The sequence below is a fragment of the Stenella coeruleoalba genome, assembly GCF_951394435.1.
Source record: "Stenella coeruleoalba genome assembly, chromosome: 4".
Taxonomy (NCBI): domain Eukaryota; kingdom Metazoa; phylum Chordata; class Mammalia; order Artiodactyla; family Delphinidae; genus Stenella; species Stenella coeruleoalba.
Genome location: NC_137149.1, coordinates 116,663,038 through 116,735,126, shown reverse-complemented (window position 1 = coordinate 116,735,126; position 72,089 = coordinate 116,663,038). Strand labels below are relative to the sequence as shown.

Genomic DNA, 72,089 nt, shown 5'->3' with positions numbered 1-72,089 from the left:
AGGTGGTCACAAAGCACCAAGCTGATCCCCCTGTGCTAAAAGTTCCAAAGACTTTCTTAACACAGAGGTAACCATAGACAGTTGCACACTCGTTATTACAAACCAGACTTTATCCCCAGTCTCCTATCTTGTGTTTAAAGTAGGTGAGTAGAATGACTCCTCTCATTCTAGCTGAAATCCTGGATTCCTGCACTAGTAGTCAGGCCAGAACTGGCAGCTCCATGCCTTTTATCACTTGGAACCCCACCATGTCAACTTCCTGGTCCTCCAGGATATCCCAGTTACATAACTGGGGAAAGAGAATTCAAAGAAAGAGTAACAGAAATGGCTACAGGAGCTCAGCTCCATTTATAAACCATTTACTTTAATCATTAAACTTCCTCAAAAGGGATGGAGCCATGAAGAAGGAAGCCTTGAGATCTTCCTATAGGCTGGTATATACCATGAACAATAAATTACAAAATAAACTTATTTGATTAAATAAATTTGAAGGGTAATCTTCATTGACATAACGGAATCTGAGTATTTCTATTATATAGAGAACATTTATTTTCCTTTTTCTGTTTTTAATTGATGACTTAATTCAGGCCTTCTGATTCCTCATAAGATGGTTAACTTGTATTGGCTGCAGGCATTTTCCCAGAACCAAACCCTGGAAATGTCATCATAGCAAAAGAGAGGATCTATAAAACTAAAAATAAAAATGTGAGAAACCCTGGAAAGACAGAAACTGTTTTGGGAAAAAAAAAAACAGTAACCCAGATGCAGCATACTTGAAGTCTTGGGAAGAGTTTGTTTGATATCATTTCATTTCCTCAAATGCTATTGGGTGGAAGAGTACCTTCTGCTTTGATACTGTGAGGCAGCAAAATGGCAGGACCACCAGGGCAGTGAGTGGGAGGGTCACACCAGGATGGTGCTGGTGTTGGTGAAGAGTAGATAACAGCAGGTCCTGGAGTTATCCCTTCTTCCTCCTTCACTCCGAGAGCACTGGGTGTGTATAACCAAAACATTAGGAGACTCTGGTCTATGCCCAGCTCTCAACTCCTTAAACTCACCAGGAAGGGTACAATACAGGGACTGGGCTCTCCCCTCCAACCCAAGTTCATATTACTAATGAAGACTGTGAATGTGACTGTGAGCTTACGGGGAACGCTAGATAACTGAGGAGCCCAACAGCTACAAAACAACTAAACAAGATATAGTGGATAACGTTTGATCTTATTTCATTAAGAAATAGATTACAAATTTAAGATAAGCATAATACATGTTCTCTAAGAAAGAAGAAAGCTAGCGGTAACATGAAATAAGAATTAGTAGTTATAAAGGAAAATAAAGAAGAAAAAGCTGAGTATGAAATACATGATTTAAAATAAATAGCAGAATAGAAACAACCAATAAATTAACAAGGAGTTGAAAAAACAGGTCAAAGAACTCCACCAGCAACACCAGGAATAAATAAAGGGAAATCATGTGACAAGTGTGGCTCAAATCTTAGCTCTGCCACTTACCAGCTGAATGACTTTAAGCAAGTCACTTAACTTAAGCGACTTAACTCCCAGCAACCATTTTACCACCTGTAAAATGGATATATTAATAGTACCTACTCTATACATTTATAGTGAGGATTAAATGAGCTAATATATGCAAAGTGCACAGAAGAGTCTTTGGTACCTAGCCAATACTATATACAATAAGCTATTATCATCATTAAGATATAGGATATATAAAAGAACCATTTGTAGGAGATGTAGGAGAGAAGCACACATGTCATCATTCAACTAGTAGGAGTCCTGGGAAAGAAAAACAATTGAGTGGAAAGAAGGTAATGTTTTGTTTTTTGTGTTTTTTTTTGCGGTACGTGGGCCTCTCACTGTTGTGGCCTCTCCCGTTGCAGAGCACAGGCTCTGGACACGTAGGCTCAGCGGCCATGGCTCACGGGCCCAGCTGCTCTGTGGCATGTGGGATCTTCCTGGACCGGGGCACGAACCCGTGTCCCCGGCATCGGCAGGCGGACTCTCAACCACTGCGCCACCAGGGAAGCCCTAAGGTAATGTTTGAAGAAAAGATTGCAAATATTCCAGAATTAAAGAAAGATGAAACATCTCTGATTGAAGGAGCTCACAGAGGAATAAACAAAATGGGTGAGAAAAAATCTATAGCTAGGCACATTATGATAAAGCTTAATATCGAAGAGTGAGAGAAATTATAAATGATTCCAGAAAGAAAAAATAGAAAACCTTCAAAAGAACAATATTTGATTGACCTCAGACTTCTCCACAATAACATTGGATGCAAGAAGATAATGAAGTAATGTTTCAAGGTGTTGAAGTAAAACAAGTAAAAGAATTGGAAAAGTAGAACTCTGTATCCAGCAAAACTATTATTTAAATACGATGGAGCAAGAACGATGGTGTCAGGCATTCAAGGCTCAGAGGGTTTGTATCCAAAAGCCAACTTTGAAAAGACTATTGGAGGGAATATTCTAAGAAAAATGGAAATAAATTTAGGCAGTCACACTGAGATATATGGAAATAAGAGCTGAGTAAAGAACTTATTAAGTAATTTATAAGAATAATATGCCTGTGTATGTGTGTGTGTGTGTGTGATGTATGTGTGTGTGTATGGTGATGTGGAACTAAAATTCCATGTAATTGCAACCAAGAATGTGTGTGTAGTTTGGCTGCAGGAGCGGGTGAAAGAAAGAGGGAGCTGAGAGAGTTCTAAAGTCCTTGTCTTAGAGAGAAAATACAAATGTTGGTAAGTATAGGTCTTCGTAAGTTAGGCATATAGAATATATAATTTTCACATCAGCAGAAAAATAATCTATCATAGAGGTGGGAAAGGGAAAAAATAAAAGAACCTCATCTTTTAGCTTCTCTCATGGTGTTAAATCCCTACTTCCTTTATTCTTAATTTTGTCATACACAGGTTGAGTTAACAACTGGCCACACACTCATTTGGCTTATTCCATTGTCACTATTAGAGACAGATAATATACTAGCTATAAATTATATACTAATATATCTAAAACCTCATTAATTCATAAGTAATTTGCTAAAATATTAACTTAATAAGTTATATTCTGTGACACGGCTGACAGAGATAGGTTGAGACTTAATTCCACAACAATTTAAGAAAATTAGGAGTGCACCAAGATTACAAGAGAGAATATTTAAATTACTCGAGACAACATTGTAAGGATCCCAAATATTTCCAAAGCAGCCATTTACTCACATCATTTACTTGCAAATATGCTCAGCTAAATCACTCTTATGTATTTATTCAATCTGTTCTCAATTCTTTCAGTCAGTATTTTATCGCTCAATTTTCTGTTTAGAATAAATATTTATTATCAGTCTGGACATATAAAACATTTGAATTTTTCTTAAATTAAGACAAAAGCTTTCCTCCTTTTGATCTGAAGGAGTGGGGTAAGTTTCTACTGTAAGGAGAAATCTAGTGTTAAATCTTTACTAAGAGTGCAACACAACACTCGGGCCAACGTCACGTCAACCTTGGGTGGCAGTGTACACCCTCTAGGTAGGAAGCTGACCCATCCATGGGGATTCCAGTTTTCACAGTAAGCAGTATCGAAATTTTTTGTTGTTGTTGGGTTTTGGTTTTTGTTTTTTGTTTTTGGGGTACGCGGGCCTCTCACTGTTGTGACCTCTCCCGTTGCGGAGCACAGGCTCCAGACGCGCAGGCTCAGCGGCCGTGGCTCACGGGCCCAGCCGCTCCGCGGCATGTGGGATCTTCCCGGACCGGGGCACGAACCCGTGTCCCCTGCATCGGCAGGCGGACTCTCAACCACTGTGCCACCAGGGAAGCCCGAAATTTTTTTTTAAAAAAAACTTTACACTTACATATACCATGCGGATGCGTTCAGACAAGATAACTGGTGCATAACCAAGTAACACATTCCTGGTTAAAACTACAACACATGTTTCTTTGGCTTATTACTATTATCTATCTTTTTTTTTTTTTTTTTTAATGGCAGAGAAGACTTGTTTTACTGAGTGGTTGGTCTTCACAATTGCTGAGGCCAAGGAGAGGAAGGGGGGAAGCTTTATTTCGTGGTCTCTGCCTCCTGGCCGGCCTCCAGGAGCTTGGCCTTGGCCGGGAGCAGCTCCCCAGGGCGCTGACGTGCTTCCCGTGTTCGCCCTGAGCTCTCGGCCCTGTCAGCCAGGAGCTCCCTGCGGGCGTTGTCCGTCTGCAGCTCTGATGTGTTCCGTGAGAATCCGCCCTCTCTGGGACACGCTCTCCTTCGCTTGCAGGTATCTGCTGTGATGCAGGCGGTGGTCGCTCGTCTTAGACCCGCGGTGTTCTCTGAGTAGTGGGCAAAGAGTTCTCATCCCCTTCGTCCAGGTTGCCTTCTTGGACATTCGAACGCCCTTTGCTTACTTGTACCCGTGTGCCTGCCCTTTTCCGGCATCCAGCCCGGGAAAGGACAGTCACAAGCTTGCGGCTTGTGATCGGCTCTGGATCTGCCAACGGGAGCCGGCAGTGGCTATTTCATTAGTCTTCTCAGAGTCCAGCCAGGCCTTCTCGACAGAGCAGAGGACGCTGGAGGCGAGCCTCTTTTGAGGCCTGACATTCTCATGGCTGCGGTCCAAGCGCCAAAGAAAAGTTAAGTTATCGGATTTTTTTTTCTCTTAAAAAATGTATTATCTTTTTACAAAATAATTATATTACAAATTCACTGTTGCAAAAACAATATCATCTGTAATCCTTTTGTTAATATTACGTAAGAATATTTTACTTTTAATAAAAACAGGACTCTCCTTTTGCCATTAAAATCATAGTAAGGAGTGTTTCCCATGCCATGAATAATCTTCTGTAACAGAATTTTTAATGATTCCAAAGTACTCCACGGTATGGATGCTTTACAACTTATTTAATCAAGCCTGGAATGTTAAATATTTTTCTAGCTGTGCAACCTCTCTTTTCTGCATCTGTAAAATGAGGCCAGTACTCATGCCAGCTTTAAGGGTTGTTATGAGAATTAAATGAATTAACACATGCAAAGTCTTAGAACAGCACTGATTGATATTCCCTGTCTAAACTATGACCATCATCAAGGCAAGGACCATGTCTGCCTTGTTCAATATGGTATCTCTAGGATCTAACATCAACTTGGCACAGAGGAGGTGTTCAATAAATGGGAATCGTAGTGTTGGTTTTAACAGTACTGCTGGTAGAATTAAACTCTCAAGAAATATTTGTTGAATAAAGTAATTAACATTCTTTTACTTATATATTGATAGATAACTATTTTAAAACAATTAACTATACTAGGACACTCTGTAATAAATTCCAGGGTAAGTAACATTCCAGAGTAGCAAACATTTTGTTTCTAAATGCTAAGACCATTTTCGTTGCCAGCTGGAAATTCAGTGCAGTCTTAAATTCATTGGAGCAACATTTTCCAGGAAGTATTCAGTGGATGTTCCACAAGTAATTAATAGCTATTCTATGAATTTGTTGGGTGATTAAAGAAGTTTGTTAAACTTTGGGTTAAACAGAATTAAACAGTTATCTTTGCCACATCTCTGAACATTTTTTTTTTTTTTTTTTTGCGGTACGCGGGCCTCTCACTGTTGTGGCCTCTCCTGTTGCGGAGCACAGGCTCCAGACACGCAGGCTCAGCGACCATGGCTCACAAGCCCAGCGGCTCCGCGGCATGTGGGATCTTCCTGGACCGGGGCACGAACCTGTGTCCCCTGCATCGGCAGGCGGACTCTCAACCACTACGCCACCAGGGAAGCCCATCTCTGAACTTTTATAAAGCTACTGTGCACTGAGAATTTCTGAAAGAGATGTAGTATGTGGTGTTTCTCAAATTAATTTTACCACATAACTTTTTTTCATGGAGCATTTTCTGGTTTAAGTGTTGTACTGAACACAGTTTGGGAATTCAAGGATAATGTTTCTGAGATATAGATCTTTCCATTTTATAAACAAGAACGCATATGGGGAGTAGGCTGGAGAGAGGAAAGGGACGAATGTGAAGTGGATGCTATGCTAGACACTTTACATGGAATGTCTGTGGTCATCACTGATGTTGCTTAGTAAACATGCAGGTGCCCACATTTTGGGTGCCGGTAGCATGGTACCTCCTAGACCCCTTTGTTGGTGGCAACCTCCTAGACACTTCTGTTGGTGTCACCATGTGACCAGTCCCAGCTAACGAACTGTGATTGGAAAGAACATGTGGCAATTTGGAACTTAGCATGTAATTGCCCATGTGAGATCACCCAGAGCTCTCCTGTCCCTCTGCCATGGCCACCTACAATGTGACAGGTGGCAGTGCTCCGTCAGTCTGTGCTCCTGAGTAAAGGGAGGAGGAATGGCTGCATGGGAGCAGACCCACAGCTACTGTAGCTCAAGAGAAAAATAAACCTTTGTTATTTTAAGCTGAGATTTGTGGGACTGTTTATTATTGCAGCCTAACCTGGTCTGCCCTGACTGATACAGTATCTTATTTAATCTAGACAACCAACATACAAGACAGACAATATTGTTGTAAGTGTAAGTGATGTGAAAGTGGAGACTTTGAGAGCCTAAGTAATTTGTGTCTAAAGTTATGCTGCCAGTATTTGAACTGTCTTATTCCAAAGCCCATTTCATTTCCATCTTATCACTCTGCCTCAAAAAATGTGTTGAAATACAACTCTTAGATTTACTAAAGTACTTAGAAATAAGTAGGAGCTAGACAATTTTTATTGAACAATGTTGCTTATGCCCTTGAATTATTCTTTCACTGGGGTTAGTGAAAGGATGGAGTCCTGTGCAACGGTCCCCAACCTTTTTGGCACCAGAGACTGGTTTTGTGGAAGACAGTTTTTCCATGGATGTGGGGGGTGGGTGGGATGGTTCAGGCGGTAATGCAGGCGATGGGGGGGATGCAAGCAATGGTTTAGGCGGTAAGGCGAGCGATAAGGAGTGATGGGCAGCGACAGATGAAGCTTTCCTTGCTTGCCTGACACTCACCTCCTGCTGTGCGGCCCGGCTCCTAACAGGCCTCAGACCAGTAGTGGATGGAGACTCCTGCTGTACTGTGCCAGCTAAGTACATTTCTAGAGGCTAAAGTGAAGGCTGGATGTAAAATTTCCTCTGGGGTCAGCAGAAATTTGATTCACCATAATTTCAAATCAAGGGATAAATCAACAGAGCAGCATAAATTGTCCAAAAGCTAATTTTGGAGTAATTTTCATCAGTTTCAAAATATGTTAGTTATAAGTTATCTAACCTTGGCATTATGAAAGCTATTCCATGCATATTTCGAAAATAAGTATTCTACTTTTTCTATAGAAGCTGGAAGATGGGGATGATATCTTTTTATGTATCAGCAATTTTGAAAATCACATAAATTACACTTTTCTTTCATTAAGTCACTTCAATCATTAAACTTTGAGAGGGAAATAAGCTGCTCTAATTTTTAATCTCTTATTCATTGGTTGGACAAATAATTTTTGAGGGCACTGTGCTAGGCACTGAAGGTAGAGCAATGAATAAAGCAGACCAAAATCTCTGCAGTCTTGGATGCCATATTTTAGTAGGGGAAACAGATAATAACAAGATAATAAAATACAGTGTTAGATGGTGAGAAGCACTATGGAGAAAAATAAAGCAGAGATAGCTATAGTTTGTATGTATGATATGGAAGAAGGATATAATTCACACAATAGGGCCTTGGAAGGTCTTACTGAGAAAGTGAAATTTCAAAAAAGCCCTAAAGAAGATAAAATAGCCATCTACCTGGCTTTGTGGAGGGAGCACATTCCAGGGTTATGGAATAGACAGAATAAGAGCTGTGATGCAGAAGTTTGCCTGGTATGGTCAAGAAGGCTGAAAGTCACTGTAGCTGGAGTAAAGTAAAGGGAAGGATTTTTTTAGTTTGGTTCATCATGAATACTGACCCTGGCAACTAGCACTGTACCTAGCACATAGTAGGCACTCCGTAAATGTGTGTTGAATAAATAAATCAACCAATGGGCAAAGGGTGTAAATGGGATTAGCACTGATGGCCAGAGGGATTCTAATTTTATCATATGTGTGCATGTATATACACATTTTTTTAATAAAAAAGGATTAAAGTAAATATGATCAGATCTTAATTAACCCAGTAGTCAATTCTGGGTTGTGAGAAAGTATAATGTAAGAGAAAGTACTCTTTAAATGTCTATTCAAAATTTCTAAAATTATAATAAACAACAAACAAACCATGGCAAACAATTCAAGAGATAATACCAAAAAATCACAAATCCCAAAGTGTCCAGTACAGGGCTTAGCGTTTTCACTTGCTATGTCATGTTATTCTACACACCTGTGAGAAACTTGGTATTATGTCCATTTTACAGCTGTGAAAACTAAAGCTCAGAGAGGTTATATGAGTTATATGAGTTGACCAAGCCTATGTACAACTGGGAAAGAGAAGAGCTGAAATTTTCATATAGGTTTTTATAATTCCAGTGCTTTTTTTTGAACACTATTCTGCATATAAAATATATGAAAATATCTTATATGCAGACATAAAAATATATGTATCTGTGTATAAAAATAGGCTTTCTACAAGTATACACTATAAGATATACTTAACCATTTGTCACATCTAGTAAAAATAAGTAGTAAGAAAAACAAATGTGTAAAATTTTAATAAGATTTCCTGCTATTAATATTTGTTCATAAAGCAGTCATTCTGATTTTGCATCCTGTAGTCATTCTACTGACTACTCCCCTTCTTTCCTTTTACACCTCCAACTAATTGACATAGACACTACTCACCCACTTCCTAGAACTTAAACACATACTTCAGACTTACTCCATTTCCTAGTTATTCATAGAACTGAAGCCCTGTCTCTGGGTTACAGGAGGCTACTGGACTTAACCAGAGAAGTGGTTCTAATTCAGTCTGGTTAGCCTGCCCCATATTCACAGGACAGAATGAAAATCAGAATTACAGATTGTAGTTGTTTCAATTACATGTTGTATTTCTTTCAAGTTTCCATTTAAATACATTATTCCTACAGAAAAAGATTCCAGTGGTGCTAAGACACAGGTTGAGATGGAAATGTATCTCATTTATTAAGAATGAGAATTGGAATGGAATGACTAAAAGCTGGCAAAACATAAAAGGTCAGTGATTTCAGGGATGCCTTAGAGATTGTACATATAAGCGGATCAATGCAAATTAGAACAGATATAATAATTGCCTAGAAAGATCTGATGCTTTAATTTAAAACGCAAACTATTTCCTTAATTTCATTTTCTGATATTTCTTTGTTAGTGTATAGAAATGCAACATATTTCTGTGTATTAATCTTGTATCCTGCAACTTTAGCGAATTCATTAATGACCTCTAGTAGTTTTCTGGTAGTGTCTGTAGGATTTTCTATGTATACTATCATGTCATCTGCAAACAGTGACAGTTTTACTTCTTCCTTCTCAATTTGGACAACATTTATTTCTTTTTCTTCTCTGATTGCTGTAGCTAGGACTTCCAAAACTATGTTGAATGAAAGTGGCAAGAGTGGGCATCCTTGTCTTGTTCCTGATCTTAGAGGAAATGCTTTCAACTTTTCACCATTGAGAGTGATGTTAGCTGTGGGTTTGCCATATATGGGCTTTATTTTGCTGAGGTATGTCCCCTCTCTGCCCACTTTCTAGAGAGTTTTTTTTTTTAATCATAATTTGATGTGAAGTTTTATCAGAACTTTTTCTGCATCTATTGAGATAATCATATGATTTTTATTCTTCAATTTGTTAATGTGGTGTATCATATTGATTGATTTGCAGATACTGAAGAATGCTTGCATCCCTTGGATAAATCCCACTTGATTGTGGTGTGTGATCTTTTTAATGTATTGCTGAATTTGGTTTGTGAGTATTTTGTTGAGAATTTTTGTATCTATGTTCATCAATGATATTGGGCTGCAATTTTTCTTTATTGTGATATCTGGTTTTGGTATCAGGGTGATGGTGGCCTCATAGAATGAGTTTGGAAGTGTTCCGTCCTCTGCAATTTTTTGGAATAGTTACAGAATGTTAGGTGTTAACTTTTCTCTAAATGTTTGGTAGAATTCACTTGTGAAGCCATCTGGTCCTGGACTTTTATTTTGGGGAGTTTTTTTTTTTTTTTTTTTTTTACTGATTCAATTTTGTTACTGGTAATTGGTCTGTTCATATTTTCTATTTCTTCCTGGTTCAGTCTTGGGAAATTGTACCTTTCTAAGAATTTGTTAATTTCTTCTAGGTTGTCCATTTTATTGGCATATACTTACTTGTAGTAGTCTCTTATGATCCTTTCTATTTCAGTGGTGTCTGTTGTAACTTCCTTTTTCATTTCTGATTTTATTGATTTGGGCCCTCTCCCTGGTTTTTTGATGAGTCTGGCTAAAGGTTTATCAATTTTATTTATCTTTTCAAAGAGCCAGCTTCTAGTTTCATTGATCTTTTCTATGATTTTTTTAGTCTCTATTTTATTTCTTCTCTGATCTTTATGATTTCTTTCCTTCTACTAACTTTGGGTTTTGTTTGTTCTTCTTTTTCTAGTCACTTTTGTAAGGCTAGGTTGTTTATTTGAGATTTTTCTTGTTCCTGATGAGCTTGAATCACTATAAACTTCCCTCTTATAACTGCTTTTGCTGCATCCCATAGGTTTTGGATTGTTGCGTTTTCATTTTCATTTGTCTCTAGATATTTTTTGATTTCTCATTTGATTTCTTCAGTGATCCATTGGTTGTTTAGTAGCATATTGTTTAGCCTCCATGTGTTGGTGTTTTTTGCAGTTTTTGTCTTTTTGATTTGTAGCCTTATAGCACTGTGGTTGGAAAAGACACTTGATATGATTTCAATTTTCTTTAACTCACTGAGGCTTGCTTTGTGGCCCAGCATGTGATCTATCCTGCAGAATATTCCATGAGCACTTGAAAAGAATGTGTATTCTGCTGCTTTTGGAAGGAATGCTCTTTAGCTATCAATTAAGTCCATATTGTCTAATGTGGTTTTTTTTGAATTTTATTTTATTTTTATTTTATACAGCAGGTTCTTATTAGTTACCTATTTTATACATATTAGCATATATATGTCAATTTCAATCTCCCAATTCACCCCACCACCAACCTCCCTCCACCCACTTTTCCCCCTTTGTGTCCATATGTTTGTTCTCTACATCTGTGTCTCTATTCCTGCCTTGCAAACTGATTCATTTATACCACTTGTCTAGGTTCCACATATATGTGTTGATATATGATATTTGTTTTTCTCTTTCTGACTTATTTCACTCTGTATGACACTCTCAAGGTCCATCCACATATCTACAAATGACCCAATTTCGTTCCCTTTTAAGGCTGAGTAATATTCCATTGTATATATGTGCCACATCTTCTTTATCCATTTGTCTGTCAGTGGGCATTTAGGTTGCTTCCATGACCTGGTGATTGTAAATAGTGCTGCAATGAACATTGGGGTGCATGTGTCTTTTTGAATTATGGCTTTCTCTGGGTATATGCCCAGTAGTGGGATTGCTGGGTCATGTGGTAATTCTATTTTTAGTTTTTTAAGGAACCTCCATACTGTTCTCCATAGTGGCTTCATCAATTTACATTCCCACTAACAGTGCAAGAGTATTCTTTTTTGTCCACACCCTCACCAGCATTTGTTGTTTGTAGATTTTCTGATGATGCCCATTCTAACTGGTGTGAGGTGATACCTCATTGTAGTTTTGGTTTGCATTTCTCTAATAATTAATGACATTGAGCAGCTTTTCATACGTTGGTTGGCCATCTGTATGTCTTCTTTGAAGAAATGTCTATACAAGTTTTCTGCCCATATTTTGATTGTTTTTTTTTTTAATATTGAGCTGCATGAGCTGTTTATATATTTTGGAGATTAATCCTTTGTCTGTTGATTCGTTTACAAATATTTTCTCCCATTCTGAGGGAGAATTTCATCTTGTTTATATTTCCCTTTGCTGTGCAAAAAGCTCTGAAGTTTCATTAGGTCCCATTTGTTTATTTTTGTTTTTATTTTCATTACTCTAGGAGGTGGGTCAAAAAAAATCTTGCTGTGAATTATGTCAAAGAGTGCTCTTCCTACATTTTCCTATAAGAGTTTTATAGTGTCCAGTTTTACATTTAGATCTTTAATCCATTTTGAGTTTATTTTTGTGTATGGTGTTAGGGAGTGTCCTAATTCCATTCTTTTACATGTAGCTGTCTAGTTTTCCCAGCATCACTTACTGAAGAGACTGTCTTTATTCCATTGTATATCCTTGCCCCCTTTGTCATAGATTAGTTGACCATAGTTGCATGGGTTTATCTCTGGGTTTTCTATCCAGTTCCATTGATCTATATTTCTGGTTTTTGCCAGTACCATATTGTCTTGATTACTGTAGCTTTGTAGTATAGTCTGAAGTCAGGGACTGTGATTCCTTGAGCTCCATTTTTTTCCCTCAGGATTGCTTTGGCTATTTGGGGTCTTTTTTGTCTCCATACAAATTTTAAGATTTTTTGTTCTAGTTCTGTAAAAGATGCCATTGGTAATTTGATAGGGATTGCATTGAATCTGTAGATTGCTTTGGGTAATATAGTCATTTTTACAATATTGATTCTTCCAATCCAAGAACATGGTATATCTCTCCACCTGTTGGTATCATCTTTAATTTCTTTCATCAGTGTCTTGTAGTTTTCTGCATACAGATCTTTCTCTCCCTAGGTAGGTTTATTCCTAGGTATTTTATTCTTATTGCTGCAGTGGTGAATGGGATTGTTTCCTTAATTTCTCTTTCTTATTTTTCATTGTTAGTGTATAGGAATGCAAGAGATCTCTGTGCATTAATTTTGTATCCTGCAACTTTACCAAATTCATTGATTAGCACTAGTAGTTTTCCGGTGGCATCTTTAGGATTCTCTATGTATAGTATCATGTCATCTGCAAACATGACAGTTTTACTTCTTCTTTTCCAATTTGAATTCTTTTTATTTCTTTCTCTTCTCTAATTGCCGTGGCTAGGACTTCCAAAATTATGTTGAATCACAGTGGCGAGAGTGGGCATCCTTGTCTTGTTCCTGATCTTAGAGGAAATGCTTTCAGTGTTTCACCATTGAGAATGATGCTTGCTATGGGTTTGTTGTATATGGCCTTTATAATGTTGAGGTAGGTTCCCTCTATGCCCACTTTCTGGAGAGTTTTTATCATAAATGGGTGTTGACTTTAGTCAAAATCTTTTTCTGCATCTATTGAAATGATTATATGGTTTTTATTCTTCAATTTGTTAATGTGGTGTATCATATTGATTGATTTGCGTATATTGAAGAATCCTTGTATCCCTGGGAAAAATCCTACTTAATCATGGTGTATGATCCTTTTAATGTGCTGTTAGATTCTGTTTGCTAGTATTTTGTTGAGGATTTTTGCATCTATATTCATCAGTGATATTGGTCTGTAATTTTCTTTTTCTGTAGTATCTTTGTCTGGTTTTGGTATCAGGGTGATGTTGGCCTCGTTAATGAGTTTGGGAGTGTCCCTTTCCCTGCAATTTTTTGGGAGAGTTTGAGAAGAATGGGTGTTAGCTCTGCTCTAAATGTTTGATAGAATTCACCTGTGAAGCCGTCTGGTCCTGGACTTTTGTTTGTTGGAAGATTTTTAATCACAGTTTCAATTTCATTACTTGTGATTATTCTGTTCATATTTTCTATTTCTTCGTGGTTCAGTCTTGGAAGTTTTCACTTTTCTAAGAATTTGTCCATTTCTTCCAGGTTGTCCATTTTATTGGCATAGAGTTTTTTGTAGTAGTCTCTTAGGATGCTTTGTATTTCTGCCATGTCAGTTGTTACTTCTCCTTTTTCATTTCTAATTCTGTTGATTTGTGTCTTCTCCCTTTTATTCTTGATGAGTCTGGCTAATGGTTATTCAATTTTGTTTATCTTCTCAAAGAACCAGCTTTTAGTTTTATCGATCTTTGCTACTGTTTTCTTTGTTTCTATTTCATTTATTTCTGCTCTGATCTCTATGATTTCTTTCCTTCTGCTAACTTTGAGTTTTGTTTGTTCTTCTTTCTCTAGTTCCTTTAGGTGTAAGGTTAGATTTATTTGAGATATTATTTGATATTATTTGAGATATTTCTTGTTTCTTGAGGTAGGCTTGTATTGCTATAAACTTCCCACTTAGAACTGCTTTTGCTACATCCCATAGGTTTTGGATCATCATGTTTTCATTGTAATTTGTCTTTAGGTGTTTTTTGATTTCCTCTTTGATTTCTTCAGTGATCTCTTGGTTATTCAGTAACATATTGTTTAGCCTCCATGTGTTCATGTTTTTTATGTCTTCTTCTCTGTAATTTATTTCTAATCTCATAGTGTTGTGGTCAAAAAGGATGCTTGATATGATTTCAGTTTTCTTAAATTTACCAAGGTTTGATTTGTGACCCAAGATGTGATCTATACCGGAGACTGTTTTGTGTGCACTTGAGAAGAAAGTGTAATCTGCGGTTTTTGGATGGAATGTCCTATAAATATCAATTAAATCTATCTGGTCTATTGTCATTTAAAACTTGTGTTTCCTTACTAATTTTCTGTCTGGATGATCTGTCCATTGATGTAATCAGGTGTTAAAGCCCCTACTATTTTTGTGTTACTGTCAATTTCTCCTTTTATGTCTGTTCAAAGTTGCCTTATATATTGAGGTGCTCCTGTGTTGGGTGCATATATATTTACAATTGTTATATCTTCTTGTATTGATCCCTTGATTATTATGCAGTGTCCTGCTTTGTCTCTTATAACAGTTTCTATTTTAAAGTCTTTTTTGTCTGATATAAGTATTGCCACTCCAGCTTTCTTTTGATTTCCATTTGTTTGGAATGGGAATCCCCTCACTTTCAGTCTGTATGGAAACAATTCCATTTGCCATCATATCAAAAAGAATAAGATACATAGAAATAAACCTACCTGAGGAGGCAAAAGACCTGTAATTCAAAAACTACAAGATGCTAATGAAAGAAATTGAGGATGACACAAACAGATGTAAAGAAATACCATGTTCTTGGATTGGAAGAATCAATACTGTTAAAATGACTATACTATCCAAGGCAATCTACATATTCAGTGCAATCCCTATCCAATTACCAATGGCATTTTTCACAGAACTAGAACAAAAAATTTTTAAATTCATATGGAAACACAAAAAACCCGAATAGCCAAAATAATCTTGGGAAAGAAAAACAGTGCTGGCGGTATCACACTCCCTGATTTCAGACTATACTACAATGCTATAGTAATCAAAACAGTATGGGTCTGGCACAAAAGCAGACACATACATCAATGGAATAGGGTAGAAAGCCCGGAAATAAACTTGCACACTTATGGCAATTAATCTACAATAAAGGAGGTAAGAATATACAATGGAGAAAAGGCAGTCTCTTCAATAAGTGGTGCTGGGAAAACTGGACAGCTACATGTAAAAGAATGAAATTAGAACACTTTCTAACACCATACACAAAAATAAACTCAAAATGGATTAAAGACCTAAATGGAAGGCCAGACACTATAAAACTGTTAGAAGAAAACATAGACAGAACACTCTTTGACATAAATCACAGCAAGATCTTTTTTGACCCATGTCCTAGAGTAGTGAGAATAAAAACAAAAATAAACAAATGGGACTGAATTAAACTTAAAAGCTTTTGCACAGCAAAGGAAACCATAAACAGGACAAAAAGACAACCCTCAGAATGGGAGAAAATATTTGCAAATGAAGCAATTGACAAAGGATTAATCTGCAAAATTTACAAGCAGCTCATGAAGCTCAATATTAAAGAAACAAACAACCCAATCAAAAAATGCGCAGAATATCTAAATAGACATTTCTCCAAAGAAGACATACAGATGGCTAATAAACATAGGAAAAGCTGCTCAACATCACTAATTACTAGAGAAATGCAAATCAAACCACAGTGGGGTATTACCTCACCAGTCAGAATGGTCATCATCAAAAAATCTACAAGCAATAAATGCTGGAGAGGGTGTGGAGAAAAGGGAAACTTCTTGCACTGTTGGTGGGAATATAAATTGATACAGCCACTATGGAGAACAATATGGAGGTTCCTTAAGAAACTAAAAATAGAAGTACCATGGGACCCAGCAATCCCACTACTGGGCATATAGCCAGAGAAAATCATAATTCAGAAAGACACATGCACCGCAATATTCATTGCAGCACTATTTACAGCAGCCAGCACATGGAAACAACCTAAATGTCCATCAACAGAGGAATGGATAAAGAAGATGTGGTACATATATACGATGGAATATTAGTCAGACATAAAAAGGAACAAAATTGGGTCATTTGTAGAGACATGATCGATCTAGAGACTGTCATACAGAGTGAAGTTAGTCTGAAAGAGAAAAACAAATATCATATTTTAACGCATATATGTGGAATCTGGAAAAATTGGTATAGATGATCTTATTTACAAAGCAGAAATAGAGGTCCAGATGCAGAGTACAAAGGTATGAATATCAAGGGTGAAGGAGGGGTAGGATGAATTGGGAGACTGGGATTGACATATATACACTACTGATACTATGTATAAAATAGATTAACTAATGAGAACCTACTGTATAACACAGGGTACTCTACTCAATGCTCTGTGGTGACCTAAATGGGAAGGAAATGGAAGAAAAAGAGGTACATATATATATAGCTGATTTACTTTGCTGTACTGTAGAAACTAATACAACATTGTAAAGCAACTATACTCTAATAAAAATTAAAAATAAAATAAAATTACCAGAAAGCTAAAAAAATAAAATAAAAAATAAATAAAAATAAATAATAAAGAAACCCCCCCAAACCCCAAATAAACAACAACAAAAAAATGCAGACTGCATTGTGGATTATAATGGCATTCTATTTTCCCCTTAGAATTCCATGGGCCCTGTATTCCCTGCATACAAGGAAATGCAAAATGTTCTTGGCACAAAGAAAGAGTCTCCTTCTGCTTCCTCTGATGTGACAAGTGACAGAGTTGGATAGTCAGAGCTATAGTCATCTCGGGAGGGCACCACCTATGGGGTGCAATAAAAGAAAAGTCATACCTGAGGTACTGCTTTGCTTCAGGAATCCTTCATGGCCAGGTGTATTAATGTCTCTGAGCCAAGCTGGCCTCAGCCAAAGTAATTTTCTTCATTGAATATATTTATCATGGCACTTTTAAAAAGTGCCATGATAAATATATAGAAGTTAAAGTCAAATTTAAAAGTTTCTGTGAGAGCTAGTACATAAGATTGGAAGTCAGAGGTGAGGAGTTGGGGATCCAGTATTGCCGCTGACTGGCTCTGTGACATGGGGCTGGCACTCCAGCCCCCAAGATGACTCTTAAGGTGTCAGTCAGCTCTGGTTCCATTGTACCTTGTTATCCAAGGAAGCATGCAACTACAGTAGTGAGATAACACAGGAAAGAGTTCATCATGCTCCCTCCCCAACCAAGTGTTTACGTTTCTAATCTTCACTATCAGAAAATTATTTTTTACATGTGTCAGTTTTCTCATGTTATGAGTTAGGTCAGAGGGGGAAAATATTTTTTTTCTGCATTACCTAACACTATTTCTAATATTGTAGTTGATTAAAAAATTAATTGGATGACTGGATTTTTTTAATTGCAAATGGGAAACCAAGGGCCAGATGATCAGCATAGCTCTACCATTATTGACAGATGATGTTACTGAAAGATGAGTTACTAGCATTCCATATTCTGAGGTTTACTGCAGTTTTTTTCTGTACTAGGAAGGCTACATCAAATTAATTTGGTGATTCTAGCATAATGGTTCTCCATTCTTTTTTTAAATTATTTTAATTTTTAAAATTGAGGTATAATTGATATAACACTATGTTAATTTCAAGTGTACAACATAATGATTCAATATTTGTATATAATGCAAAATGATCACCACAATAAGTCTAGTTAACATCTACCAATATATATAGTTACACCTTTTTCCTTGTGATGAGCACTTTTAAGATCTGCTCTTAGCAACTTTCAAATATGCAGTACAGTATTATTGACTATAGTCATCATGCTGTACATTACATATTACATCCACATGACTTATTTATTCTATATTTGGAAGTTTGTACCTTTTGATCTCCTTCACCCGTTTGCCCTCTCCTCACTTCCTGCCTCTGAGAACCACTAATCTGTTCTCTGTACGTGCAAGCTTCTTTTTTTCTTTTCTTTTCTTTTTTCTTTTCTTCTTTCTTCCATTTCCCCTTTCTTCCTTCCTTCCTTCCACATAGTTACTAGCATTGCATATTCTGAGGTTTATTGCAGTTTTTAAAAGTGAGATCATACAATATTTGTCTTTCTCTGTGTGACTTATTCACTTAGGATAATGCCTTCAGGTTCCAACCATGTTGTCACAAATGGCAAGATTTTATTCTTTCTTATGGTTGAGTAATATTCCATTTTATATATATATATATATATATATATATATATATATATGCCACATATTCTTTATCCATTCACCCATTGATGAACAATTAGGTTGTTTATGTGTCTCCAGGCCTTAGCTATGGGTTTACTCCCTGTGTAGACCATTAACCTATGTACGAAGATCCCAAAGATTTGCTGCCTTGGAAAGCTAGGTTGCTAATCATGGGAGGTACACTGAATGAATGTAAAGATGGCTTGGTGTAACCTATCACCAAAACTGGAAAAAGCGCTATTCTACTTTATAATCATCTTGGTACTAGCATTCACATCCCAGAGTCATGAAAAATTCAAATTAATCTGTCAGGCAGAAAGCTGTTGCTCTCAGGGTGAGAAAGTAAAGGGCAGTGAATTGAATTAAACATATTTAATGTAAGTATGGAAAAAGCTCCTATACTTCTGAAAGGGTTTTGAGATATCATTTAGATTTGAGAGTCACCAAATTAAAGGAGGTTCTCTAGCTCCCAAGCTATATTCATTAGTTCTATAAACATGCAAGTAGTTGCCATGTTTTTGGTGGATCTGTGCCATCACGGCCAGATATGGATGAAGGAAGCTCCATCACATGGAAAACAAAGCAGACTGCTACACAAGTCTGTTCACTTTTTACTCCTTTTATTAGGACCAAGCTGGATTTTAAACATTTATAAGGACTTCTCATTGCTTTTATTTCCCTTTTGGGGTTTTGTATTTTATAGAAGGTATGTGAAGATAACTTAATCCAAAAAGCTTGCATTTAATATGGGGAAAAACACATTTACATGGTATCCAGATCCTTTATCCAACTATATTTTGCATACTCCTCCAGTTTTTTATTGGTAACTTTTTCTTTCCATGTTCCACAGTATTATTTATCTTTCTGGCATTTACAGAGCTCCCCTTCTATTTTCTCCCTCACCAATAAGTATCTTTCAACTTTTGGCTTCTTTTCAGTCAAAATCACCTCTACATAGCTTATCTTCTTTCTTCCATTCATTTGGATCACATTCCCCATAAACTTGCAAATAAACTTCTAATAAACCCTAATTTGGGATCTATTCCTGAAAAATAATTCAAGTTGGTATAAGTGTTTTAGCTTCTCTTTTCTAGGAACCTTGAGAAATAAAGTTAAACGTCATTCCTTCAATTTTACATGTAAAGAATATAGTTTTAATAGCATTTGAGAAATATACCTATTTATAGGCTATGGATAATAAAAGATTTAGAAGGAATATGACCAAAACGACATATAATATAAGCAGCAGAGGGGTCTTCAAGTAACACTGTCTTATCTAAAGCAAGTTCTTTGGTCTGACTCTAATGCCTATTGAGGAACTTTTCTTTATTTGGTTTCCTTTACACTTGGAGTAGAAGAAAAAGGAAAAAAGAAAACTGGAAATGTAAAACAACCCTTCAGTCTGCTTCCAAGAACATCTTGTGCAGCTCACAAGATAACATCTCCACCTAGTGTCATTTTAAGGATCCTACAGCAACTCCTTAAAAATTGATTAAACTTTTCAGACTAATATGTCTAACACAATTTTAGTTAGTTTAACCTTAAACATGTGTTATTTAGAATTAATTAATTGGAATTGGGGAGGCATCAGCATGAAAATTAAGAATGTAAGGAGTCTTTCTTCAGAGAAATAAAAAGAGCAGCCACAAATAGTAATCAATATGATGGAACAATTATCCTTGTAGTTCCTGAAGTGGAGAAATGACATGTTTTTTTTTGTTTTTTTTTTTTTTTTTGTGGTACGCGGGCCTCTCACTGTTGCGGCCTCTCCCGTTGCGGAGCACAGGCTCCGGACGCCCAGGCTCAGCGGCCATGGGTCACGGGCCCAGCCGCTCCGCGGCATGTGGGATCTTCCCGGACCGGGGCACGAACCTGCGTCCCCTGCATCGGCAGGCGGACTCTCAACCACTGCGCCACCAGGGAAGCCCGACATGTTTTAAAAAAAAAAAAAAAAAAGCTAAGTAGGTGTATCCCATCAGTCTAGGTTTTCTGGTTGCTGTACTTTGAATGCATGCAGCCTGTATAAATGAGATTGGTATTCATTGACTGAAAGGCAGAGAGTTTAGGGAAGAGTATTTGTTGAGCTTCTAGTATGCACTGGGTATTATGCCACTTGTTTCTGGACACACTTTGAGACAGTATAACATAGTGGTTTTGTCTGCAGGTTTCAGAGACAAACTGGGGCTACTTATTTGCTATATGACCTTGAGTAAACTACTTAAGCTCTGTGTGTCCCAGTTTCCTCAACTGAAACGTGGGGCTACAGGGGGCTAGCATGTTTGCCAAAGTTACTGGGAAAAATAAATGAACTAATATGTGAAAATCCCTTAAAGTTGTTTCTGGCACATAGTAAGTGCTCACTATTAACATCATCATTTAAACCTCATGAACCCCATTTTAAACTAGGGCTCAGAGAAGTTTTCTCCAGGGTGTCATAATCACAAAATGGTAACATAGGGATTTGAGCCCAGATCTGTATGACTCCAAAGTTCTTGCTCATTCCTTACTGTTGGAGTATGTTAATATATATATATGTATATATATATATATATATATATATATATATATATATACGCACACACGACTTGTTAACTAAGGAAATTTAAGACATTCATTAGTGCCTCGAATATATGGAGACAACAAATTGAAATCACAAATTAGTGTAGAAGAAAGCAACACGAGGTTGGGAATTAGGGGGGGCCTGTGTTTACTGTGTTAACTCAGTGGATTATTCTGGGCATCAAGTTCCTCCTTTGTTAAAGGAGAAGCTACATGATCTAGGTTCTTTCCAGTTCTAATACTCCATGAATCTATGGAATTGGTTCCTAAAGTCATCTTTTTCTTTCGTTGTCTGCCACATAAACCCAAGCTCTATTTTTAAAGGAGGCAAAATTCAGGGTTATGCGTGCAGAATGTGACACAACCGTATCCATGAAAGCTGCTTTTACACGAGTACAACCTGGTTCTTCAGCTCCGCCACGGCCAAATCACTCTCCCAACTGATTATAGCTGTACAGTCCGACCTATTACTACTAAGTCTCCGATTCAGCCCAACCTCTTGCGCACTTAAACCACTCAATCTTTACAAGTCTACTCTATTGCAAATCCTTCTTTTAGGCTTGTATCTCCCCACCCCCACCCCCAAGTCCTTATTTAAAGAGGTTCATAGTATATATGACCGTCTTGGGTCAGACTAGCAGTTTAAGACTTGAAAACGCTGAGAAAAAGAACCTTTACAATGCATCCACATTCCCCCACAAGTAAGAGAAGTACGGAAGTTCAAATTACAGCCCTTGTTTTTAAACGCCTCAACAAAACACGCAGGACCCTTTTTTGGTATCAGTCTCTGCCCAACTGCGCCGACAACTGGCTCTCCTCGCTCCAATTGGCTAAAGCGTCTGTCACTCCAAAAGTTTTTTTCTCCCCTTCCAAGAGCCACCTTCGGATTTAAACCTTAGTCCCGCCCACTCCCCCGCCCCCCTCCCCAGGGCTGGTCACTGATTGGTCGAGGCGTCATTCCGCGTGGGCTGCCAAGGCCACCGAGCGCTGCGCCAGCTGGGAGACCAGGCTAGGCGCGAGGACGCCGCGAGCTCCTCCACGTGGGCTCCCCTCCCCCCTGTGGCGACCACCGCTCCGAGCGACTGGCCCCGAAACGGTGGCGGCGGTTTGTGGTCGTTGGTCCCAGGGATTTAGGACGAACATTTGAAGACCCGAGGGGTGAGGAAGGGATGGGGGCCGCAGGGACACTGGAGACCCTGCCTCCTGGCTGCAGAAAGCCCTGTCCGACTCCCTGACCCGGCAGTTGAGCAGCGGGGACCCAAGCCCGGCGGGAGGCGGTGTTTGCGGGTTACTCAAGCCCGGCGGGAGGCGGTGTTTGCGGGTTGCCCCAGCCCCGTCGAGCAGCGGAAGGGCAGGTGCCCTCGGCGTGGCTTCCCGCCCCAGGGGCATCTTTTGAGCAGACTGGGCCCGCCGTCGCTGCTTGCGCCGCGTGGCCTCGCAGGCAGTCCGCCCCCAGCCCCGCGGTCCTGTTGGGGCCCCTCTGCGGCTCCTTCCGTCCGCGGCGCCCTGCCCTCTCTCCGCCTTATTTCCGCTCTCCCCCGCTGCCTTCCGGCCGCTTCCCATCCGCTTCCCTCCATGTTCTTCTCCTAACGCTCTTCTGTCGATCGCCGCAGGTCCAGGCCGCCCGCCTGACCTCCCGGCCGTGCAGCCGTTGTCGCACCCGCGCGTCCCCTCTGGAGGCTTTGGGACGACGCCCTGGGCGTCCCACTGCTGGGTGAGATTTGGCAATTACGTCGTTCTTTTCATCGAGTTGTAACGGGGATGAGCCTCGAACTTTCTTCTCAGCCTTGGACTCTCTTCTGTTCCTCCCCAAGGGCACTCTCGTGTGTCGGGTGTTGACAGTGGCGGGCTGCGGGTATAGAGGGTGATAGTGACCCCTCTCCCCCGCGACAAGCGGCGTGCAGCCGTGGACTACCACACGCGTGAATACCCGCACAGTATCATCTTTGTTTCCTAACGCCACATGGTTTTAATTACTAATTAAATAAAAATATTTTGGGGGGGTACCGGAAAGACCGCTGAACCTGGAGTCAGGAGACATGAGGTTACATCCTTGCATTGGTTTGAATTCTGAGATACTTGTGAAGCTGCTTGGTTTATTTGGGCACCGTTGCTTCATATGTGAATTTAGTTTAGCTAATGTTGACGTTTCTTTCAGCTGTCTCTTTACATTCTTGATGAATACTCTATAGCCTTTATCGTATATGGTGATTCTAATATAGGCCAATATCATGGAACATCAGCAGGTGCTTTTAAAGACTTGCCTTCTTTTACACATCTGTACCACTTTGTGTTTGAGGATCATGCCATAGAACCAGGAAGCAGGATATGTTGCATGTATAAGTAGACTAACATATAAATAACATTCGCGTGTTGATAGAATTTTGCTTAGTTAAATAATTAGAAGGTATTTTCCTTTCACGAGTCACTGCAGTGTATAGTAGAGGAGTTTGACAAACTTCCATTTGGAGCTTTTCAGAATTAAAGTTCATCATGGGCTCTCATGATATATTCCTTTCCAGAGTACACATTAAAAATATTCTATTTTAAGAATAGCTTGATTGCAATTATGTGCCATTATAGACATAAAGATTAGTATTAGTGCTGCAGTTATTAAATATTAGCAGTGCCGTAATTAGCACTGCTTCAACTGCTAATTTTCACTTAAGATGGAGTGTTCAACTTGAACATAATTACCTAAGATTATAATACATATCAACACTTGAAATATAAAGTGAAATGTAAAGTGTATCTTTTATTGAAAAATAAGATGTAGCATTACCAGATATATAATGAGGCAAAAATTATTAGTAACAAGAATATGCCCAATTTGTGGACAGAAATTAGGCCTTATATTTTTAAGACTTGTCATTTTTGTTGTTAGGAAACTTAGACATGCTAGTTTAAGGAGGGTTTGGTGTAAAATCTGTCCAGATTTGCATATTAATGCTGGTTGTTGTTTCTCATTTTATTACCTGAGAGTTGGTGAAGCAAGAAAATGAGGGAAGAAAATATGATCTCTGTGTTCAAATTGTAACAGATTTCAGGTGACAGATTATAGAAAACCTTATGTAATCAATAGTAATGCATAATTTTGTAGTAGTGTACAAGAATTTTGGTCCTATTGTGGATAGCTTTATCCGAAGTTCAAAGAGCATATTACACTTTTGTATTCAAAGCACTATTTTAAAAATTTATTTTTAGTTACAATTATTTTTTAAAGTAGTTCAATTTTTAAGTTTTTTCTGAATTTAAACCTGCCCTCCACAGTACTCCTAGAGGTTGTGAGACACCTAGTACTAAAACTTTTTATACTTTATTTATTTAACTTCTAGGAATAAAAATGTGCTCTCATTCTTTCATAAAAGTAATGGAATTGAACTGATCCATTTATACCCTTTTAATGTTAGACTTACACATCCATACATTTTTGACTAATCCTTCTCATTTTTCCAACCATGTTCCTGTAGTGCAGTCTGTCACTAAAATGAGTTGTTGCTAAAAAACCTCCATTGACCTGCTAACCATGTACCACACTCAGTAACAACTGAACAAATGAGAAACTTAATGCCATGTAATTTAAAGGATGCCTTAAAGATCTAATGTGCTTTCTATAAATGTATTTTGATATTTTTAAAATTAATACTTTTTCACTATTGCATTCAGTTTTTAAAAATCCAAATAAAATTTATAAAATGTTCATTTTCACAACTTCATAAATTTTTACAGTAATTCAGAAGATGAAGTTTCCATTTAAATAGTTTGAACACAACTGACAAGTTCCTTTAGATGAATGATTAATTTTCATTTATATTTTGCTAAAATTGTGCTTGTTATTTTTTCATTAATATTATTTTCTATTTTGAAAGGGAGTAGGAATTTGAAATTTTATATTTTTGTTAACTTATTAAGATGTTTAATATTAATGAAGATATAGTTAGCATTTCAAGCTAAAGGCTTGATTCAAATTGCTGCTTGAATATCTATCCTGTGATTGGCTATACTATCTCGGACTCCTGCTTTATAGCTTAGTGGATTTTTTGTTTTTCTTCTACTTTTGAAACTGAGATGGAGAGGAATCTTTGAAAGTCCAAAGTTTAGGAAAAAATATTTATCTGTGAAAGCTAGAGTTTATAGAGTACAACAACTTTTAATCTACCCTTCCTACTTTTTTTTTTTTTTTTTTTTTGCATAAACCATGTATGCCATTCTCATGCTCAGGACCCTCCTTCCTTTACTCAGATTCCTTGGGTCAGCAGGGTAGGAAGAAAGTTTGTAAAACACTTAGGGCTGTGAATACACAGCTGAAAGTGGCAGAGGACTAACTGAGCCTTGGAGGCTTCAGTTGGTATGTCAGCTTTGTCATAATGTATTGGACTGCTATGCTTCCTTGAAATTTTGGTAATTCTCAGATTGATTCTGGAACATTTTGGAATGAATATAAAGATATTGTATGCCTGTTTTAGATTTGATTTATAATTCTGTAGTTGAGGTTCCTGAATTCTGTCTCTTTTAGAAGTGTATTTTGGTTAAATTAAGTATGGTCTTCATGTTAGATATTTTTAAACTTTCTTAATTGTGACTTAGATATGTGTATATGTTACTTGTGTTTTGGAGACTTTAAGAACATACTCCTTTTTAAAGAGAGGGTAGGATTGGTGACTTTCCAGTGTATCTTATACTTCTGTAATTTCAAGTTTTTATATTTTGATTGAGATTTCTTGAAGTGTACTGAATATAACATACGTTTCTAGTATTTCTTTAGTGAAAAGAGTCTTTAATGTGGAGTCTGGCCTATTGGAGGCTTTAGATAATGTCTTCAAAAATATAACTTCAGTGACATGGATAAACCCAAAATATATGTCTATAAAGTAATTGGAGAGGTGGGGTGAGTTGAAGAAATCAGCCATTTAGAGCAGGCTATGCATTACAGTAAAAAAAAAAAAAAAAAAAAAGTCCAAGACTTCTTTGGATAAAATGGAAGCAGAAGCTGTATTTATCTATTATGTTTATAGGCAGTAAATTTCATGTGTAAGGTAGCATATTAAACTAGAGTCTTTTTTTCCTCATCCTTTTTCCTGCAGCCTGTTTTAAAAATAGAAATGTCACACTTTGCTTTTCTCTACATTGTATCAATGTGATGTCTTTAGTGTATTGGGCCAGTATGATGTCCTGTGGGATGTTTATTCCATTAAGGTTCCTCTAGACTAAATGATAGAAGAGAGCCAGAGTTTATAAATCTCTGAGGGCTTGAGCCTCAGGTCTTTTCAGTTACTAGTTTTGTGACCTTAAGCAAATTTCCTTACCTTACTTACTCTTGATTTTCCAATGTATAAAATTGGAGGTGGTTTAGGGTCCACTTGCAATTATAATATTTTCTTACTGTAAAGTCTTCAGTGATGGTATAATGGCAAAACCTAAAATAAAAACCATCTTAAACAGAGAAAGGTAGTTATATCATTTAAAATGCTTTTGATTTTAAAGGAATGATAGTAGAAAAAAATTGTGTTTAAAGACAAAAGGTTGGTTAACTAATCTTTCTCTCATTAATGATTTTGATTGTCAAAGACTAGCATCTCTTTTATAAGAATCTATTAATAATACATTGATTTATTTATTGGGATTTGATGTCACATTAATAAAATATATTCCTGAAGTATAGTATAAGGTACACAGTTAGCTGAATATACAGACTTAAGACTTTTCCCTTGATAAGACTTCTTTCCTACTTCTGCCATTTAGTAAATATATGAGGCCAGTAAATTAAAAGAATCTGAAAATTATATAAAGAGAAAGGAGACGTTACTAGCCATGATGAAATGAACATGGAAGGAGGAATTAAGGAAAAGCTGAACAGCTTTTTACCTTTTATGGAGATGGGCCTTTACAATGTAGCTTTATTATTTAAAACAAAAGTTCTTTAGGATATCACATATACCTGTTCTTCAAGTGTAAATACATTTTTAAAATGAATTATCAGTACCCAAATAATATTGATGGGTGGATATTCTGTTTTATTACAAGGATGACAGAATGTTGACTATTTAAGCCATTGTTGAATTCTGTTACTATTCACTGGTTAGACTAGGGCAGATTTAAGTTGTTTTTTTTTAATTATATTTGGAAAGATAGCTCTTAATTAAGCTTGCACATATGTAAAAGTTGTGTCTTGGAAGAGGGGGATAAGTTAGGTCATTTCATGTATGGAGCACCAGTTGGATTAGAGAGGAGGGTGGGAAGAACTGGTTGGTTAAACCTAAGAAGATGAAATTCAGTATGACTCTAAAATCTAGTTACTTGATATAGGCTAGGACAGATTTGGGTTTTTTGGTTTTTGTTTGTTTTTTTGACAGTTTGCTTAATTTGAACTGTGAGTGTCATGCAGCTGTGTAAAACACGTAATCTTTCTCTGTACTGGTGGACTTTTCAGTCTTGGCCATCATGCTTTTAAAGGTAAAAGAGGATAGTGAGGGAACATGAAACTATACAAGAAGCAGTTAATACACCCATTTTCCAAATGGCTCTGTAGAAAGCTAATAGAGTTACTAAGGAAAATTAGGGTATCATATTGAAATGTTTGGAAAACACTGAGTTAAACAAAGCCGAAAGGTTTGTTTAACTAAAACTTTTTGTGGGCTTAAATATACTGGTTTTCCTTGTGATGCTCTTAAGAGGAAGGTATAGTGATTCTCAGATGTTTTTAGGCATTGAACACAATTTTGAGACCTGTTAATAGCTCCTGGAATAATCATTTTAGGGACATCAACTTAGAAGATGTTGGGTTAAAGAAACTGATAATGTTTAACCTGGAGAAGAGAAGAATCGTTTTTCAAATGCAGTTATATGAAAGAGATATGTTCAGTTTGACCAGAAGAATAAAGTCAGAACCTATAGGTGAAAGTTACAAGGAAAGAGATTATGATCCATTAAAAGGAAGAACTTTCTTAAAGAGTTAGCCAAACTTAGATTGCTCTAGTGGATAGTGAGTTTGTTGTAAGAATTCAAGAATAAGATGGATGACTGCTCTGCAGCAATATTATAAAGAAGATGTAAACATCAGGTGGGTGGTTGAATTAGATGATTTTTAAGGTCTCTGATAAGTTTGAAATTATTTTATTAGGGGTTTTCCAAAAAGTTTTTGTTGATGGATTTTTTTTCCCTCTAAGTTTGTACAGTGTTGTGGTTTTTTTTTTTTAATTGTGTTGTAGTTTTTCAAAGAAGGCATGAATAATTGATTAGTTATTTTAACCTTTTTTTTTAAACTATTCTGAAAAAAGTCTGGATTCCGGTACTGGTATTGCAGTTTTTAAGTTATATGATCTCCGGCAAATTATATCACTCTTTGGAGATCTCAGATTATTAAATAACTAAAACGAGGGTAATATAAAGTAGGGGTTTAGGAGTCCAGTATTTAGGCAGACGGGTCTCTGATTTGCATATCTACCCTACAAGTGCTATGACTTTTGTCTCTCTTAGTCTTAGTTTATTTATTTTTAAAATGGAAAAGAAAACTTACCTCACAGGGTAAGTACTAAATGAGATAATGTGTATAAAGTGCCCGTCATCATGCAGAGTATATAATGTGGTAAATAAATGAATGCAGAAATAAGCATAAAATGGAATTTCAGAAATTAGTAAAGGTAAAAGTGTAAAGTGATTGGTCAAAGGTCTGTTGACTGAGAAGTAGAACCCAGGTCCATTACTTTTAGTTAAACCACAATGTCTCTCCCTGTCTCATTCATTGAGCATTAAACATATGCCAGGGAATGTACATTGTGGTAGAAATCTGGAAATAAAAGACTAGACCCTTCTAAAACTCTGTCGGGGGTTGGAGAGGAGGAGCGGTAGGGATTGACAGCCCAGCACTCTGAGATGGTAGCAGTACAAAGGAATACAGTACCTAATTTAGCGTTGAGAAGGGAGGGTCGACAAGGGTTTTTTGGGAAAATATTAAGAGTGGGAAAGGCAAAGAAAGTGAGGAAGGACTGTGGGAGCAGCCTATGCAAAGGCTGATATATGAGAACATGGCATATTTGTGAAATTGCAACTAGATAAGTGGTGTTGTTGACATATAGTAAGAAATGAAGTTGGAGAGGGGTAGGTAGGCCAGGTTAGGAAAGGACCTTTATGACTTTTCTAAAAAAGAGTTTAGATTTTATCTTTACGGAAGAGTGGGAAATCCCTGAAAGGGCTTTCTGCTTTTAATAAAAGTAGCATACTCTTGATATTCACAGAAAAGTGACAAATTAAGGTCCCTTAACTCCTCATTCCTACTTACCAATGATAACTACTGTTAAAGTTCCTTGTAAATTTTTCCAAAATTGTATGCCTTAATTTTTGTATTCACAAGCATCTGTGAGTGTATACATATATATCTTTAAACAAAACACACAGTTGATATATAGTAAAATGTATTGTTCTCCAACTTACTCTCATGTGATATTTCTTGAATATTTTTCCATATCAGCACACACAAATCTATGACATTCTTTAATAACTACATAACATTCCATTGTGTAGTTATACCATAATTTTTAAATCATTCCTCTATTGGTAGACAACTAGATAGTTTTTAGACTTTTTATTTTGCATACAATGTTTCAGTGAACATGCTTGTGCGTATATCTTTATATACTTGTGCAACTATACCTGTAGGTTAATTTCTTAGTAATTGAATTACTGAGTATATGTACATTTTAGATTTTTTTTTTTTTTTTTTTTTTGCGGTACGCGGGCCTCTCACTGTTGTGGCCTCTCCCGTTGTGGAGCACAGGCTCCAGACGCGCAGGCTCAGCGGCTATGGCTCACGCTCTGCGGCATGTGGGATCTTCCCGGACCGGGGCTCGAACCAGTGTCCCCTGCATCGGCAGGCAGACTCTCAACCACTGCGCCACCAGGGAAGCCCTAGATTTTAATAAATATTAACAAATTTTCCTCAAAAAAATCATTCCAATTTAATGCACACCTGCCCAAAGTGTATGAAGTTATATTAAGGATTTTTTTGAATTTTCTGTTAGATTCTTCATCCAACAAATAATTACTGAGTACCAACTGTATACCAAGCACTGTGGTGGGTAACAGGGAAAGTGTTCAAGGCAGGTGGGATCTCTGCTCTTATGCAGCCCAGAGTTTAAACCACAGAAAGTCTGCAGGTATTTCGTTTGGTCTCTACAGTTTTTATTATTGTTTTTTTAATTGAATTAATTTCCAGTTTTTTTTAAAACCCTGCAACATTTTGTTTTCAAGGAACTATGAATCTCTTGTAGAGATAATGCTCTCTGAAATGCAGGTTTAAAACAAAGAAGACACCTAACTGGATGATGATGTTGATATTGCTCTTTCCTGGATTGTAAGTCCTTTTAAGGCAGGGTCTATGCGTGAACTCTCTTTGTACTAAATTTTGGAAGGAACATTAAAAGCCACGTGGTCCAGCAATGCACCCTTTGTTTGAATTTCTCCAGCATGTCCAACCTGTATTTGAATACTTCAGTTTGGCGGGAAGATACCTTCTGTTCAGCACTGTACAACTTTGTGCAGTTCTCTCTGCTTAGTAGAACAATACAATAGCCAGGTGTTCCTTTTTTTTTTTTTTGCTGTACGCGGGCCTCTCACTGTTGTGGCCTTTCCCGTTGCGGAGCACAGGCTCCGGTAGGGGCATGGCTCACGGGCCCAGCCGCCCTGTAGCATGTGGGATCTTCCCGGACCGGGGCACGAACCTGTATCCCCTGCTTCGGCAGGCGGACTCTCAACCACTGCGCCACCAGGGAAGCCCAGGTGTTCCTTTTAAAATGAACGATCATATTACCCTTGTGCTCAAAATCTCCAGTGGCTCCTTATTTACTCAGAATAAACCGTGAAGTCCTTCGGCACCTGACTTACAAGGTCTGTGTGATGTGGCAGCTTGTTACCTTGCTGACTTCATCTCCCACTGTTCTCCTCTTGGCTTTACCATACGGGTCCCCTTGCTGTACCTTATATGTGCCATGCATACTTCTACTCTTGGGCCTCTGTCCTCGTTTTTCCATTTGTGTTGAATGTTCTTCCCAAATAACTGCAATGGCTAGGTTCCTCAGTGTTATAGGGAGGCCTATGCTGCTTATCTGTTTAAAATTACACCCTGTCTTCTGCAAACCTCTTCGCCACCCATGTGCCCTATCTCTGTTCTTTTCCCCCCTACTGTTATCTTTTAACATATATTATTTACATATTACTTGTATTATCATTTGTTTTCCTTACTGGAGTATAAGCTATACAAGGGAGGAATTTTGGTCTTTTACTTACTGATGTATCCCAGACATAAGGAATAGTGCGTGGCACACAGTTGGTCCTTAATAAACATTTCTTGAGTAAATGAATGAATTAGAGTTTGCAGTCCCTGGTCAGCAGTTTGTTTTTTTATTGTTCTATTAATTTATTATACAACAGTATTATTTTATTAGAAATTACTATTAATTATATATTCTATTAATTAGATAGTAAATACATTTATAGTGCTTATATGCAAAATACTATTTTAAGCACTTTATGCTTAATGCTGACAATAACTCTATGAAGTAGAAACTGTTACTATCTATCTTTTAGAGACAAACTGAGGCCAAACTTGCCCAAAGTCATAGCTAGTAAAGGGGAGGAACCAGGGTTCACATTTAAGCAGTCGTTTAGGTACCTGAATTTGCTCTCAATTATGACACCATGCTGCTCTTCTTATTTGAAGGAAATTAGCCTTTTATTATGTTGTGTTGCAGATCATTTTTCCCTGTTTGTAATTTTCCATCTTAGTTTTGTGGTATTTTTTGCCTTCAAAATAGTTAATACTTAGGTAGTAAAAATAATCTAGTAATATTTTTCTTTGAGGCTTTTTGTTTATTTTTTAGCAGGACCTTCTTGACTATAAGATTTTAAAAATAAGTTTACCCATTTTTTCCCTTAGCTCTGATTTGTAAGAGAAGCTTAAAGTAGTCATATACATATTTTATATCATCTTGACAGCATTGTGGAGATTTTGTTTGTAAGAGACAAGGCTAAAACCTGAAACAATGGTTAGGAACCTAGCATAGTTGGCCCTCCGTATCCGCAGTTCCACAGCTGCAGAGTCAACCAATCTTTGATCGAAAACATTTGAAAAAAGAAATTCCAGAAAGTTCCCCAAACTTGAATTTGCCAGGAATGCTGGCAACTATTTATATATCATTTGCATTGCATTTACAACTGTTCATATACCATTTACATTTTATTAGGTGTTCTAGTAATCTAGAGATGATTTAAAGTATGTGGGAAGAGGTGCATAGGTTATAGGCAACTACTATGCTATTTTATGAGACTTGAGCGTACGTGGGTTTTGGTATCTGTGGGAATCCCCTATGGTTACTGAGTAATGAGGAAGGACTATGCTAATTCAAGTAAGAAATAATTGAGAACAGGCTGTGGGGATAGACAGGAAAAGATTGATTTCAAGAAATATTTAGGTGGACACAAAGCACCAAGCTCATCTCCCTGTGCTACGCATCTGCTTCCCACTAGCTAGCTATTTTACATTTGGTAGTGTGTATATGCTTGTAATCTCTCTACGGCAGTTGCCTCTCGATGAGAACCAGTTCTTTCTGGTACATTTACCAAATGCTTTTCATTTTTGAAAAGTAAAAATTAATTACGTGCTCCATGAGCTGAAGGAAGGGAGGTCAATTTATTTCGAAATGGTAGAATTTACATGGAAAAATTCAGCCAAAAGAAGTAAGAAATAGGTATTGTAGGGTTACATTCAAGGTCTACAGTTGGTTCTACACGGTGTTCATTTCTTTATTTTTACAGCATTCTTTTTTTTCAGATTTAAAAAATTTTATTTTGCACATAATAGAGTTATTTCAGAGTTATTGAGAACTGTTAGATGTGGTGATAAAAAATAAAAATTCTTTCCTTCAAAAGAAAAGAAAAAAAATATTTAGAAGGGAAAATATGCAGGTCTTTGTGACTGATAGCTGTGAGTCAAAGGAAGGACTTCAGGGTTTAGTCCCAAGTTTCTGGTTGTGACAGTTTGGAGAAGGAGTAATACATACTCCTTGTGGTGCCATTTATTGGTTGGATGGATGAATTGATGGAAGTCAGGTAAAACAGGAAGGAACACGTTTGGAAGATAAAATGACATTCAGTTCTGGATCTGTTGAATTCAGGATGCCAAATGAAAATCTCGTTCTCAGTGCTAGTTAGGCAAACTCAGTAGGCAGTTTGATAAATGACTTTAATAGTAGTTTAATAAAGTAGTAGTTTATTGTTACTTTAATAGTAGTTTAATAAAGAACACTGGGCTGCTAAATTTAAGGCAATGAGGTAGATGGCAGGTAGAAGCTGTATGGGTGCATGAGCTACTCTCCTGCCATGTTCAGAATTACATCATTGGATGCAATAGTATTGCTTGGAAAGAAATTTAAAGACTGTAAAAAGATTGGGTGTGATGTGTATGATATGGTTGTGTTTGTAGCTGTATTCCTCATCACTCAGAAAAACTCAGATATTTTAAAACAAGGAAGGACTTTTGGAGGTCACCTAATTTTAGCTCTATCAATTTATAATTTCTGAATACTTTGTTACTACTTCTGCTTGCTTTTTTCTCCTCTCCCTTTCAGTTACTTCTGTTTTCCCACTTTTGTTTTTGTTGTTGCCTTTCTCTTTTTCACTTTTGACTTCCTTTCTTTGTAGCTTAGGCCTTAAAAAGGTACTGCTTAATTGATCAGAGACATTAAAAGAGTTTTCCAGCTTCCACTGTAGGGAAGAACTTTGGGGGCAGGGCTACAGTGATAACCAAATGTAGCAGCCACAACTATCCTTGGTTTTTTGCTACTCAAAGAAATGCTTCATAGATTCCTCCTGGTGCTCCATGTCATAAACACTGCTTTTAAACTTTGCTTTAGGAACTGCAACCATGAATGAAGAAAATACAGATGGAACAAATGGATGCAGTAAAGTCCGAACTGGTACTCAGAATGAAGCAGCATTACTTGCTTTGATGGAAAAGACTGGATACAACATGGTTCAAGAAAATGGGCAAAGGAAGTTTGGTGGTCCACCTCCAGGTGTGAATTTGTTTATGTTCAAAAAATTGAATCTTTAATGTAGTCATTTACATCAGGTATATCTCCACAAGTATCCCAAACAATAACTCTTTCCTTGTAACCGCTTTAAGACGTCAGCAATCATTTTTACTGTTGGGAGGGAAAAGAGGTAGATTATATGGTTATGCATGTCTTTCCCTTACATTTTTTAACTCTCCACTTGGTTTAAGAAGCAGTTGAGAAAGAAGTCAGGATTAGGTCAGTCGGGAAAGGGTACTCTAGCTATGAAAGGGGAGGTCATTTGGGGAGGAATTTGAGAGTAGTGAGTAGAGGAGTGCTGTTTATACTAGATGCAAACAGGTTATTGGATATAATGTTTTGCCTTTCTACCAATACCAGTACAATTTCCTTGCTCAAACCCTCCAATTAACTTTCTGTCAGACTTAAAAGAAAATCTTGGCCTCTGACTGCATTGATGGCTACCATTTTACTCCTCCCTCAAGTATGCATTTCCTATATAGACCTGCATGCTCTGGTTGTTCTAATATAACTAATATAAAAAGCACTTGCTTTTCTTTTTTCTGATATATTCTCAAGGCTCATTCCCTCATTTCATTCAGGCTTTATTTTTCTCCATAGCACTTATTACTCATTGTCTCCTTTCTCTATTGAATATAAGCTTCATGAGGGAAGGGGGCTTCTAGTTTGTTCACTGTTGTATCCCCAACACCTGTAATAGTGCATAGCATATAAAAGGCTCACAGTAAATTTGTGGCATGAATTACTGAATAGTGAACATAAATATCTTATTAGAATTTATTTGTCTGTTTATTTATTTTTGTCTTTCAGGTTGGGAAGGTCCACCTCCACCTAGAGGCTGTGAAGTTTTTGTAGGAAAAATACCTCGTGATATGTATGAAGATGAGTTAGTTCCTGTATTTGAAAGAGCTGGGAAGATATATGAATTTCGACTTATGATGGAATTTAGTGGTGAAAATCGAGGTTATGCTTTTGTGATGTATACTACAAAAGAAGAAGCCCAGTTAGCCATCAGAATTCTTAATAATTATGAGATTCGACCAGGGAAGTTTATTGGTGTGTGTGTAAGCTTGGATAATTGCAGATTATTTATTGGAGCTATTCCAAAGGAAAAGAAGAAGGAAGAAATCTTGGATGAAATGAAGAAAGTTACAGAAGGAGTTGTAGATGTCATTGTTTACCCGAGCGCAACTGATAAGACCAAAAATCGCGGTTTTGCATTTGTTGAATATGAATCTCACAGAGCTGCTGCTATGGCTAGGAGAAAACTAATTCCAGGTAAACTTATCCTTTTTCAAAGGTTATTTTTCTGTGTTAACCTTACTATACATATGGACAGACGACAGTACCTCATAGATCAATTTATGAAAATATGTAGTGCCCTTAAAGAGGAATGGAGATTGTTTAAGGAAGTAAAATAAACCAAGTGATTCCAAAAGACATGAAGCTGATCTTATGAGTCATTAGTTATAATTTACTGATTTACTAAATGTATACATTTTAATTTAGCTGTTCATTGTTGTTTGATAAAAATACAAAGGACAGTACCTAATTCTTCTAATAAAGGTCCATCTTTGAAGTGTTTTTGTTCTTTTGACTCTTAAAATTAATTTCACCGTAAGTTCTGGCTAGGTTTGCCTTAGTAAAAACTATTTTGTGAGTAGGAAACTAATGCTGACTACATATATCGACATGTATTTGAGTTTCTGCTTCTTTGGAGAAACAGATTTACTTAATTTTGACTTTTGTTTTAATTGTCTTCAAATTAATTTATTCTTTTTTACAGGAACCTTCCAACTATGGGGCCATACCATTCAGGTAGATTGGGCTGACCCAGAGAAAGAGGTTGATGAGGAAACCATGCAGAGAGTTAAAGTTCTCTATGTACGAAATTTAATGATCTCAACTGCAGAGGAAACAATTAAAGTAGAATTCAGTAAATTCAAACCTGGTGCAGTTGAACGAGTAAAGAAACTTAGAGATTATGCTTTTGTTCACTTTTTCAACCGAGAAGATGCAGTGGCTGCTATGTCTGTTATGAATGGAAAATGCATTGATGGAGCACGTATTGAGGTAACACTGGCAAAACCTGTAATTAAAGAAAACACTTGGAGACAGCATCTTAATGGTCAGATTAGCCCCAATTCGGAAAACCTGATTGTGTTTGCTAACAAAGAAGAGAGCTACCCCAAAATTCTAGGCAAGCCACCAACTCTTCCAGCTCGACTCAATGGCCAGCATAGCCCAGGCCTCCCTGAAATTGAAAGATGCACTTACCCACTTTTTCCTGGAACAAAGCTTACTCCAATTAGTATGTATTCTTTAAAATCCAGTCATTTCAATTCTGCAGTAATGCATTTGGATTATTACTGCAACAAAAATAATTGGGCACCACCAGAATATTATTTATATTCAACAACAAGTCAAGATGGGAAGGTACTCTTGATATATAAAATCGTTATTCCTGCTATTGCAAATGGATCCCAGAGTTACTTCATGCCAGACAAACTCTGTACTACTCTGGAAGATGCAAAGGAACTGGCAGCCCAGTTTACATTACTTCATTTGGGTAAGTTTAAAAGTACTTTAAACAATATTGTAGAATATGAAATTAGGAAATATTATAGATTATTTATAAATTCATTTCTTTTGAACTCAACATTAGTGGTGAGTATTTAACATAAATTTTACCTCAATTTTGTGAATTCGTGGTAAATTTTGTTGAGACTTTTCTTTTGTATAAACTTCCTATATTTAGCTATTTAAACATTACTTGGGGGGGATCATTTAGTTTTGATTTACTTTAGAGTTCATGATCCTGTTTCATCAATTTACTGTTTGTGTAATGACTAATCCTCATTTGAAATGATTTCTATATAAGTTACAAGATTTGTTACTTAAACCAATTTATAAGAGTGTTACTGCATCTTTGGTGAAGTCTACACAATAATCTTTTTTTGAGGGCAGGGATAGGGAGTTGGTAAAATCAGAGGCATTTCAGGTGGGTCATGTGTAGACACAACCTTATGCTCACCAATCTGGAAATCTGTCATTATTACTCATGAAAGACAAAAAGCATCATTAAGAGATGTTTATGACCATTCTCTTTAATTTCATGCTTTAAAAAAAGTAAGTTTCTCTAAAGCATTTGAGGGATAATTAAGACAAGCTTTGGGCCATATGCTAACTAAATATTTGGCATTGTGAAGGAGGAGATGTAATATCACTCTGGTATTTTCCTACTGCCTGTTTGTTACTGTGTTAACCTCTACCCTCCCCCCTCCCCCTACACCAGTTTGTCTCATTTTTTAATGCAGCTGTAGATTTCAGTTGGTTATTACTTCATGCTTAAAATAAAATTTATTAGAAGAATATTGGCTTATTGAAAAGTCCAATAGAAAGAAAAGGTCTCCTACTAAGGATTATAATTGTTCTTGATTATAATTTCAAAGCCATAGCTTAAATTAATATATAGTTGCAGAATCATACTACTGAAGCTTATATCTATTTAAAATTGATATTCTCAAATTTGGTAAGAAAAGGAAATTGAAAAGGAAAAACATTGTCAAAAGGGAGAGTAATTTTTATACACTGTATAGACTTGCTTATCCATCATGGCCACTCCCATGGTATTACGATGAATATTTTTAGGAGATTCTGATTAGGAGGTGGAGTCAGAATTTTAGACCTGAAGGGAGGGTTCCCTACAAGAAACTTTTCAGCAGTATCCTCAATTATTAGTTTGGAATTTGGGAACTTTACAATCATCTAAGTTAATAAAGTCTTAGGTATGATTTCTATTAAATTACAAAATAGAAATACTTTCATTTTTCTTTTAATAAAGACAACTGAGTTAAAGATAAAATTAGGTGGATAGCAAATGATTAACAGAGTTCTTAGAGCAAATTGGATTAAATTATTCTTTTGGAGTGGAATATTAGGCATTTAGTTGCTGAGCAAGATACTTGCGTCTGTTTTAACATGGTAATGCTGAAACATTTTATTTCTATATCCATTCATTTCCCTTACAAAGTTAACTTAAATTTCAAGATTCTTAAAACTGTTTTTAGTTTGTCAGATTTTCTATTTAAACATGGTTTACCCATCTGCTTTTTTTTTTTTTTTTTTTTTTTTTTTTTTTTTTTGCGGTACGCGGGCCTCTCACTGTTGTGGCCTCTCCCGCTGTGGAGCACAGGCTCCGGACACGCAGGCTCAGCAGCCATGACTCACGGGCCCAGCCGCTCCGCAGCATGTGGGATCCTCCGAGACCGGGGCACGAACCCGTGTCCCCTGCATCAGCAGGTGGACTCTCAACCACTGCGCCACCAGGGAAGCCCTTACCCATCTGCTTTTAATTCGACTTTTAAGATGTTTTTTACTTGAGTCGTAGGGCCATAGTTAACTTCCTATTCACCTGTAGTTCCCAAAGAAAACCCCTGTTCAGTTATAGCATTTCCAACTTGATTATGTTCATTAGGGATACAGTTAGCTTCAAGAATTGAAATTCTTAGAGGGCGCAGACAGTTTGCTTTAGTCATTCTATTTCAGATTTTATAAACTTTATATCAAAATTGCTTATAACAAAAAATTGAACAATTTGTGTTTTATATATTTTTTCAGCTTTAGTTCATCATCAGAGGCAAAAGCTAAGATCCAAATATAAGCCAAAAATTTCAATTAAATACTAGGGCTTGTAAACACAAGGCTCGAGGCCTTGTCTACAGACAGTACCACCAAAATCCTTATTGTGATTGACTAGAAATATGAGTGAAGCTTGAGTTAAGAGGCAACTAAGCAGGAAAAGAGAGAATTCAAGGAAGTGGAAGAATCAGAGATCAGGGGTCTAGGAATCTTTGATAAGAAAGCAAATATCAGATCTTCAGAGGTCATTAAAGTAGGGGCAGGAGCTATAGACAGCCAGGAAGTCACATATTGCCACAGGGCAGGTTAAGAGTAGATTGAATATTGTTGGCAGTGTTCGGGCTTACCTTTTCCTTTTGTTAATATTGGATCCTCTGGGCTTTAAAGAGCTGATGCCTTTTTATGTGCAGTTTCCTTTAGATAAAGGTTGTAGGGTTTTGCTGGATGGCTCAGGGTTGAGATCATTTGGTGGTAGTGATGTGTTTTTAGAGGGGAAGGGATACTCTGTTACTGACATATCCTGCATGTTTCAAGCATTGGATTGTTTTGAGATCTTGAGAGGTTGCTGCTGGTTCCTAGAGTCCCTTAAATGCACTTCCATTAGATCATCCTTTGCCTCTGTTTTCTTGAAGAATTTGAATCTAATTTTCTAGATAGTGAGTTTAACTGCTATTTTAAGATGTTTTCTTTGGGTATAGTATTTTTTTTTAATTTGCTTTGACACTCTTCTATTACCCTTTCAGTTTTGATGCTATTTCGAGCATTACTATCAATTCTTACCTTAATGATCTTTTGCTATTATATGTGATATAAACAGTCATTTACATTTTTATTTCAGAGGTCTTTAAGAATGTGCTTTTACTATCCACATTGTTTTGGCATTACCACGCCTATTTTTCAAGTCTGAAAAATAAAAGAGAAAAAAATTAGACTTTATTTAGTTAAATGACAATCATTGGTGTTGAGTTTTTTCCAAGGGAGAGCAGGCATCTATATAAGTACTAAAGCCAGAGTACTTCTGGTGACCATTTAGTGCTCTTACTAGAATCCCAAATGTTCTCATTGCATAGTACCTTAAAATAAATTTTTAAAATATTTTGGGTTTTTTTTTGGTTCCATTTATAGCGAGCTTTATTTTAAGCAAAATATTTTAAGAAAAGCTGAAAACTGGGGCTAATGCCAAAATTACCCCCCCACACACACACCTTTCTTTACTTCAAAGATAGAGACTGTCTCCATCTCCAAAATGTCAGAGAATAACCTCCCTAACCTCACTGGGAACTCAGCACCCAACCAGCAGGGTAAGAAATTATCTATCACCTGGTTATATTAGGAAGCTGTAATAAATAGGATACTTACTGGGTTTAATGGGTAGAGTACAGACTTGGAGTCTAGGTGATAGGTTCTATACTAAATATTTGTTGTATGGAAACATCTTAGGTCATTCAGTATCACATCTTTTTCAATAAGCCTTTTCTGTCTCATAATTTTGTATCTGTTTAATAATGGATCAGACTATCAGTGTGAATAATCCTGCTTTTGCTAAAACTTTGCCTCTGTTTTGAATCTGGGCCTTCTAATATTGCCACTGCTTTCCCCTGGAGGATTCTTCACCATCTAGGAGATCAAAATCAAGGAGATAAAGGAAAGTCTTAGTTTTGAAGAAGAAAGTCTTGGAAAATATTTAGTGGAAGGAGTGAGGTTGCCTCAGTGTGTGTTCATAATTCATTTTATTAAATAATTTATTAACAAATAACTGTAGGCAAGGCATTTCTTGTCTCATTTCTGTGTTTGTGTAATCCTGATGCAAGTGGTAGTTTACTTGAATGACCAGCTAAAACTTTTAAAACAGAGGTGAAGAACCTCTGTCACAAACGAGCTTGTGCCATTGATTTAATTTCATCTGACTTTTGTACTGTTGTTTTGCCCATGACTGATAAAATTTAATTAAAGAACAAATGTGTTTTGAATGCCTCTCATGTGTTAATTGTACTTTCCTAAGTAATCTGGAGCTAAAGATAAATAAAACATTGTTTTGGCTCTTAAGGAGTCACAGTCTGCTGAAGAAGGCAGAGACACAAACGCTAAGCACAGGTTATTTGGGGAGTACAGAGGAAGGGGACGCCTCCCACCTGATCTTGGTTGTAAATCTTGAGGAGAGTTTATGGGCAGAAAGGGGCACAGTATGAGCAAACACCTATTAGAAAAACAGCGTGATGGTGACTTAATGGCAAACATTTCTGTATAGCATTTGCTTTGGTGATTTCAGTGAGATTTTAAGAATTAGAAATTGAGAAGATGTGGACTTTTAGTTAACTGAAATTTTATCAGTCCTGCTTTTTGAGACTTTGAAGATTTTTTTTTTTTTTAGTACAACTGTGTTGACTGTGCTTGCTTCTTCTCTAAGTAATTTTTTTCTTAGATGAATCCATTCTGATTTGTGTGGACCATTTTATATGTGAATATTCATCTTTTATATCTTCTGTACTTTCTTCAGTATTTATTTTGTGTCTGACTTGCATATTGCTTCTCATATTTTGACTTTGTAATAACAAACATCATCAGAAACTAATTTTTTTCTCATCATTGAGTGCTAAAATATTTAATATATATATATATTCTAAGCATGATAGCCATTGTGTTTGCTATCTCTTTAATATCATTTAAAGATTAGGGGATTAGGTTTTGATTTCTGTTATCACTTGTAAGTTGGTTGAAAGTTACTGAAATAGAAGACACAGCAGGATGAAGGTATACTATTCTGAGAAGCTTTAATCTGAAAAATAACTGGTGCTTTTTTCTTATGAGCTATCATTATTTACAGATTGATGGGCAGAAATGAAAAAATAAAATTTTGATTTAAAAAATTTGCCAATAAATTGCTTTGAAACAAAGAGAAACCTTCTCTAGTTTTTTTAAATTTAAGAAATAATTTTAGAAGACACTTAAGCTAAGTATAATATAATGGTTATATTATAGTGAAATTTTATTATAAATAATTAGAAGAAAAATAATAATACTTTTAGAAAGTTATTCTTTCCAGTTTTAATTATAGATCTAACTTTTATACTATTTCACACTTACATTTTAAAGAACAAAAATAATTTGCTGAATTTGCTTTAAAATTCACCTAGTTATGTAGGATGAGCACCAGCATTTTATACACTGATTTGTTTTCATATGACCAAGTGGTGAGATGAAAATTCCATTAACTCAACTATGTTTCTTTGACCCTCTGAGAGGGCCCAGTGTTCATGAAAATGTGTTTCTATTCCTCTTGAAACTTACAGTTTTTTTTCCTGAAAGATCATCATCTGGTATTACTCATAATTCTTATCTTACTAACACTTGTATTAACAGACCATAATTGTTACGGAGTTGCTGCTGTGAGAGGAGAAGCTTAACAGAGTAATGAGTAGTCAAGTAAAAGTAAAAGAAGCTGTAGTCTCAGCTGCCAACAAATTGTGACCTTGAAATGGGCAATGAATCATTTACTCTGTGGACCTCAGTGCCTTCATCTCTAGAGTATCAGGGTTTTAATTGGTGACCTCTAAGGACATTTTTATCCCCCAAATTATGGTTTTGTTTAAAATATGACAAAAATTCTATGAAGTACCAAAAATAATACTTGAGTTTTTTTTGTGTGTGTACTGAGATAGATATTTGAATTAAAAATAGTTTAAAATCAAGAGCTACTTTTGTAGGAATTAACTCTTCTCAGTTTAATATTCCTTTCTTTATATATAATAATTCAAAGCTTATATTTGTCCACTTCATAGCAGAACAACTAGATAAAAAAAGAGTCAGTTACCTGTTTCATTTTCATGATGACAGGTAATTACTTTTTATTTCTTTCCCTGAATTTGTCAATTAATTATAATCAAAACCAAGATTTTATAAAACAACCTAATTACTTAACAGTTTGGAAATTAGTTTTCTTTTTGTAACAGAAAATCTAGGAAAATAATGATATATATTAAAACATATCATGTGACCAGTATTTGTTCCATAGTTATGTTATTAACTGATGAATGTGATCATGTGATTTCATTTACTTTATACATTTATTTAGTCATGCTTGATCCTCTGTCCTACAGTTTCTTAGTATCTTTGGTTAATACATTCCTAAAATATTTGTTCTAATACACTAGCTTTAATAGTAGCTACAGCTATTTAATTTATAAATGTAATGTATGACATTTTTATTTAATATTTAAAAAAATCATGGTTTGTAAATTTTCGCCTGTTGTATCAAAGGCCACACAATAAATTTTGCATGTGCATTCTTAGATATCAGCAGCAATTCATAATTTTGCCGCATGATGTCCCCTAAAATATTTTTCAGTGTGGCTTTAAAAGGAATTTCAATGTTGTATTGATTTTTCTCTCCTCTAAGGCTTACTTATTTTGGAGGGGTTTAGAATAGTGAAAATCTATGTAGAGGTTGCACTATCATGCTTTTATTTCTGTTTCCTGTTTAATATTTAGTAGACAGTAATTGCTTGTGCTATAGAATGAATGGACTAGTGAATGGAGATGGAAAATGTTTTGGAAAAACGGTTTTACTGTGATGAATTTATTCAAGTGATCATCTGTGCTTTTAACCATTTTAAGATTATTCAATGTGAGTTGCTTCCAGGCCTTTTGGTTAAGATTAAATTAGTCTTAAGTATTGTTAATCTTAAGTATGGTTAAGTATCTACTTTTATTAGTTAATTTCAGATATATTATCTATCCTAGAGCAATTCATCCTCTATCCTAGAAGGATACATCCTCTATCTAAGATCTGATAGTGCGTTACCTCTAAGAGGAATGCACGTCCCTCTGGAGATTCAAAACAAAAGCAAACAAAATTAAAAAAAAAACTCTAATTAGAATCTCTAAATTGCCAAAATGTTAATAACAACTTGGATTTTCTTGCCCTTAAATTTGTAATATTTGGTTAAAGATCTATTAGTTACATGTGGGCCATTTCTTACAGCAAGTGACATTTGAGCTGTAAAAATGGCCTGTATATTGATTTTTATATATATATAATAATTGACATTTTAAGAAAATGATCTATTTGGCTAGCTGTATACCTTCCTGCATTGCTTTTACTAAATATAATCTACATACCACCCTGATAATGATTTCTACCATAAATGTATTTATAACTTTATGTTAAAAAGCATATAGGAATGCAGTCATTAGAAAACACGTCTGTTGTAATTGTATTGCCTGATAATTTGATGAGTATATTCTGAACTCCCTCATTTCTTACATGTTTAAACAGTATAGCTTGATTTTTATACACAGATTAATCAAGAATAAACGTGAATAAATAAACATTGTAAACTAGGATGTACAACTCCAGCTTCTTTTATACAGTAGTTATGGTGACCTTCACTTTTTCTTTTGCATATTTGATTTCCTTTCATTATATTTTCTAAGGATGTTATTTCTAGAGATACTTCACGCTTTTTTTTGTAATCCTGTTTTATAGGTGGATTGTTGTAAGACTACAAGCCCATGAAATTAATTTTTTTCTTGTTACCTTTGTTTCAACATACATGTTCCAGTCTGCTTGTTTACTGGCCAGATTAGGGGGTAAACAGATTTACAGCAGATGTGCCATATGTGTCTATGGCTTCTTTTTCTTCTGCTGCTATGTCAATTTTTGGTCCAAAGGTGACCAAATATGTAGTTACAGATTTGTGAAAGTGCAATTTCCCCCCACTATCCAAGTTAGAGCATTCCTGTGAAACATTTTGTAGGCTGAAATGGCAATAAAGCGAAGAAGCAGTTACCTTAGGACACATCTTGCTAACAGATGGACAAAATAAATCAAGGTAAAGCACAAACGCTCACAGACACAGTTCAAAGCTATGATGGCTTGATGTTGAGGCACTGATGTAGTTCTGGGGGAAGGATCTTGGCCATACCAGTCTGGGTGTTCAGGCTGCATGCTGCCTTTATAACGAAATTGCTACAAAACAAACCCTGAACGCTATTTTTGCTTTTTGCCTTTTTTCATAGAAGGGAAAATCCTCTTTGGATTTCTTTTGGTTAGCAAAAACAGATACTAATGTATGGTGTAAAGTGAACTTTTGAAAAGTGGGGGATACCTGTATTGGATAATTTGGGGCACAGAATTTAAAAGGTTCCAAGTGAGCCATTATGATTCTTTGAAAAACAGGTTTAAAATTGTATTCTGCACTATAAAGTTATAATTTTTACCAAAAGCAAAATAATTCAAACAGAGAAATGTTTACTCATTTAAATGTCTCACTTGTGTGTATTAGGTGTCTACATATATTTCTTTGAGAGATCACAAATCAAGTTTCCTTGAGGGATTCCTAGGTGTAAAATTTAGATATATCAAGTGTAGGAATAATGAAGATATCAAATCGTTGGAAAGTTAATTTCTTTTCTCTTAAGAACTAGAGGGAAAGAGGAGATACTGAGCAAAAATAGGATTACTTACCCTGTGAAAGCACTCTTTTGGCTTCTGAGGGGGATTTACAAATATGATGAGATAGCTGTGTTTGTTTTTCCCTCTTTATTTCTTTAAGTCTATGATTTACTGACTTGAGATTTTTAAGTGCTTGTATTGAAATGCGTTTAGGATATCTGTGACTCTCTAGGATATCTGCTCTTTTTTACAATCATCTATTTCTCATTTATGCACCAGTGTCCTTTTTAAACCTCACTTTTCCTGATTTTTAAAAATATTTGCACTTTATTTACTTGCTTATTTATTTTTATTTATTGTGGTTTATGCCACAAGCAGGGAGTGGCATGTTACTGAACATGACTTGGGAAGGAGGATGAACAACCTTTTTCCATCAGTCGTCTGAGGCTTTGGCAAGTAGACTGATATCAGCCAGTCTTTGATTTAAATTGGTAAATAAGGCAAATTTCATTGCCTTGAGATTTTATCTGAATTTTTAGGCAGTAATGATTATTTTCAGTTCTTTTAGTCTGATGTTCTATTTTTAAAGTTTTTATATGAGAAGAAAATTTTCTATAGTCAACTAGCAAATATTTATGTTTACATATGAGGTATGAATAAATTGAAACTAAATAATTCAAATGTTGCCTCATTTATTTAATTATATTTATCCTGGGATGCTCTTTAAAGATGTAGTTCATTAATTCAGGGAATTTACATACATTCTAAAGCCCTATTATAAAATCCAGGTTAGGAGAAAGATTGAAAGATGTTCAACTTCCCCTCAGCTCAGTTTCTTTTTGGGGAGAGATAGCATTGTCTCATATCGATGGGGCAGGCTGACCTAAGCAGAATATTAATCTTACCTTTCTCTTTTTTTTTTTTTTACATGTGATGGGCTATCCACTGTAGTCCCTGCTTCACTCCCTGAAAGATATGAGGTGGCTTATTAAAAATAAATAAAATACGAAAAGATTCAAATCTTACATTGAAGGAATTGAGGCAATGCGAAATTATGAGTAGGAAAATAAAGCCAAGCAAAACTAAACAATATATTGTTTAGGGATGAAGGAATATATGACAAAACTATAAAGGAAAGCAAGAGAATGGTTAACACTTAAAAATTAGGATCATGATTACTTTAAGGACTAAAAGGAGAAGTTGGAAAGGATATAAGAGAGACTTCTAAGGTATTGATAATCTTCTGTTTCTACACCTGAGTGGTGAGTGCATGTTTTATTTTTAAAATTATGTTGACTGTACATCTATATTTTATACATTCCTCTGTTTGTATAACATACTTTTATAATTAAAAAAATAAGGTGACAAAGAATGAAAGTCAGCCAACCAACCAATAGTAAAAACCTGAATTATTTTGTCAAAACCACAATGAGTCATTCTACTCTAGAGATTGTCAGATTAACATACATACCCTGGAAACAATATGGGTTTGAATTGTGCTGGTCTACTTATATGTGGAGTTTTTTCAGTAGTACGAGATCCAAGGTTGGTTGAATCTGCAGATGTGGCGGGCTGACTATAAGTTATATGCGAATTTTCAACTGCTCAGAGGCTCAGCACCCAACCTCTGCATTGTTCAAGGGTCAACTGTAACTCAAGGCAAAACTGGAAAGTTATGTAGTATTCAGACCAAATAATTTTATTCTGCTCAGCCTATATCTGGAATGTTTTGTTTGCTTTTGGGCACCAGCATTTAATTAAACATTGGCAACTAAGGAAGACTTAGAAACTCTGTAATAAGAAGTTGGGACAGTGAACAACTGAAATATGTAGATCTGTTTAGTCTGTAAATATTAATGCAGTATTTACGGTGGAATATGATTGCTGTCTTCAACAGCTTGAAGAGCTGTCACATAGAAGAGAGACTTCAATATGAAGCTCCAGGGGTTGGAATTAAGTCTAATAGAGGAAATTTTCAAGGAGGTAGATTATGATTGAATATAATGCAGAACCATGTAAGCTTTTAAACTACTAAAAGCTCTGTACAAAAGGAAAAAAAACTTTACTTTTTTAACATTTATTTTAAAATTTTAATTTTGTAATTGAAGTATAGTTGACTTACAATATTAGTTTCAGGTGTACAGCATAGTAATTTGATATTTTTATAGATTATACTCCATGCTAAACTGATATAAAATGCTACTATATTCCCTGTACTATACATTACACTTTTTTTAAGTGTACATTACACTTTGTTTTATACTTAGTAGTTTGCGCCTCTTAAACCTGTTTACAGTGTTAAGTAAATGTATGGAGGCAAAGCAAGATTCTTTACTAGACTATTTTAACTCAGAATTATCTACTTTAACACCACGTGGAGTGTATTAGCCTTGCTATTTTGATGCCCTCTGAAAAATTTGCCCTTTTTCACACTTCGATTTAAGAAAGTTTTAGAATCCTTATTCTTATCATATGTTTTTGTTATTATTGTTTTGTTTTTATTCAGTTTTTGTTATTATTCAGTCCTGTAGGCTTAATTATTTTCATTTGCAGTTTATTAGCTGGCTGATGGTTAATCCTTGTTAATATATATGTTCATGCAACAAATATATATTGAACACTGTGCTTTATATGAAGTCCTGAGGATCACTGTAGTGAATCAGACACGGTTGCTGCCTTCATAGAGTTTACATTGTATTGAAGGAGACAGTTATTCAGTTACATGTTCTGATAAACACTCTAAAGAAGTATGGGGTGTTATGAGAAAACATAATTGCATGATCTGACCTAATCTGAGATGAGAGGGTCAGGAAATAGTACATTGCATTTTAGAAAGAATTACAGCAAAAGGAAGTTCAGTACTTTAAATTTAGTATAGCATACAGGCCACATTGAATAAAAGAGCATGGCATTCAGAGCCAGATTTCCTGGATTCACATCCCAGCTTCATTACCTACTTGGAAAAGTTACTTTAACCTGTCAGTACTTCAGTTTCCTCATCTGAATGTTAACAGTATTTATCTCATAGGGTAATTAAATATATTAAGTGAGTTAAAATTGTAAAGGGCCTACAGCAGTACCTTTTATATTGAAATATGCTATATAAGTATCGAAGAATAATACTTAGAAAACAAATCCAAGACAACAGATTTTTCCAATTATTTATAATAATGAATTTTATTAGTAATAATAATAGTTAAGCTTCTTTGAGCACTTACTGTATGTTAGGTACTGTGCTTAATGCCTTTACATGATACTACATTATTCTGTCAATTCTTTGAGGTACTATAGATATTATTTTAATGTCTTCACTTTCTTTTTTCTAACAAATGAAGAAACCAAGGCTTCAGTAGATTGAATAATTTGCCCAGGATCCCCCAGTTGGCTAAGAGGCTGTGCTCTTAACTGCTGTTCTTTGTTAACTTCACATGATCCCAGTGAAAAACTAATGTCTAATGTTAAACTTTTGATAACAGGCTGTGAACTCATGGAATATTATTGGCAAGTTATTCTTCTAAAACTTAAAATATAGTGTAATGGGCTTTTGTTTCATACTTTATCTCCTTTTCAGAGACAATTTTATTTCTACTAGTCCAACAAACCCATATACCAGACCACTCCATGTAGTGTGGACCTAGGACATCTTTCTGAATCCTGGAAGAATCATTCTGAGCTACAAAGATCTTGTGAACATAGCTTGTTTACATTGTAGCTTTGAGATTTTTAAGTTTACTCTAGGATAAGCATTGCCAGCTGATGGTATATGTGTCAAGGTGGCAGAAGATATGTGTTTTTTTCCTCCATTAGATGCTAGGCAGAATTTCAAATAGGCAAAGTTTGTCTACGTCTATTTCATGGTCTCTTGTTGCTTGGTATTCTCATTTTGCTTTGTGATTATACTCCAAACGTCTCATTTTGTAATTCAGCAACATAATTTATCACTCCAGTTAGGTCTGATTATTCTTTTTCATCATTATTTCCTTGCTCAGGAACCTACAGTGGCTTGCCATTGTAATGTAATAAAGTCCTCTGAACTCCACATTCTCCTGTTCAGGATGCTCTGTTGTTTGGCCCCATCTTACCTAACCATAGATAATACCTCTTGCTTTGATTATCTGAACTTGCCATGCTCATTGGTGTTTCCAAGCTTTTCCTAGTGCTGCTTACTCTGCTTGGAATATTATTCTACTTTTATCTGCTTTATCTGTTATACAAAGCTTTTCTTGGACATTGTAACTGAGAATGATTTGTTCTTTATAATATTACTCAACAGTTTAGTAATTTTTATATTACTGTTTATTTACTATTATAAAGTTTTGATCCATTAGGATTATAAAGCCAGGGGACTTTGTACATATATTTTTTTAAATTGTTGTTTTTATGTCCTTCATTTATTATAGGTCAGTACTATCTCCTCCTTTAATACTCAGCATGTGGTGCTTTTCAAATAATTGAAAGTGATCTACATTCTGTAAGATTAAAAGATAAAATTCCGAGGAAAGATAAAGTTTGGCAGTGCTTTGAGCAGAAAGAAGAAAGGATTAAAAAAGAAATTTCTGAGATATAGAGTTGGTAGGTGCAGACACACAATCAGATTATGAATGGTGTTTAACAGGATGATATATATGTATATTTCACTGAAGTAGAAATGAACAGTAAATAATTTTTAGAAGACTGATAAAGTGTTTTAAAATAGTGAAACCTTTGAAATATAGACTGAGTCGTGGGTTATTTTATATTGAATATATAGATATGTATTGTGTGTGTCTGTATGTATATATATGAATGAAATTTGGATATTGGAAGAACAGGAGAGTATGGTTGTAGTAGTTGCTTTTAAATTATCTGAGAAAAACTTCATGTTTTTATCTCTGTCAACAAAATGTAGTGTAGAATATAATGGATTGTATTACGTACAATATTATTATTTTAATGAACATTATGATAGCTTTGTAAGTTCATTATGTAATCTACAGTTCTATTTAGTGCCATTTGTTAGGACTTCACAAGTGGAAAATAATTGGCAATAGCTTATTGTGTATTATTTCTAAACTTAGTTTATATTAGCATTGCATTTCTTCATTCTTCTACACAGGTATAGACCTAGGCGATGGAGTTGTTTCAGTTTAGTTTCCTAAAGGCAGGAAAAGCCCTGAAAATTCAGGATGCTGATATAGCAGTCTTATTTGGAATATACTGGAATCCTGTGCATTTAGTCATTTTCTATTTTCAGAAGAAGAAATAGCAGTATGACACATCCGAGAGTCTGAAAAACAGCTTTTCATCTTCATACCATTTACTATAAAATGTATATGGAAATCTTCTTCAAACTGAAACCAGTAAAATCTTCAAAGATACAGAATATACTTGTAACATTTAGTTTTAAGTGACTTTTAAAACTTTTCATCACATCTTTACAGAACAAGTCATAGTTCTACAGTGTCGTGTCTTCATGAGTATAATGAAAATTAGAATCCTAATTAGTGGAAATTATACATAGTTTATCATTCTTTTGGCTCTTATTCCTACATAGCAGAAGAGTAAAATAACATATCCAATGATTTCAGTTTTCAGAAAACAAGATCCTGTCTCTGACCTTTGAAGTTTAATGTATCCTATTCTTATTCTTGACTTTCAATATACCTTTTCTTTTCCTGGCCTCTTCCTGTATCTTGATTACTGAATAATCTCATTCAAAATAATTTATCGGAATATATGTCTTTTTTTAAAGGAACAACACTAATAAATGGCAAATTAAACTGGACTAAAGCACCAGTAGTAACCTTGTGTTTGATATTAAACTGAGGTTCTGCTGATAGGTTTTCACCATCTCTTCTGTATATTTATTAACAGAAATGTAATTGTCCTATATCAGTAATTGAACCCAGCATTTTTTTCCTGTTGAACTTGATTTCATTCAACTTAAAGATTAACAGAAAACTAATTCTTAAAACCCCAGGTCCAGGTGGTAACCTGTGAAGGCATTTTGGAAGGAAGACTTGTTCCATATTTAATAGTAATTCCATTTAGCATCTCTACTGAAAATCAATCACCATTATAGTTTTTTAAAGTTACTTTGAATCATTTTTCTTTTATATCTTATTCTGTATTGATAGTAACTTTATTAAGTGGTTTAATTTTTTATAATTATAAATGATCAGCTTCTCATGTGTATGTGCTAATTCCTCCTTTTTATAATTTATTACATTACATACAAACAGAAAAGTGCACAATTCATAACTGAAAACTTTGTGAATTGCCACAGAGGGACCACATCAGTGTAACCACTAGGTGAAGATATAAAATATCAATCAATACCCTAGAAGCCTCCTTTGTACCCCCACTCAGATATTACTCTCTCTGTTCCCAAGGAAACCAGTCTTCTGACTACTTCTGTTGTTGAAATTTGTACAAAATTTTGTAAACTTTTGTCTGGCTTATTTTGACATTATGTTTATGAGATTGGCCCATGTTGTTGCATGTAGCAGTACTGTTCATTCACTCTCATCAATGTAAGGATTCAGTCGAAATCATAGAATTTATTTGCTGTTTCTGTTAGAAATTTGAGTGCTTTCAGTTTGGGCTGTTTGAGAGAATGATGCTGTGAGGATTTTTGTACATGGTGTTCTTGCATGTATTTCTGTTGAATACATAGGAGTGAAAGTGGTAGGTCATAGTTTTAAAACTTGAGTAGATAATGCCAAACAGTTTTCCAAAGTGATTATACCAATTTACACTTTATTAGCAGCACATGGGTTTCAGTTGTTCCATACATATCCCTGTCAATACCTTGGGTATTATCAGTCTTTTAATATTGAATATTCTGGTTAGTATATATTGCTGTCTCGTTGAGATTATAACTTCTATATCACTATTTAGTAATATTAGTGAGCATCTTTTAATAGGGTTATAGGGCATTAAGATATCCTCTTGATGAAGTGCCTCTTGATTTAAGTCTCTTGTCCCTTTATTGTACTGGGTCATCTGTTTTTTTTCTTTATTACTTAAGATACAAGCCCTTTGTTGGCGATAATACTTTAACAGATACCTTCTTCCACTTGTGGCTTACCTTTTACTCTCTTCATGATACTCTTTGAAAATAACAGAAGTTCTTAATTTTAGTGTGGTTCAATTTATCAGTCTTTAAAGCTAGTGCTGTTTGTACCCTGCTTAAGAAATCTTTGCTTACCTTGAAGTGATAAAATAGTCTCCTGTATTATCTTCTGGAAACTTTTTTTTTATCTTTCAAATTTAGTGAGGTTGTGAAGTATGTATTGTATGTATGTGTGTGTACACACATACACATATTTATATACACATACATATATATATGTCTTACTATACATTCTGTATTCTCTTCCACTGATTGATTTTATTACAGTGTGTTAATTATGAAAATCTTAATATTTGGTAGAGAATATCTTCCCAACTTTTTTCTCCATAATTATCTTGACTCATCACAGCCCTTATATTTCCACATGAATTTTAGAATCAGATTATAAATTTTTACCAAAAAAATCCTACTGGGAATTTGATTGGAATTGAATTGAACCTGTGGCTCAATTTGTGAAGAAATGACATTTTCATAGTATTGGGCCTTCTGATCCATGAAAATTATAGATCTATCCATTTATTTAGACTTTCTTTAATTTCTCTAAACATAAATATTTGTTTAAATATCTCCTACATTTTTTATTAGATTTATTCCTAGGTATTTAATGTTTTGCAATGCCGTTGTAAAAGGGGCCTTTTCTATTTCTGATTGTTCCTGTTTATATAAACACAATTTATTTTTTATGTATTGAATAAAACATTTGAGTATAATGGTTTGTTTTGGCTCTACATTATTTAAAATGTTTCTGTATACACAGTCATGTCAATTGCAAATAATGAGAAATTTTGCCTTCCTTTCTATCCTTATACTTTTCTTTTTTCTCTTGCCTTATTGCACTGGCTAGAACCACTTGTCCAGTCTTGAATACAAATAATGATAGAAGGCATCCTTGTATACTTTCAATATTTCTCCATTAAGGTATGATGTTTGCTGTGGTTTTTATTATAGAAGCCCTGTATCACAGTAAGAATAGTCCCTTCAAGTCCCTTCCTAGTTTGTTAAGAGATTTTATCACAAATGGGTGATGAATTTTTTCTGTATCTATTTAGATAACTATATCATTTTGTCTATTATTCTTTTAATGTGGTGAACTGCATTGATTGATGTTTGAATGTGACATCAGTCTTGCATTTCTGAAATAAACCCAGTTTGGTCATGGTACATTATCCTTTTTATGTATTGATGAATTTGATTTTTGATACTTTCTTTAGGATTTTGTATCTATGTTCATTCATAAGATTGGCCCATAATTTTCCTCATAAAAACATTAGGAAGTTTTTTCTCTTTTACCATTCTGTGGGAGAGTTTGTTTAAGATTGGTGTTGTTTATTTTTTGGATATGTGGAATATCATTTAAGAAGCCATCTTAGTTTAGAGTTTTCAGCCTTTCTTTTATTACACTGTATGCATTTCCAGGCTACAAATTGACCTTTTAAGTGTGGTTATAGCTGCATCACATATGTTTTGATGTACTTTATTTTTATCATCATCTTTTTGAAAATATTTTGATTTCCTTTCACGAGTATAAATTTCTAAACATATGACGTTTTTTAGTTATATTGTTTTTATTTTACTATGATTGGAAAGTATATTATGTATCATTTCAGTCCTTTGTCTTTTGTTTTTTAATGACCAATTAAAGTAAATATTTCATGCCTGCTTAAAAAGAATGTGTTTCCAGTTGTTAATTGCTGTGTATTAGTTTGCTAGGGTTGCTGTGACAAAGTACCACAATCTGGATGGCTTCAGCAACAGAAATTTATTCTCCAACAGTTCTGGAGGCTAGAAATCAGAAATCAAGGTGTTGTTGGGGCCATGTTCCCTCTGAAGCTGGTAGGGGAGAATTTCCTTGCCACTTTTAGCTTCCAGTGTTTGCCAGTAGTCCTTTAGTTCATTGGCTTATAGATGTATTACTCCAATCTCTGCCTGTGTTGGATATGGTTATTTTCTCCCTGTGTGTCCCTGTGTCTTTACGTGGCATTCTCCTCTCTGTGTTTCTCTATTCCTATAAGGTTATCAATCATAGTAGATTAAGGGTCCACCCTACTCCAGTATGACCTCATCTTAACTAATTACATTTGCAGTTACCCTATTTCCAAATAAGGTCACATTCTGAGGTACTAGGGGTTAGGACTTCAATGTTTCTTTTTTGGGCACACAGTTCAACTCATAAATTAGGCCAAGTTTACTAATTATATGTATAAATTTATTTATCTTTCATGTTTTTTTGGCCTGCTTATTCTATTACTATGAGAGGGTCATGAAAATCACCTACTATGACTACAAATTTATCTTTTCCTCCTTTTGTTTCTGTCAGTTTTTGCTTTTTATATTTTGAGGTTGTGTATTAGGTGCATAGAAATCTAGAATTGTTATATTTTTCTGGTGAAGTGTACCTTTTATTATTATACTGTGTCATTCTGTCTCTATCACGCATCCCTGCCTTAAAGAATACGTTTTCTGATATTAGCATAGCCTTACAAGCTTTCTTTTGATTAGGGTTGCATGTGTATTTTTTTCTATATTTTAACTTTTACTTTCCCTGAATCTTAGTCTTAAGATGAGCCCAATATATGGTTAGGTTTTGTTGTTGTTGTCGCTGAAGTTTGTTTTTGTTGAAAGTCTGTGTTTTGAGTTTGCTCAGCTTGAACTGAATATACTTATTGAAATGCTTAGAATTAAGTCTGTTGTCTTGCCATTTGCTTTCTATTCCTTGTTCTGTGTCCCTATTCTATTTCCCTTTTCTCCTTTCTTGCCTTCTTTTGATGGATTATTTATTTGCCCTTTTCTCTCTTCTTCTTTTAGCTGTATTAGTCATAGAGTCTTTATTATCCTTTTAGTTATTACCCTGTAGTCTCCAACATGTATTCTTAACTCACTGAAATCTAATATTAATTACTGCTTTTATTCCATTCCAGACAATGCAAGGACCTTAGTACACTCTTAACTTTTAAAATTTTCTCTTCCAGTTTTGTGTAGTGTCTTGATATTTCTGTATGTCTTTAACTTATATGTTTTAACTCCCCACCTACCAAATTATAATAGTGTTAATATAGATTAGTATTCATTTACCATTTATATATCATTTCCTTTGCTCTTTATTTCCTCCTATGTGTCAACTATGATTATTTCTTTATTCTGCTCAAAGAACATTTCATTTGTGTTTTCTTTGGTATGAATATACCTATGACAGGTTACCTCAGTTTTGTTTGCCTGAATATGTCTTTAATTCACCTGCCTTTTGAAAGGGTATTTTTTACTAGATCAGCAGTTACTTTCCTTTAATTCTCTGAGCTTATTAATTCCACTCACTGTCTTCTGGCTTCTGTTGTTTCTGTTGAGAAGTCAGCTATAATTTGCTTATTACTCCTTTATTGTAAACCTCCCCACCCCCCCAGCTACTTTAATATTTTCTCTTGTGATTTTCACAAGTGTTACTGTGATAGACTTACGTGTAGCTTTCTTAGTTTTTATCTTAAATGGCACTTTCACCACTTCTAAAATCTGTGGATCAGTGTTTTTCACTTGTTTTAGAAAGTTCTAAGTGATTCTCTTTTCATGTATTGCTTTTGTCCCATTTTGTCTATCCTTTCTATTCTTCCAGTTATACATTTCTTCCAGTTATACATTTCTTAGACCATTTTACTGTATCCCATTTATCTACTATGTTCTTTCTGTTCTTTTCCATTCTTTTGTATGTTTAGTTTTTTGTATTTTCTTCAGACCTATCTTTTGGTTCATGAATTCTTTTTTTCATCTGTGTCTAGCATAATAAAACCATTATTTGAATTTATTTCTCAGTTCTAAAATTTCATTTGACATTTTTTTATGATTTACACTTTCCCTCCAAAATTTTCAGGTTTGTTTTTTATTTCCTTGAGTATATTAGTCATAATTATTTTAATATCTAGTTCTGAAAACTTTATCTACATTTCCTGTAGATCTGTTACTGTTGACTTTTGTTTCTTGTGCTTTTAGGTCACATTGTATCTCTTTATTTGATTGGTTCTTTTCGATTGAATTCCAGATATTGTATATGAAAAAAGTGAACGTGCTGTTAACTTTATTCAGAGAGGATTTATTTTTGCTTCAGAAAGGTGACCAAAGGACTGGCAATCCCACATTGTCTTAATCCAGGCAGGGATTGAGAAGATTTGAATTTAGTCATCATTAAAGTTGGTCTACTTCTGGTTCAGTTTTATTCACGGTTCCAGACTTGCCTCATCAGTAGCTCCTCAGTTCCAGTTTTTGTCCTCTTGTCCTCAGAAATTTGTCTGTCTCTTGCCATCTTCCCTTGCCTTTCAGATTCTTTAGAATTGGCCAATCCTCCTAGGCAAAACACACCTCCAGAAGACGTGCGCACCTCTTTGGGTTTCTTGTCTAAGATCACAGTCCCACAATTCTTCAGTCTTGGCCATTCTCAGTGCTTTCATCTAGGTAGTTTTGCTTTTAATAATTGTCTAGGTGTTATAGTTCTCACTGGGTGGGGGGTTGATTAAATTACCTATTTCATTATGTAAAACTCAGAAAATACTGTGACTGTTTTTTCTGCTGAGTTACCTTCAAGATGGGTATTTAAAAATCTATAGTTTTATGTGGATCATCAAACATTTTTCATTTGTTCATACTCTAATGCAGTTTCTTAGCATAGCTTTGGATATACATTCCTATGAAGAGAGATCCACCAAAATGGATGGATGTCCAGAGTTGTACTATATATGGCTAAACTAGGCTTCTAAAGTTTAGCTGTTAATAACCCAGATATTTTTTATGGTATTATTTTGGCCATTTATTTCTTTTTAAGATGGAAAGAAAGGATATTGATATTTTTCAAATTCACTTAGATTCTTTGGCTATCCGCTTATCAAAAATTGGGCAATCTCAGTTGTTTTTAAAATCCTTTTCTTATTTTATTGGTAGAGTAGTACTTCTTGGAGAAACCAACTAATAAGGACTTAATTTGTATAGAAAGATATGTTTTTTCTGTTAATGTATTAACTCATAATTTTCATTCCAAAATCAAAATACTGTTCTCTTTGTTCATCTTTGTAGAACTTCAGAAATAACTATCACTTTTTTCTTTTCCTCTAAATTTATTTTCATATTTACTGATCAAATACTTTTAACCTAAAGTTATCAAGGATTCCATGCACTTCCAAGATAAGGGGTAACATCAATCTAAAGACTCAATTCTTTTCTGTCTTCACTGCTTACAGACAGGGAACACAGTCTCTTCAGCCTGGACTTATGTAGAAGAATTTGGAGAAAATAAACAGGTAAGAAAAAGTCTCTTAGGAATATTAAGTGATATATTTAGTTTCCAGAAAGCCAGTTATAAATTATTCTTCTTATGGTTTTAAGAAGAAATAGTTAAAATTTTTCAGTGAAACCTTGTGAAAATGTTTAATTATTATAGTTTTGTTAATTATAGATGCATTAAGCAAAGTTTTAAAGAGTTAAACTGACTTCTATATTTCAGGTCTTCTGAAAACTTTTAACATGCTAGTGTGTACATTGTGAACCACCAGGATGGCAAACAGTATTAAGGTGGATGTAGTTGGAATGAGTGTATTATAAAGTAGATTACCCAGAATTTCTCAAACTTATTTGAAAATGGAACTCTAGTTTTTTCAAACTTACTAAACCAAAATTATTATTGATACAATTTAGAATAAAAGTTATGTTTATTAGGATTCACTGTTTAGTTTTTCCAACATGGTACTGAGAAGGATAAGTTTTAGTAGGAAGCTAAAGGTAGTTTATAATAAGTTTGAGTAAAGATTATTACTATCCAAACTCCTTTTTACATGTAGAGGCAAAAAGAATGTTGTAGTTCCCTGGGTAGTAATCCATATGTTCTTGAGTAGGTTACAATCCTAGTTTGCTATAGCTTGGATCATAATTTTCCCTCTCATAGGCTGCTCTTTTATTCCTCTTTTTCCAAAATGGTATAGAAACTAGCATGGAAAGGAATTTGATGTTAATTCAATCTCTTAATACAAAAGTAGCAAACTGGAAGCTCTTGATATGATTTGTTTGGTCTCTTCAGTTTTTTGAAAGGAAAGCAGCTGGGTTTCATTTCAGTACAAATAGCTGGACAGCATTTGTTTTATATCTGTTCCTTTTTGAGTTCTTCTTTTGTTTGTTACATCTTGGACTCTGAAGGCATTTGAGTTTGTAATTGCTGTGTTTAATGTGTTTTAAGAATTTTTCTGATTTGTTTTTAATGTTTTCCCATTATATAGTATCCCTATTAAAAGTTCTTCCCAAACTGATTTGCCAAGTTGTTGAGTGAAATAACTGTTTCTATGGTCAAGTTTGGGAAGAACCATGTACTATGTATACTCCCCTTGGAAATCATAATGCATGTTAGCATCCTGAATAATTGCAGTAGCAATTTGTTTAGCTGTTAAACCCATCTTTCCTAAAATTTTCCCAATGTTTTTTGGCCTAAGGGATTCTTGTTTTGACAAGGTACTTGAATTGTGTGGGATGTAGTTTGAGAAACATTTAAACTAACCTAGAGAAACACTTGGGATTTCTTTATAACTTTTTTGAGGTATAATTGAAATACAATAAAATGCACATATTTAAAGTGTACACTTTGGTCAGTTTTGCTTTATGTATAAGTCTGTGAAATGACACCAAAATCAAGAAAATAAACATTTCTATCACCTCTACTATAATCCATTCCTCCTACTCTCTTTCCTAGGCAACCACTGAACTGATTGCTGTCACTATAGTGACATTAGTTTGCATTTTCTAGGATTTCAAACCCCTGTTTTTGAAGTTTAAATTATAATCTTTAGAGATAATTTAGAATGAAATGGCTGTAATTTCTTAAAAATAAAAGTACTGATATCTGACAAAGTATATGTTTATGATTGTTATACAATATTGAAGTTTCAGAGTAAGAATTTAAAATCCAAATCACTCTTTCAAAATTATATGGGAAAATACATTGTAAATTAAAAAACTAATTTAGTTGAAAACAGAAATAGATGATTTTTCCCCCAAAATTGAATCTGAAAAATATAATCATCTAGTAAAATCAGAGAACTAATTAACTAGAACCTTATAAGGAAACAGTTATAGACAATAATTTTCTTATCCAGCCACCTGTTGCTAAGATTATCATACTCAAACCCTCCTATAAATCATCTTAAAACAGAAATAGTGGCCTGAGTTACCCTGTGGGCCTAGTCTTAGAAAAAATGTTGGTCATTGCCCATCTACTTTTTGCCCTTTGCTGTCAGTCACCTGATAGGAAAAATTAAGTAGACAATAAAAATACTTTTTAAAAATTGAAGTAGGGAAAGTAAATGAAGTAAAAATGCCAGTAAATTTGATAATACTAGTGTATTCCAGCCAAAAGTATCACTTAAAAATTTATAGTTAATGATTTTTAAATATTTCATAGGTTATAAGTTGCTTAATAAGTACCAATACTGAAAATTCTTTCCTCTGCCTTATAGTTAGCTCTTGGTCTTCAGTACTGGGAGAAAGTACAAAATAATAAATGATAAATGTTAATAATATTCTAATACAGATGATTTTTGTAAATCTCTGTGTTTGAACCCAGCTGTATTTTATATTCTGGATATGTATAATAAATACTGTTACCAAAAACTTGTTTTGCAGATGAAATTCAGTGGTTCAGTAAAAGAAAGTTATTGAGTTATAGTTATGACTCTTGGAATGTTAGAAATTGAAATAATAAAATGGTAAAATGAAATTTTTTCCAAAATTTTTATAAAGATCTCATAGAAATCTAAAGAAATACTTAAAATATGTATTAAGGTGGGAAATGTATTTCATAGGTTAAAATATCAGGTGCTTCAAACCTTATACATTGCTGTTGGAAGTGTTAAAATGGTACAGCTGCCTTGGAAAATATTTGGCAATACCTCAGAAAGTTAAACGTAGAGTTTACCATATGACCCAGCAATTCCATTCCTAGTTATTTACTCAAGAGAATTGAAGACATATGTCCACACAAATTCTTGTGCATATTATTCCTTAGCAGCATTATTCCTAATGGCCAAAAGGTGGAAGCAACCTGGATGTCCATTGACTAATGAATAGATAAACAAAATGCAGTATCTCCAGACAGTGGTTATAAAAAGGAATGAAGTTCTGATACATACTACACGGATGAACCTTGAAAATATTATGCTAAGAAGCCAGTTAAAAAAGACCACATAAATTATATGATTCCACTTATATGAAAAATCCAGAATAGGCAAATCTATAGAAACAGAAAAATTAGTGGTTGCTGGGTCTGGTGGAGAGGGAATGGGGGGCGACTGCTAGTAAGTACAGAGTTTCTGTTGAGGGTGATGAAAATTTCTGGATAGTGGAGTTTGGTTGCACAACTTTGTGAATATACTAAAAACCACTGAATTGTACACTTTAAAAAGGTGCATCAAAAAGAGAGGGGGTGGGTGGTGAAGGTAGAACTCAGAGCTAACAAGGAAAAGAAAAAAACCAATTATGAAGAATTTACTTTCTAATGGAAAATTAGTTTAAAGAATATATGGTCAGAAACAAACTAAAAGAAAAAGATTAGTATGAGAAAATGGTTTCAACTGAACTCACTTTAAGGTCTCTATTAAGGGTTTCCCCCTCTTCATATGAAACAAAAGCAGCTAGAGGATCTGTGATGTTCGGTCAAGAGGTGTAAGAGAATTAGAAACAAAAAAGGGACACACAAGAAGAGAGTAAATCAGTATATATCTATTGCTTAGTTTTCACTGAGGAACATATTGGTGGTATTCATCTCTTGTGCTGGACAGAGAAAGGTAGGAGACCAAATTATAATCGCTGTAGAGGCGGGACTGGCAAGCAGATGATGAATGTGCTGCCAGGCTCTGCTCTTGTGCCCATGTCAGATGTGGCGCTACAGTTACTACTCACTTTCTTGCTCATTCCAGACACAGCTTCAGAATCCCTTGGAATCCAGGGTCCTTTTAGCGATTACTGCTTGATTCGAATTGGCACTTAAGGTTAAGCCTATTTACTAGTCTTAATATAGGTCAAAGTTATTCTGTAAAAATGTGTCCATTCAACATATAAATATGAAATTTTAGAGGATTTGATCAAAATGTTATCTCTAATAATTATATTAAAGCGTTAAAAGGGCCTTTTCTTCAAATGAAGTGTTACATAAAAGTTCAGCATATAAAGCAAGGGAATGCAGAGCTGTGTGAATTTAAGTGGGAAGTGTGGGCGTGGGCAGGCTCAAGCAGAAGCCAGGTAGCTTAGAGCACCCTCTACTTTATTTCTCTCCCCCTACGCACAACAACCTTTTGAAACGCTTTCTCTCAACCCAGTTTTGAGAAGATTGCCGGAGTAAAATGCTTGATCAAGTGGAAATAATACTTTCCTAGGAACTGGGAAGCCTAATTTTTAATTTGTTTTTTTCTCCATTTAACTGTGGGAATATGGAACAGTCACTTAATCAACCATCTTTTGTCTGTAATATTCTTCAGTGAAAGAGGTGGTTTGAATTAGAGACTTCCGAGGACTCAACCTATTGCTATTTAATATTTTGATTTAAAGAATCTAATTAGTCAAAAATTTTATTGATCTCAGTGGTAAAAAGGCAAAACCAATAAGAATGATCAAAAGGCTTGAACAGATACTTTACTAAAGAAGATGTTCAAGTGGTCACTGAACACGTTATTAGTCATAAGGGAAATCCAAATTAAAGCTAAAATGAGATACCATTCATATCATTGGAAGAGCAATGATTAAAAACACTGGCAATAACAAATGTTGGTGAGGGTTTGGAGCAACTGGACCTCTCATATTTTATTGACGTGAGTGTAAAAATGATCACAATGCACTGTTCGGCAGTATCTATCTCTAACCTACCACCCAGCAATTCTACTCTTAGTTATTTACCCCAAAGAAATGAAAATATGTATCCACAAAAGGACTTGTATAAGAATGTGCATAACAGCTTTATCTGTAATAGTCAAAATTTAGAAACAACCCAAATCTTTATCAACAGGTGAGTGTGAGTGGATAAAGAAATTGTAGTATATTCATTCAATGGAATACTACTGAACAATAAAAAGGAAGCTACTGCTACATACAATATGAATGAATCTTAGAAATTATGTTGAGAGAAGACATAAAAAAATACTTTAAGAATACATTTTATATGAAGTCCAAGAACAGTCAAAACTAAGCTATAATGATAGAAATCATAAAGTGGTTGCCTCCAAAGAGCTCTTGACTGGAATGGATGACGGGAACTTCTAGATTGATGGACATGTTTTATAACTTGTTTTGGGTGTTGGTTACATAGCTTTATACAGTTTTCAGAACTCATTGAAATGAACACATAGGATGTATGCATTTTATTGTATGTAAATTGTACCTCAGTTTAAAAAGTGTTAATTAAGACAGTTGAATAATTCTCAGTGTAAAACTTAAATTCTGAAATTGGCTCTGTATCGTTCCCTTAAGAAGAGGGGGGAAGGGGAGTAATATCCCAGTCTGAGGCAGAAACAGTGGGATTGAAGAGCTAAGGATGTTCATTGGGAAGAAAAAGCAGGGGTGGGCAAGTAAGTATATGTTAGGAATTTTAATTCATTTGTTAATTTGTGAATCAGTGATGTTTTCTGATTTTTATTGTCTGTGATATATAAGTTGTATGTTAGGGGAAAGCATGGTTCATCTAGGTTTATCTCACAGTTATTGTCTCAAGTTTGACATGTATTATATTTTCTAATCACCCAGATGTTTTCCCGAATATATTTAGATTCTTAACTTGTAAAAAAAATATTTTTGAAATGCTTATAAACATCTGAAGTTTTTCGTTTCCTAATCTTTGTAGTATTAGGGGGAAATTTTTTTCTTGATTTATCCTCTGTGAATAAAGTTATCAAAGTGAACTTTTAATTCTATACTTTAATTTAGTCTCCTTAAAAATGTGAGAATAAAACAGTCCATTAGGGTATTTGTAAATTGAAGGTTTACATCAGGGGAATATCAGAAATACAAATTTTCAGACCTGATAAGCACTCTGCTAGTAGCCAGTTGTCTGTCTATCTTCTTTGTGAAATCTCCTGAAGATCTCTTTTTTATCCACATTTCATGAGTAGGCTGCATTAGATCTTGAATGAATATAAACCCAAAGTGAAAGTGATTTCTCTGAAACCTACATTTCCCCACATACAGAAGTGTAAATATTTAAAGATCTGTTCTTCTAAATCATGTTGTCTGTACCACACTGTTAAAATTTGAAAGAGCTAGTTATATATACATGCTTAATAAGGAATTTATTGTATTTGTGTGATAACGTTTAGAAGAAGAGTATCAGAACTTTTTTTTTTTAGCAATTATTTGAATTATCAGGAACACTAAGGTTTTTGTTTATACTCAATGCCATAACGCTTCAGGCAAAGTGGATCCTTGAAGAGAAGAAAAAAAGTTCTCTAATGCCTAGAGTTATCCTACTTTGGGATATTAGAAAAGCAAATGGTGTCAAAGTCATTCCTTATCCAGTTTCAAAATACTGAAAATATTTTGAACTGTATGCCTTGAATGTATTTATGTTTTCTTGGAACAAACTGCTTGTATTGATCTTATGGTACCATTAATAAAAATAAAAAGGTTATAAAATTATTCTAATTAGAGTTTTACAGTGCTAGAAATTAAACCTATATTTAACTGATTTTTTTTTTTTTCTTAACTAGGTCCTTTCTGATGTTGCTTGAGCTTATTCTCCTGCAGTTGATCTTGTTCCTGTTGGCTTAATATTAAGTCCTATGACAATACTAAGTTAATATTCATTTTTAGGCCTCATTTATAGCACCAGGAAAATATAGAAAAAACTTTACCTGTGCATTAGATGACCTAATTTCTTCTGTTCTTAGAAACACCATACCTTTTATAAATAATCACTTCATAGTCATTTTCACACCCTTGGCTTACTCTACACCAAAGAACATAGTTGAGTTTTTGGAAAGTACAGGATTTGCAAATTTGGTCTTTAGTACTCACACACATCTATAAACATTATAACTAATGAAGCAGGAAATTATTCATACATAAGATGAATGTTTATTGTGGAATAGTATTTCAAATGTTGGTTTCTAAAGAAATAATTTGGTTTAATTTTTGGATTTTTCTGTACTGTAAGTTGATAATGGTTTCTTGAAGTTTATTTTATAAAGATGATTCATTTTACTGTTTTATGGTACCAGTAGGATTCTAATGTTAAATTGGTTTGTGGGGTTATATAAATGTTTACATTAGTATTTAAATAATGAAATATTAGACAATTTTTGCAGTCCAGGGGTAAATGTGTCTGCTGGTTTGATACCTAATACAGTTTCAAAAAAGAAGCAAATATGAATTCACTGTTTTATATCTTTTCTTCTTGGACAATCCCTTAGTGTCAGTACCAAATTTAAAAGGAGTTTCCTTGTGGATAGAGCAAGAGAAATCAGAGGTTCTCTTTTTCGGTGATCATAAAGACACAAAACAATTAATAGATATCCAAGAATGCATTCTAGTAAGATCTCTGAAGTATTGTGTCAGTGAAAGTTTACGTAATACTGACTGATGAAACTATCAGGATTTGCAGTGCAGTGAATGCTGAAACAGTCTTTACCAGCAATATAAGATTATCAGGATTTTGAATGTTAGAACATTATGTTAAACTGTGATTATAGTTTTAATGCTTTGTCTCTTTGAATTAAATTTGTAACCATAAAGATGTGAAGCATAATTGTTATGTATTTATTTACAGACTACAATTTCCGTCGCAGCTCAATAAATAGTCTTTCCCCTGTTAGTGCTACCCTCTCTTCTTGGCCTCCCAGCCTGCTTCCTTACACTTCAAGGCCTTATTCTTATCCAGGCTATCCCTTGTCACCAACAGTATCACTTGCTAATGGCAGCCATGTTGGACAGCGGCTATATATCTCCAATCAAGCCTCATTCTTCTGAAGAAAATATTATAAATAGGAGTATGAAAGTTTCCTTGTAAAACATGCAAATTAAAATACTGTTTTATTTTAGAATCGGGTTTGTACATTTGGTTTTAAAATGATAATTATATATTTATTTCAACATAGTAAATATCAGTCACAATTCAGAATAACCTACCATTGTAAAACTTTTAAAAATGCTAAGTTTAAAAAGTTACTTAGTGATTTCTCTTGATAAAGTTATAACAAACTGCTGTTCTTTTTAAACTTTTGGGATTTTAAATAACTTCTGATTCCTGAGTGGTCAGTAGAACCCAGAAGTTTTCATTGTAACTTTGCTAAATAGAGTTTCTCAAGTATTAAAGCACTTGCAGACAATGGTTACACTAGATTTGATTACCAAGGATCACTATCTGTATTAGCGATTAGAACAATTATATAAACAGAAGCATCTAACTATTATGTAGAAAGAAATGAAGGGCAAAAAGATTAACATGCAGATTTTATGCAGTACTAAAGAAAAAGCAATCTACCATTGTGGTCCTTGAAAATAACTATAAATATTTTAGTTAATTGTTTGTTGTAGAAATACATTATAATTTTGCTGTTAATGTATTTAAGGTTTTTATAGTTATGCTCCATTTGTGTTTTTGATATTCACTGTATAGTTCTTTGAGTAATAAGTGTTACAGTTTTTAATGTTGAAATCATGTGTTAATTTTTGTACTTGAATTCAAATTCTTTGACATTAAATATACAATGCTTCTAACATGCACGTGTTTCACTTTTGTTTATTGGTATGCACAAAAAAATTATCTCTCACAACCGCTTTGACCTTCTGAGAACAATTTCCCCTACTTGGTATACATAGGCTCAGTGTCTTCATTGGGACCAAAGCAAAGGATACTGCAGAAAGAAAATTAATAGTTTTGTGAAACATAACAAAAGTCCTTTTCAGGGGCCAATAGAAATACTATTTTCATGAACCCAGTGACGTTTCCTCCATTTTTTATGAATAATTAATGAATCCAGGTTATTTGGACTGTTTAATAGTTTAGCAGTATACATCTGTAATCAGTTTCTAATGATGGTTTGCATAATTTGTAGAGACAAAAATCTTCCCTCTTAGAATACCAGACATTAACTTTGTTGATCAACTCATTGTATGGGGTATAGGGTTTTCATTAATAGAATATGAAATAGTTGCATATATTTCTTCTACTAAAGTTTTTTCCAGCAGAAGTTATTGGAGAGTAAACTAGTTTCTTTTTTCATAGAGTAATCATGGTTGTAGGTTTTTCCCTTTCATCACTTTAAGTATATCTTGCCACTCCCTTGTGGCCTGTAGAGTTTCTGTTGAAAGGTCAGTTTATAACCTTGTGGGGATTCCCTTGTATGTTATTTGTTGCTTTTCTCTTGCTTTTAATATTTTTTCTTTGTGTTTAATTTTTGTTAGTTTGATAAATACGTGTCTCTGCATGTTTCTTCTTGGGTTTATACTGTATGGGACTCTTTGAGCTTCCTGGACTTGATTGACTATTTTCTTTCCCATGTTAGGGGAAGTTTTCAACTATAATCTCTTCAAATATTTTCTCAGACACTTTCTTTTTTTCTTATCCTTCTGGGATGCCTATAATTCGAGTGTCAGTGTGCTTAATGTTTTCACAGAGGTCTCTGATATTGTCCTCCATTCTTCTCATTCTTTTTTCTTTATTCTGCTCTGAAGCAGTTATTTCCACCATTCTATCTTTCAGCTCTCTTATCCATTGTTCTGCCTCAGTTATTCTGCTATTGATTCCTTCTAGAGTATTTTTAATTTCAGTTATTGTGTTGTTCATTACTGTTTGTTTGCTCTTTAGTTCTTCTTGGTTCCTGTTAAACGTTTCTTGTATTTTCTCCATTCTATTTCTGAGATTTTGGATCATCTTTACTATCAATACTCTGAATTCTTTTGCAGGTGGTTTGCCTATTTCCTCTTCATTTATTTTGTCTTGTGTTTTTTATCTTGCTCCTTTACCTGCAAGATATTTCTCTGTCTTCTCATTTTGTCTAATTTACAGTATTTGAGGTCTCCTTTCCCTAGGCATTGGGGTCATAGTTCCTCTTGCTTCTGTTCTCTGCCCTCGGTGGTGAGGTTTGTCCAGTGGATTGCATAGGCTTCCTGATGGGAGAGACTGGTGCCTGCGTTCTGTTGGGTGGAGCTGAGTCTCCACTCTGCACTCCACTCCATCAGTCTCCACTCTGATGAGCAGGGCCATTTCAGGTGGTGTGTTTTGGGGTGTCTGTGAGCTTAGTATGACTTTATGTAGTCTGTGTGCTGATGGGTTGTTTTGTGTTCCTATCTTGTTTGTCATTTGGTGTGAGGCGTCCAGCACTGGGAGTGGCTGGCAGTTGGGTGGAGTCAGGTCTTGGATTCAGGAAGAGGCCTTTGTGAGAGCTCTCAGTGATTAACCTTCCCTTGGGCCGGGAATTCTCTAGTGGTCTAGCATCTTGGACTCGGTGCTCCCACCCCAGAGCCTCAGGCTCGATTTCCTGTCAAGGAACCAAGACCCCAAGAGTTGCTCATCCCAGCAGTAAAGGGGATTAAAAAAAAAAAAAGTCTAACAAAACCCCAGAAAAATGGTAAAAAGTAAAATCAAACAAACAAAAACAGAAACAAGGAAACACGCACACACACAGAAGAAACAAAAACGGAACCAAATAAAAATCAAGAAAACAACCAGACAAAGAACCCCAGAACAAAATCAAACAATTAAAAAGAAAACTGACAGAAACACAAAACCGAAAAACAAAATCAAAGCAGAGTGCCAACTGAAGAATGAAGCAAAGAAACAAAACAAACAAAAATGATTTAAAAAGAGAAAGAAAAAGAGGGGAAAGAAGACATAACAGAAAAGCAATGTAGAAAGAGAAATATAAAAAAATAAAATAGAAAATACTTTAAAAAAAATAAAAGACAAAACCCCAGAGAAATGGTAAAAACAAAATCAAACAAACAGAAACAAGGAAACACACACACATGCAAAAGAAACAAAAACAGAACAAAATAAAAAAGCAAGAGAACAACAAGACAAATTGAAGAACTCAAAAATGATATCAAATAATTAGGATCAAAACTAACAAATATACAAAACCTAAAAACAAAACCAAAGCAGTGTGCCAACTGAAGAATAAAGCAAGGAAACAGAACAAACCAATAAAAACGATTTAAAAGAATAATAGTAAAATAAAATAAAAAGGGAAAAAACACAGGACAACAGAAGAGCAAAGTAGAAATGGAAATATATATTAAAAAAAGATATATTAAAGAAAAAGAAGAAAAAAATAAGGAAAAGAACACAACAACAGAAAAGCAAAGTAAAAATTGAAAGATATAAAAAAATAAAAATAAAAAATTTGTTATAAAACACGAAGATCCCAAAAGACTTAAAAAAGACTAAAACAACTACAAACAAACGAAAGAAAAAAAAAAACAAGCCAGAACGAATGACAGAATGAATCAGAACATAATAAAATTAATAGTAATAATTATGTTTCCCTTGGGGTCTCAGTTGTAAGTGTCCTGGCACATGCTATGAGCCACAGCCCCCCTCCACCTCCCCAAGAGCCCCTCCTCTGCCTCTGGGCTGGTTTCTGGACCTGTTGTGGCCATTGTGGGGACCACTCAGACTCTGATCTGGCCCAATTCCTGCATGTGTTTGCCCCCAAAGTCCACAGCTGCCAGAGCTAGACTGTTTTCATTTGTGGGAACACAAATGAGTACATTGTCTACTCAGATATTCCATAGATGCAGGGTATTGTGAGGATTAAATCTGCAGCTTGTACAGCTTCTGGAAAGATTTTTGATCTCCTTCCTTAGTCGCCCCATCCCTGGGGTTCTGCTTGGTTTTATCCCCACCTCTGCATGTGGTCCACCCACAGGGGTCTGGTCCTGAGGCTGCCTTGGAGCTCTTGGGTCTGCCTCAGTGAGGACTGGGTGCAGAGGTGGTATGACTGCTTGGATTGCAGCAACCTTGCTGGCACCAAATGCGCAGGGAATCTGGCGGCCAGGGGTGCAAGAGATATGGCCTTAGTGAGGGCCTTTTCTGGTGCCTGACATATGGTGCGTGAGGGCCGGACCTGGGAGGGCGTTTTTTTAAATTGCCCTGCAGCCAGCGTGTGAGCGCCAGCCCTGAGGGGGCTTTTTTTTATTGCTCGTCAGCCAGCACACAAGAGCCTGCCCTGAGATGGCTTCTTGTATTGTCTGTCAGCAGGCACCGGCATGTGGAGAAAGAGAGGCTACAATAGTGGTTCCTCCCCCTGCATGTGACTCAGCAATAGTGCCCTGCTTCCACGGCTGTCTGGTCTTCCTCTGTAGGCATCCCCTGCTGCAGGTTTCCTCCCTCCCATCCCCTCAGTCCATCTTCCCACAGCCAACAGCAGTTCTTGCTCCGGGCCTGTTCTCCAATCTCCACACTCCAGCTCCCAGCCCCCTGCACACCTGTGAACACACGTCCCAGTCTGGGGCATGTACAGCCGCAGTACGGACCGTCTGTGTATTTCTCACTCTGTCCCGTCTGCGATAGATCGGCCACTTAACCCTCTTCCGACAGCCTCAAATGCTTCCCTTCTGTCCCCAGAGAGGGTGTTTCCCCTTCAGAGAGGGGTTTTCCCCAAATTCGGGAATCTCTCCTCTGCTTCAGCTCCCCCACACCAGGGTTCAGGTCCTGTCCTGCTTCCTCTCCTCCTTATCCCTTTTTTTTTTTTTTTTGTCCTACCCAGTTATGCAGGGATGTTTATAGTCCTTTCTGGTGTCCAAGGTCTTCTGCTAGTTTTCAGCCAGTGTCCTGTGAGAATTGTTGCATCTATAGATGTACTCCTGATGCATCCGTGGAGAGAGATGACCTCCACGTCCTCCTACTCCTCCACCATCTTAACTCCTCTGACTTATTTATTTTATAGCTGGAATTTTGTATTCGTTTACCCCCTTTACCCATTTTGCCAACTCCCAGCCCCTTGGATTTGCACTCTGTACCTATGAGTTCAGATTTTTTGGTTTTTTCTCTTAGGTTGCACACATGAGATCATATGGTATTTGTCTTTCTCTGTTTAACTTACTTCACTTAGCATAATGCCCTCAATGTCCATCAATGTGGTCACAAATGGCAAATTTTCCTTTTTCATGGCTGAATAACTTTCCATCGTATATATATACCACATTTCTTGTCCATTCATCCATCATAGGACACTTAGGGTATTTTTCTGTCTTGGCTTTTTAAATAATGCTACAGTGAACATAGGGTGCAGATATCTTTTTCAGATAGTGATTTTATTTCCTTCAGATAAATACCCAGAAGTGGAATTGCTGGATCATATGGTAGTGCTATTTTTAATTTTTTGAGGAACCTCCATACTGTGTTGCATAGTGGCTGCATCAATCTACACTCCCACCAGCAATGCACAAGTGTTTCCTTTTCTCCACATCCTTACCAACATTTGTTATTTCTTGTCTTTTTGATAATAGCCATTTTAACAGGAATGAGGTGATACTTCATTGTGCTTTTCATTTGTGCTTCCCTGATGATTGGTTATATTAAGCATCGTTTCATGTGCTTGTTGAAAATATGTATGTGTTCCTTGGGAAAAATGGCTATTTTGCCCATTTTTAATTGGATTGTTTCTTTGCAGTTGAGTTATGTGAGTTCTTTATATATTTTGGATATTAACCACTTATCAGATATATGATTTGCAAATATTTTCTCCCATTTTGTAGGTTGCTTTTTCAGTTTGTTGATGATTTCCTTTGCTGTGCAGATGCTTTTTAGTTTGATGTAATCCCACTGTTTATTTTTGCTTTTGTTGCCTTTGCTTTTTAAACAGTCATCACCAAGACTGATATCAAGAAGCTTACTGCCTATAATTCCTTCTAGAGGTTTTAGAGTTTCAGGTCTTACATTCAAGTCTTTAATTCATTTTGATTTAATTTTTTTGTATGGTGTAAGATAGGGTCCAGTTTTATTATTTTGCATGTAGCTCTCCAGTTTTCCCAACAACACTTATTGAAGAGACTGTCCTTCCCGCATTGTATATTCTTGGCTCTTCTGTTGTAAATTGATTGTCCATATATTTGTGAGTTTATTTCCAGGCTCTCTATTCTGTTCCGTTGGTCTACATGTCTATTTTATGCCAGTGCCATATTGTTTTGATCATTATAGTTTTGTAATATAGTTTGAAATCAGGAAGCCTGATGCCTCCAGCTTTGTTCTTCCAGTAGAGTTATTTTTTGAGTTCTTGATGCAAACCTTTGTGGAGGACAAGGGATGTGTTAAGGGGTCTAGAAAACTGTAGAAAAGGAAGTGGGAGTAGAAAGCTTAATGTAAGCTAACAGTCCACCTCAACTGTGAAAATAGTGGGGAAAAAGTCCTGGTATATACGAGCAATCTCTTCTTGGAGAAGAAGGTCAAAAGGTACTGGGACATGCCCTTTGGATTCTGGACAGTGAAGGGGAAAAAATGCAAAAGGTGAAATTCAGGATTCTTCAAGACAAATGAGAACCACAAGAGAAAAGGGAGCATACAACCCCTATCACCCACAAAAAAAAATCCATTTAAAAAATTGTACTTTACTACACTGAGAGCAGAGGACATTTTTGAACATGGAACCTTATGAACCATTCCAAATTGCCAAGCCTATCTGGTGAAATGAGTAGACAAAATCAGTCTACTTCTTTACAAAGCCACTATAAAAAGAAGACAGTAATGAGAATACATCTCAACTGATGAAAATTTCCTGAAAAAAAAAAGCACTAAATAGCAGAAAACAATGACACAATATACTAAACTGAAATATCCTCAAACAAGAATTTGGCAATGTGAGAAAAAACAA

General features: G+C 35.4%; 1 protein-coding gene across 3 annotated transcripts; it reads left to right on the top strand.

Moving 5' to 3' along the window:
- The first annotated feature begins 22,017 nt into the window (after positions 1–22,017).
- RBM46 (RNA binding motif protein 46) lies at positions 22,018–65,956 on the top strand. 3 transcript variants are annotated; one of them, XM_079921054.1, is made up of 7 exons: positions 22,018–22,202; positions 22,658–22,758; positions 33,950–34,111; positions 34,940–35,407; positions 35,916–36,698; positions 57,495–57,554; positions 63,987–65,033. In XM_079921054.1, exons 3-6 carry the CDS (start codon positions 33,961–33,963, stop codon positions 57,548–57,550), a joined length of 1,458 nt encoding a protein of 485 aa, XP_079777180.1. In that variant the 5' UTR covers positions 22,018–22,202; positions 22,658–22,758; positions 33,950–33,960; the 3' UTR covers positions 57,551–57,554; positions 63,987–65,033. The 3 variants fall into 3 exon arrangements, with proteins under 3 accessions (XP_079777180.1, XP_079777179.1, XP_079777181.1); XM_079921053.1 differs by lacking the exon at positions 22,658–22,758; XM_079921055.1 differs by lacking the exons at positions 22,658–22,758; positions 57,495–57,554; positions 63,987–65,033 and adding an exon at positions 65,045–65,956.
- The last annotated feature ends 6,133 nt before the right edge of the window (positions 65,957–72,089 follow it).

What these genes read in the sequence shown, in the direction of transcription:
- RBM46 (XM_079921055.1), top strand. Translation starts at nt 33,961, where the DNA reads ATGAATGAAGAAAATACAGATGGAACAAATGGATGCAGTAAAGTCCGA. An exon ending in GTTTGGTGGTCCACCTCCAG is followed by an intron (nt 34,112 to 34,939) that starts GTGTGAATTTGT and finishes TTTGTCTTTCAG; the next exon opens with GTTGGGAAGGTCCACCTCCA. An exon ending in TAGGAGAAAACTAATTCCAG is followed by an intron (nt 35,408 to 35,915) that starts GTAAACTTATCC and finishes TCTTTTTTACAG; the next exon opens with GAACCTTCCAACTATGGGGC.